The sequence below is a fragment of the Anastrepha obliqua genome, chromosome 4 (assembly GCF_027943255.1).
Source record: "Anastrepha obliqua isolate idAnaObli1 chromosome 4, idAnaObli1_1.0, whole genome shotgun sequence".
NCBI lineage: Eukaryota > Metazoa > Arthropoda > Insecta > Diptera > Tephritidae > Anastrepha > Anastrepha obliqua.
The window spans coordinates 117,349,985-117,422,073 of record NC_072895.1 but is presented as its reverse complement, the minus strand read 5'-3'; the positions used below and the strand labels follow the sequence as shown (position 1 = coordinate 117,422,073).

General features: G+C 37.5%; 2 protein-coding genes across 2 annotated transcripts; both read left to right on the top strand.

Annotated features, from left to right (window-relative positions):
* Nucleotides 1–31,717: 31,717 nt before the first annotated feature.
* LOC129244386 (general odorant-binding protein 56h-like) lies at nucleotides 31,718–35,013 on the top strand. The gene is made up of 2 exons (XM_054882006.1): nucleotides 31,718–31,774; nucleotides 34,645–35,013. The coding sequence occupies exons 1-2, from the start codon at nucleotides 31,718–31,720 to the stop codon at nucleotides 35,011–35,013; spliced, it is 426 nt and encodes a 141-aa protein (XP_054737981.1).
* A 4,659-nt stretch (nucleotides 35,014–39,672) lies between these two features.
* LOC129245199 (general odorant-binding protein 56h-like) lies at nucleotides 39,673–40,360 on the top strand. The gene is made up of 2 exons (XM_054883229.1): nucleotides 39,673–39,762; nucleotides 39,846–40,360. Exons 1-2 carry the CDS (start codon nucleotides 39,709–39,711, stop codon nucleotides 40,197–40,199), a joined length of 408 nt encoding a protein of 135 aa, XP_054739204.1. The 5' UTR covers nucleotides 39,673–39,708; the 3' UTR covers nucleotides 40,200–40,360.
* The last annotated feature ends 31,729 nt before the right edge of the window (nucleotides 40,361–72,089 follow it).

The following is a 72,089-nucleotide window of genomic DNA, read 5'->3' as shown; positions in this document are numbered from 1 at the left end:
TTGTAGTTATGTGAAAAAGGGGGAAACATATAAAAATAGCTGGAATAAAAAAACCAGTAACATAAAAGACATCGATGAACAAAAAAGGCATAAATGGGCTGTTAAACTAGCCACGGCTATTGTCACCAAAGCCAGGCGCATTGGCACCAAAACAAACAAAAAATTATATAAGTAGGTAACGCAGGGTATGTGTGTATGTATGCACGTCGGTTTATTTAATTGTAATTGCGCCACACATTACCCTGCAACAGTTGCATGCGTAAGTACGCGAAGAGAAATAGAAAAAAAGAACCAACTGCAGCTGTATGCATGTCAATGTGTTCATTTTTGACTGGGAAATACGCGAGCATACACGCAAACGGCAATTATCGTGTGCATTTTGTGTCCGAAAAAAGCATTTATGGCATAAAAGTGGACTTTTAGATACGCTGGGAAATGCTCAATATTAGGTGAAGCAGAAAGTTCTGGCGCCAGATGGCTTTGGGGAGCCATATCTCACGAAGTATGCATTGCGTAGGTTCAAAATCGCTGTGAAGACGAATTTCAATCTTCATATTAATAATTTTTTCCATGTTATGATTTTTGAAAGACCTATCTACCTCTGGATCTCGTCCCTGCTTGGTGGCAGGAGGGGCTAGAATCACTAGATTCGTTAGGGGTACATGGCAGGGCGACGTCCTCTCGCCTCTCCTTTGACAGTAATGGCTGAAATTTTGGAAGGTGCATTGGCCACACTCAGTAGATGGGCTGCCAGTTGCGGTCCCAGAGTCAACTCTGACAAAACGGAGTTGATGATATTCACCAGAAAATACAAGTTTCCACCTTTTAAGCTTCGAAGACTTAACAACCAGTGTCTTACTCTTTCATCGGAGTCAAGTATCTTGGTGTAATACTTGACCTCAAGCTTCACTGGAAGCTGCACATAGAAAATCGAGTTAAGAAGGCCAATGTAGCCTTCTACGCCTGTAAATCTATGTTCGGCAAAAAATTGGGTCTTAAGCTACTTGTCGTACTTTGGATGTACAACTTAGTGGTTCTGCCAATTTTGACATCCGGCTGCCTAATTTGGTGGGTAGCTCTTTAAAAGGGCTCCAACAGCACTAAACTGGAGAGAGTGCAGAGCACTGCATGTGTGGGCATCACTGGTGCTTGTAGAACATGTCCCACTGCTGCGCTCAACGTTATTCTGCACTTACTTCCTGTGGATCTGCAGGCTAAATCCATTGCTGCTCAGAGTGCTATTAGGTTGAAGGAGATTGGCCTTTGGAGACAACTTCCTGTAGGACATAGTAGCATCTTGAAGCAGATCTGCCCTTCCTTCTCTGTTATTCGCACTGACCTCTCCATCCGCAAACTGTGCTTTGAGGGTTGTGCTAGGGCTATCTTTTCGAGCAGGCAAGATTGGAAAGAGGGGAGAGTCGATACTAACATAGATACCTCTGTTTTCACTGACGGATACATAATGGTGTCTGGAGTGGGAGCGGGTGTTTACACTAAAATAGCCAGCCCTTCGGTCTCCTTTAAACTGCAGAGGGTCTTCCAAGCAGAGGTCTTCGCGATCCTGCAGGCATGCAAAATGCTTCGGGATCACTGTTGGGAGGGAGACATTAATAATATTGTAACTCTCTTCTAGTAAACTCCTGTAAGGAGGAACTCAAACATCTCGAACGTGCAGGAAACATTTCACTTATCTGGGTTCCTGGGCACAGGAATATAGAGGGAAATGAAATTGCCGATGAGCTTGCCAGGATGGGGTCGGCAGAACCGGTTCCAGCTGTCCCCTTCTCAGACACCGGTGTCCCCTTGGCCGTTGTTAAAGGGAAACTACACAATTTCTTTCTAGAAAAAGCACAAGGTAGATAGAGGTCTGTCTCATCGTGGGCTATTTCGAAAACACTATGGCCTCAATACGATAGAAACAGAACGCTTTAGGTAATGGGAATCCCCCGCCATTCAATTTCCAAACTCATTGCGGTGTTCACTAGTCACTGGGTGATCGGTACTAATGCGGAGAAGCTTTGAATTTCGTACAACCCCTATTGCAGAATCTGTGGGGATCCTGCAGAGAAAGAGACTGTGAAACACTTTCTCTGCAAATATCCGGCTCTAGCGGCTGGGCGGTTGAGATTCCTTAGCGCGCCCTTTGGGGATGACTTGAAGAAATTCTCCAGCCTAGATCCCTTTTCTCTCCTCCACTACATCAACAGCACTGGATGGCTGTAGGCGGTATTTCTCTTCGTTCTTCTTCTCTTGAAGTAGCTCAAAAATCTGGCTGATTTTTTTAAACTTTTTCTAGGCGGTCATATGCATTTTCTCCACTTAATGAGCCCAATTTTTTTTAGCAGTCTAGCGCATTTTCTTCACTAACTCTACGTGATTTTTGAAAAAAAAATTTCTTGGCAGTCTGGTGCATTTTTTCCATTTAATCATCTCGATTTTTGGATTTTTTTTTTTTACCTGATTTTTTAAATATTTTTTGTCTTGACTGTCTTTTATATTTTCTCCATTTAACCAACCCGATTATTGAAAATTTTTTTATCTTTCCGGTCTTGTGCATTTTCTCCAATTAATGAGCCCAATTTTTTAAATTTTTTTTATTGGCGGTTTTCAACATTGTCTCCAATTAATCAACGCGATTTTGAAATTCTTTGTCCCATCGGTCTTGTGCATTTTCTCCATTTAATGAATCTGATTTTTTTATATTTTTTGTGTCGACAGTCTTGTGCACTTTCGTCATTTAATTTCCTAAATTAAATCATTCTGATTATTCAATATTTTTATCTCGACAATCTTCTGCATATATCAACCCGATTTTTTCAAAATTTTTTCTTGGCAGTCTTATGCATATTCTCAATTAAATCATCTTGACTTTTGAACATTTTTTCCCTCACCCGATTTAATTTTTTTCTTGGCGGCCTACTGCATTTCCTCTCTTTAACAAAAATGCCCACAACTTTTTTCATATAGAAAACACAGTAAATGTTACCGCCTGCCCCTTTTGTCATTTCCTCCTTTCAGAAGTAAATGCACAAATTTAACCACTGATACCATCAATAGACTGAGTAAATGCGTATAGCATCAAGCTCTTCAAAGATACATAAAAATGTTAATCAGGACCAGCAGCGATGAGTATGCGGAATTTTCTTGTTTTATTGCGCCTCAACCAGAAAAAAGCGTGCAGTAATACCTCAAGTTGTATGTCTAACGTCTGTTCAATAAGTACACAAACTAAGCATAGAAATTGAAATTACGGGCGTAGTTAAACTGCTGCTCCTCGATGCCTCCTAGCCAACACTGAGCAAAATACGCACCTACTTTCAGCTGATGGCCGAGGAGGAGAGCGCCATAACTGATAAGGCTGACTTGTGAGAGATTTTAGGTTTAGGAAGAGGTTAGCTTCGGTTCTTAAAATTTTCTAAATTCCAGTATTTCTTCTATGTATATTGCAATCAAGGTAAAAGGTCGATTCAGTTGGCTGCAATGTTTTGGATATGGACCCACTCTTTATTAAGCGCAACAGTAAAACGGTGGTCCAACAATTCCGGTTCTGGTAATGTGGCTGAAGACAATGAGGCTCGTTCTGGTAAGTCAACCATCTATAATGCCGATAATATTAGTGAAACCGTCTAGTCAGACCGGCATGTGCCCAACTATTTCATTGTTCAGGAAGTGAAGAAGAAAAGCTAGAAAAATATTGTTTTGGTCCAAAACGGATAACCCTATATGGCTTACGTTCGACGTCGAAATAAAGCGAAAATGGCTCAGAGATTTTCATTTCACCTAATATTGTTTAAAAGTTTTCCATAGCAGCAGGCAAAAACAGCAAAAAATATGCCCTAATCAGCAGCGAATCAACGCAGTTATGAAGTGTGAACAAAACACACACACACACATAATTTAAAGGCTGCGCGTTGGTCATCTATACATGTAAGTAAACTGGTTTTTATTATTTTTATTTAAATAAAATTGTAAATAAATACTCTGAAATGTATGTTTGTATGTCGTACAAAAACTTAACGAAATACGTATGCAGTACACGTGCGAGTACATATGTATGTAGATATGTATGGATTCGGGAATTTTCATACATGAAATCGAACGTGCAAACTAACGAAGCAACACAGAGGTGAACGAAAAAAATTTCAAAAAAATCATACGCCAACTTAGGAAAGCTACGTGTACCTCGATTAATTTCCCCTGCACTTTTCCAAGCATAATTATGACTGTCTGATGTGAACACACGCACGCACGCAGCAGACTATTTCCTAGCTGCTATTTTTTTAGTTTAGTTTTTTTTGCATTTTATCCATTTTTTTCTCGCCATTCTTGTCTACTTATCAGCACTTCCATCTGGGCGTGTTTGGCTATAATGATAGCGCGATGAGCTGTTCAAAGGGGACACAGTGCACTGAGCGTTGAGCGCGAAAAAGTTGTTTTTTTTTTGTTTTAGCTCTTTTGTGCTTTTTGTACGCAGCCAACACGTGTGAGCTGCTCATTATTTTCCATTATTTTTATTATGTTTTTTAATTTTGTTTTTATCTGTCATATTCCACGCTTCACATGTCAGTCCGCTTAAGCTAGTAACTAACTCATGCTGCTGTCAGCCCAAAAAAAAAATTTTGTTTAGCTGGTAACTACCCTAGTAACTTACCTTTGTTAGCAGAGTAATATTGTTTGCGTGAAGGTCGACTGGTTTACGCCAGAATAGACTCATGTGTATTTAGTATAAAACAAAACAAAAAAACATAAAACATAAATTAACACATGCAAATATGTCGACACACGCAAACTGATAAACACTACGCCGAGCAGCCGAGGGTGACTGAGTGTTTGGGGTTTTGCTCACAAAGTTATGTCAAAATTCAAATGGATGATGCGCTTGTAGTTGTTATTTTTTTTTTTTTCCTAAAACGCATTCATAGCTACAAAAAGTTAGTAATTTTCACATTTATTTCATATTTTCAACTTGCAATATAGATCAGCGTTAATTACACTAGTCAGCCTGATTTTGACTTTTTTTTCAGAGTTGAAAACATTTTTTTCTTATGAAGTTCCATTTTAAAATTATGTAAAACGATCGGAAAATGTTTGTACAGTAAAACAATTATAAATTTTTTTTTTCAATTTTCTAAAGGGCGATCAAATCTACCATTAATCAAAATAATAGACTCGCGTTTAAAAGATTTATAAAAAATTAAAAAGAATTTCATAAGAATTTCAGCCTTTTTTAAGCAGGGGGTCCGATATACCCTCGATCAAAATAATGATAACGCGTTTACTAGATTTATAAAAAATTTGAAAAAATGTTCATCAGAATTTCAAGTTTTTTATTCATAATTAAAAAAGAAACAGACTGAGACGGCAGTTTTACTGATTCTTAAATTTTATTCCAAAATACAATCGAGAAACATTTGATGCGTTCGTTATATGGAGAAAGTACGCAACACAGGTAGGGCAAAAAGTTATTGGGCCAAAAAAAGCGGATGAGGACCGAACGATGATTAAGTTACGGTTGTGTTAACCACTTCCTGATGCTGATGAAATTCATCAGCAGTTGGTTAATATCCACTGATATCCATATACATATCAGCAGGCGTAGCAAAGTAATGAGTGCCAAGATGCCTAAGTCTTAGCCCCGCTAGACCAGAACAGGTGCCCCGCTAAGCAAAAGGTGCTGAAAGGATTCCACCTCATCTTCCATACAGCTGACGCAAAAAGGCTGCGAGGTAATGCCGCCGAATCTTACAGCATGCATACTTCGCGGACAGTGTCCTGTAAAGGCACCCTCGAAATTGGAATGCTGAGACCTTAGAATATCCCTCGAGCGCCTTCGATCTATAAACGGATAGAACGATTTCGCGACCTTACAAGTTTATGTACTTACTCAGCACTCACTGACGCAAGGCCCATCCTTCCTGGAGCAGACCACAGGTGGGCATTTCGCGAAGAAACCTCCTCGCAGGTCTCCTGTTTAGCCAACTCTTCCGCCTCGCTATTTTCTGTAATCCTGCACCAGTGAGCAATGGTTTTAAGTCCCTGGCACCATTACTGCCATATGCAGGGCAAAAAACTTAGCTTCAGAATGCTTGAGTTTGATCTCTGCATAAAGAGTTTGTGGGAATAACTCTGGTAAATCTTCACAATGAGAAAATCGCTCATGCATCTGAAATTTCATAACTAACATCCAGAGTGTTCATTTGAAATCTTCTTATCTTTTGCTTGATGGAAGCAGTAACCGCCTCAGCTAAAAACACCGAATGAAGACAAGGTGGACAATTTATTGGCTTTACTCTGGTTGTTCGGCTGGCACCTATTGGCTGAAGGAAGAAACGACGCGCTTTGTTAAACTTAGCCAAAGCCGCTTAATCGGTTGCCGCACCACTCATGTAGAAGAAGGTGAAATTCATATCTTTCAGCAGTTTGTCAGTCATTTCTGAAGTTATAAACTCATCTTCGATAGTAAGCTAAGGGAGCTTTTGAGAGCTTGAGACTTTCCAAGGTCTTATGGTTTGTTGTTTCAACAGAAAATGCTTGGTAATTACCTCGCGAGCTATGGTAGGCGCAACTTAAAAACGCTTTTATTGATCAATTTATATTTTGGTTCATTAACTTATTGAGCAAAGGAGTCTCTTCCATCTCGGAACAGAAGTAGAACCTCAAGAAATCCCACATTCACTGCATGGAAATTGCAAGCAGATTTCAATGATCTTTGGTGCCTCAGAAGTGGAAGGGTTTTTAAACTTCAATTAGTTTTAACCCAAGCAATTCAAAGAGTTCCACTGCACTAGGCAAATGCGAAGTGAACTTTTTCGTTTGAGTTCTTTAAGTATGAAAAATTATTTTCAGAATTTAATAGTTTATTGCTAGACTGGATAATTTACTACTTTTCATTTGTCTACTCCTGAAGAAAAATCGCAAAATACTAATCAGACAACCGAAATAAGTTTAAAAAACTCATAACCCTCCCAAAATAAACTGGGAATGCTCACGGGCATTCTTACGGGCCACTGCAGAATGCGTAGTCATTTGCACATGATCGGGGTATGGCCTACTGACTCCTGTCGTTTCTGCGACCAATCCCAAATTACTCCAATGCACCTTCTCCTGGAGTGCAGCGCTATAACGCGTAGAAGGATGAAGCATCTCGGCCAATTGCAGCCAAAAGAAAGGAATATACACCCAGCCCAACCCAGCTCTAGCTTAAGTTTAATATGAGAACTCAAAAGACCGAAGGTTGAAGTGCAAAACTCATCAAGAATGCAATCTAATCTAATCAGAGATTAATTCTTCATAATCGTAGCCAATGAATTTGGAACCAATTCAGTGTGAGCCCCGATTTTATAGTATCAACTCTTTTCAGACATCCCCTCAAAGAACATCTGGATGCTTTCCAAAGGATCGCTGAAAGAAATCACTCATAGTCTGACCGTGGCGTCTCTAAATCTATGTACTTTATCTAGAACCTCTAGCAAATACCATATATTCTTAGTCTTCTTCATTTTCCTCGTGCTATCCGGCGCCACAAGTGAAGTCAAGTCCTTCTCCACCTCTTAGTCATATAGTCATAATATTCAGGGTCAGAGACATTTCTTTCCTATTCCGAAAAATATTCTGAAACATAAGCAAAACTTCTACATTTTTTCCATTTTTTTATAACTTTTTCCATTATTTATTATTCCGTATTATTACTTTTCCATCTTTTGGTGGTCTACCAGGTTTTTTTTCTTTTAATTTTTGGAACAAAAATCTACCACTAATTTTCAACAAATTCCTGCTGAAGCGTATTTGCAAACTATTTACCCAAACCCACGAGGGAGAGGAAAAAATATTTGATAAACTTCAATTTATTTACTTTCATCATGTTGAAGTGAGTTCGAGAATTTCCAATAATTATGCGCAGATTTGCCAGAAGTTCAGAAATTCAAAAGGAGTGGAGCAACAACAAAAGCTGGCCACACAGTTAAGCAGAGTGCGGTGTGACTGATGGGGGCACTGGTGAATTGTGCAGAGAAGAATAACCAGAAAATGCGATAAGTAGCTGCTTGAGCGCCTGAAAATTGGCTAAAAAGTTTTGTGAGTGAACAGCACAAGCAATAAATAGACAAGCAGACACAGACAAATACGCTAAAGAATTGAAGGGATTTTATATGAGGGGTATGTGAGAAGAGGTAGGAAGTAGTAGGAAGGAGCACAAGTAATAAAAGCAGCAGCAGCAGTAGCAGATAATGTGGATGTGGTTGGGAAGTGCAAGTGGAAGTAGAAGAATTGCTGAAGCAGCAAATATTCTTTTCGGCAAGCGATGGCATGCTGCTGGTGCTGCTACTGCACTGCTGCTGTGGCAAGCAAGCAACATTCTAAAAGTTCTCTGAAGCAGCAAAAGTTTGCGGTTGCGCCAATCGGGCGCTAAGTGCAGCGGAAGCGGCGATAGCAGCTGCTGTTGCCGCTGCTGCTGCTGATGGTACAGCTTCTGCAGCTATCAAAGTCTCGGCAGCAACCGCATTGCAATCCCGCTGCAGTTCGTAACCAAGCAGACACCATTCATTCAACCAACCAACCAACCATTCATCTATGCAACCGATTGATGCAGCGCGCATGGAAATCAATTTGTAAAACGCACGCACACTCTTACATACTGATTGTGCGTACACACAAAGTAAAACGAAAGATATGCACACAAAATAGTTGGCGAAAATCAGCTGCTGCAAAATGGACGACACACACAGACACCTACATAGCAGGCGAAAAAGAAGTAATAACCAGGATGGAGCTGAGAATGCAAAATTCTATTGCTTGATTGCATTTTTTGTGCATTGTTGTAGTAATTTTCGCTTTTGTTGTAAGTGATATGCATTTGCTAGCTGGTGCCGGCGCTCAGCGACTTTTGACTCTACTTCACGTCAGGAAGCAGCCGCACGCATCGAGATGCCTCGCAATGCTTACAAATTTCGCAGCCACATATCAAATATAATATGAAGTCTAGCAGCTTACACTTACATACGCAGTAAGTTTAACACATACTCATGTATGTGTGGATGTGTACTGCTTGCCACATATGCATGCGCTCCTCCAACCGCATCACTTTGTTGGGTTTTGCGGTTATGCTATTCGAGGTTTGGTTTTTATCTACTTTTGTGTTTGTAATAAGAAAGCAGGAGCATGCACACACACACACACAATTGATATCAATCAGTTGAAGGTAAATTTTATTTTTATGCAAATACTTTGTATGCCAAAGAATGATTTCCTTATGCTCTCCAAGCATACTGAGTATTTTAAGTTTAGTGTAGTTCGTGGCGCAGTCCTTGGTGCAATGAGAACAATTTTATGAGAGAATTATTGCGGAAATATCATGAAAATGCATTATCCATTGGATTTAAAGGCACTCACTGATATCGGCTTTTTGGGTTGTAAATAAAATTTTATATTGGTATGGGAATAAGTTCCCGCTAAGGTTACGAATTATTTAAACAATTAAGTGAAGCATGTGCCACTAGAAGCTACAACTTTACTCCATTTTTCAGGCAGTATATGGATTCCTCTGACGAAAAATTCGAGTAGTTTTGACTTGATGCATTCATTGAGCCAGTTCGCAATGCTCTCGTAAGAAAGAAACCGCTCTACAATAAGGGCTGACTGCACTGATCCGAATAGTTGGTAATCCGAAAATGCAGTGTTTGAGGAATACGGCGGTGTGGCAAGATTTCCCAATTTTGTCCCTCTAAATAATTCTTGACCGATTTAGCTACATGTGACCTGGCACTGTCATGCAGCAAGAACAGTTTGTCATATCTACCGTCTCATTCCGGCCGCTTTTCTTTGGGAGCTCGATTCAAACGCATTAGCTGCAGTCGGTAACGATCGTCAGTGGTGGTTTCAGATAGTTCAAGGAGTTGATAATAAATCACACCCTTTTGCTCCCACCAGATGCGCAACTTAACTTTTCTAGCATGAATATTTTCGCTGTCGATAGATCTGGTTCACCTGGCAGGCTCCAACTTTTTCGAAGCTTAGGGTTATCATAATAGTTCCATTTTTCATCGCCAGTGACAATGCGATGCAGAAAACCTTTTATTTTCTGCCGTTCAACAAGCATCTCACACGTCATCAAACGTCTCTCGATATCCCTCTCCTTCAATTGATGAGTCACCCAGTTAACTACTTTCTAGACCATTTCCATCGCGTGCAAACGTTTATCGACGGTTGATCTGTCAACATCCAACTTTTTAGATATATCATCAAGGGTTCGACAAGCGTCTTCATCCAATAATTGTTGTAGTTGAGTATCTTCGCATTTTTTCGGTGCCCCTTTGCGATCTTTATCACTCACGTCGATATTACCACTTCGGAAGCGTCGAAACCAGTATTTACATGTTGTTTTGGATGAAGCGTGATTACCATAAATATTGATCGATATACGACACGTTTCAGCTGCACTTTTTCTTAAAAGGTAATAATGAAGCATGACTTTCTGAAAATGCTGTTTTCTCGGAACGAACGTAGGCATTTTTGACGTCAGATAAAAGAGGATATTTGCGCTTCAAACGAACGTCAACTAGTGCGATCGAGACCCCAAATATACACCAGTAGATTACTAGAGCGAACAAAAAATAGTACCAGCAGCGATAGCTCTTTTACGAGGGCGGAAACTTATTCCCATATAATATTTCGCATTAAAAGGAATTAGAATCTAGTCAGAAAATGCTTTGGTTTGAAACTTCGCAAGCTGGTTTGCTCTGACTGTTACTCTGGATAAAGCAGGTTTTAAGTATTACACACCTGGTCAATTTGATTTCGACCTTGTAGCGGTTAACGCAATGTAATTAGCTAGCGTTTCTTCGTCATCTTCCAATCCAAAGCCTCTTCTTCCTTTTGCCCAACTGTTTGTTTATTCCTCCTCTGTTTTCCCTCTGTATGCCATCACAATGGACGAATTTGATTCTTGTGCCAAGTGGATCCACGCTTGGCAGCCATTTAACCTAATCTAATCTAATATGGGACGCCATGGTTAGCGACTTTCTGTAGAAACTGAAGACAAGGAGCTGTCGGATAATTTGATAAACGGATACTTAAACTAAGCTGTCACATGCATCGCTAACAGCAGCTTTTCTGTGGCTCCTCTCAAGGCGATCATCGTTTCATTATCGAGGTGACATAAGATGCCCAGAGAACAACCCCCGAATGGGACCCGACTAATAGATGGGCAAGGCGTTAGTACTGCAGGGCTGAAGGTGGCCACAAATATGGCAGCCAGTTAGAAAAAAGTTTATAGCCAAGTCATGTACTCTTTTTCGGTATTAAAAAATTGTTTTCAGAACACGAAAAGGCTCAGATAACTTACAAACATTCCAATGAACAAAAAGCGAAGTCAACTGCTTAGAACCATAACCCTGTCTAAACGACCCTTATCGGCATTGTGATGCGCTCTTAGAGAGACCAACGCACCTGCTGCTCGAATAGATTGCCATGTTGAGTAGATTAAGTAAATATTTCGTTCTGCAGTGACCGAAAAAGAAGCGCCCGCTCCTGTACCATCTTAGTTTATTTACGCGTACTGTATCTGAAAGAGATATTTTCAGTGGTAGAGCACAGAATAGTCAAAATTGTGATCGTAGAGCATACATGCTTTTCATATTATATATATTTATAGTCCAATTTTTTTACAATTTTCACGTATCCTTTTCGATTTTAAGCTGTCCGCATTTACTGTGCCATTTCCGATCAATACAAAGAACTGTCAAAGAGTGACAGTGACATAAGTGGAAATGCCAGTTGTGAAACACAAAGAACAGTTTTTTTCTAGCAAGCTATCCGCAGCCTGCAATTGAGTTAAATCATGCATGAAAATGCATTTCCACGCGACACGAAAGAAAAACACAAGGGCGCACACACTCAAGAGTGCACATTCGCCTATGCATACCCACGCGTGTATGCGGTAACTAAAAATTCGCCATGCATTTTGACCTACTGTCAGGCATAAAAATCGATATTTTATTAATTTAAAAAGTTCTTGTTTTCAGAAACAACAAAAAAAATAACTGCCAGTTACGATTTTTATACGCTGCAACAGGCCTCACTATCGAGGCCCGTTCTACCCAAATATACTAAAACTATATCTGTGCTCGTCAGCTATCGAGTCCACTTTTATGTGTATTTGGCTTGCCGCATTACCTACATACCTATGTAGGTACGCTTTTGTTTTTGACAGCTGTCTCGATGTGGCATTGCAATGCACTTAAAAAATCCCGATCTATATCGCCAAAATGCGGCATATGTCCAGAGGAAATTTTGAAGCGTTTTTTTTTTTTTTTTGGTGTCACAACAAATGCTTTCCATTCATCTCCATTTCTCTTTATTTTTTTCGTTTTTTGTTTCTAGCCCCCCTTTTCAGATGTGTGTATGTATATATGGCATGCCACATTTTGCGCCATTTGCATTTTTCCCTGTCGAAATGCTCAATTTATATACATTTTTTTCACTTCTCTTACTTTGCTTATATTTCCCTTAGTGCGAATGATATTTATAGGCTAATTGGCTTTGTAACATTTTTCACTTACAGCTGTCGATCGATGTAACCCTTTATTGGCGGTTTTCTAAAAAAATGAGTAAACAAAAAAATAAAAAAACAGAAAAAGAAAGAAAAAAGGGACATTGGAGAGTTTTCCATAATTTTGTTCCTTTTTTTTTTTTGTTTCTTATTTCTTGGTCACGTGCCTAGCACTTCAATATTTTTTATATATATTATTTTGTAAAAGGTCTCTCATTTGTACTAATTTGTATTCCTCATAGCGCTTCCCGTCAATTAACTGACATAAATATATAGGGTGCCTGTACCCCTTGGCCCTGATCTACGCAATTTGAATAACAAATATTCCAGGAATGTCAAGTGACAGCTGTTTTCAAATATTAAACAGATATTAACTGTGTAACTTCACGACAATTTTTGCTTGTGATTAGTACTAATAACTAGGTGTGTAGTTTTGGCCCTCATTTTAACCTACAAATATTACAGAAAATAAGTTTTAACCCTTTAACGACTTCGTAAGCTATAAATAAGAAGAGGTATAATTTTAAAAAATTTATCAAGATTTTTTGATGTGCTGAATCCAAGTCGAGAATCCGAGTTGACAGACTCTAAATGTTGTATCCAAAATTATGGAATTTTTTTTAAATTTGTTACTTGCAACCCCAAAGGTGGGTGATTACAAATTTAAATTCATACAATTGGCGCTCATATTCTTATTAGGTATTTGGCCGAGCTACTTCTCCTATTTGTGGTGTGCGTCTTGATGTTTTTCCATGAATGAAGGGAACTCCAGTTTTATATCGCTACAGAATGGCAGCTGCTTTTTTATGAGGAGCTATGGCCCCTTGTTTTTTACTAATATCGGTCGTCCCTCGACAGGAAATGGTCAACTTCCGAATGTATTTCTGCCATGAAAAATTTCCTCATAAAAAAACATTTGCCATTCGAAGTCGGTTGAAACTGTTTTTTTGTCATGGAGGTTTCCTATTGCCTGCTGAGGGGTAAACAAAGTTCCTATACCCTAATTTAAGGTGGGGCCACTCGTAGACATTTTGCGAAGAAACTTTAAGAAATGTCTGCATATTTGCGTCTGTTCAGCAATAAGGAAACTACCGCTTCAATTTCATCACCTAACCGATTTCTCAATGACTATTTGCAATGGTGACGGTCATTACCCTCATCATAGTTCCTCGAACTCCGTTACGGATCATAGGGACAAAGCGACATTTTTCCACTCCTATCAGTTCCCTGGTTTTATTTTTAGTTGCTGCCACGACAGGCTTTTTTGTTTCACTTTCGATGCAACGCCGCTAGGTCTGTCTCGGTTCCGCTGAGCTTGCGAATGCCAGTCTAGTGCTTGCTGCTAATCTTCGTGCCTCCTTTACCGTACTTACTGTATGGCCGAGCTTCCTCCACTTGCGCTCTCTGATATCTTGCGCGAGTGGTTTCTGTGGCCATCGTCGTTGTAAGTCGGCGTTCGATATCCAATTGTCTGGCCACCAAATGCGCAGGATATACCTCAGACTGCGGTTTACAAACACTTGAATGGCTTCCGAACAGCTTCTTTTGAACAGTTTCTTCTGATATGACGGTGATTACCATAAATGCAATACGATAGTTGATGAGCTTCCCTTTACTTTCGAGTGAAATAGTTTCGCGCTTTAGAAATCTCCACGACAGATGATGTCCAGCGAACCGCTAGTCCAAACAAGCTATGGAAATCTATGTCATTGTTAAGTAATAAAAAACTTTTCTCATAGATATTCGAGGAATACTGCCGAAATGACAAATCTTGAACCAATAAAAATACGTGCCATTCAGGTAGGTTAGGTTATATTTTAGTGACAGTTGGCTTAGAGTAGCGAACTCACCTTTGTCCGTTGTGGTACCACTGCATAACACGGGAACCTTACTGTTTATTTTTCATGGAACCCGTTAGACTATCTTATGAAGCGTAGGATAGGTTTTATCCCAACAGCGGATAGTTCCGTAAGAAAGTCGGAAAGTCTTAACAACCTTGATCTACTCCGAGCTAAGTCTGGATAATTACAGAAAAGGTGTTTTACTGATTCTTCCGCCCTCTACAACTTCTGCAGTACTCATGAAAAAATATTCCTAGTCTAAAAGAGTGCCTGATTAAGAGCCAATGACCACGGCACAAGCCACGACCTTCGAGATGTTCTCTCTTAAGAGGTTAAGCAATTCTCCTGATCTTTTTAATATTCAATTTGCGACCAAATTAGCCTGCGACCATAACCTATTGACCTCCTGGAGAATATTCATTTTTATACTTGATTCAGTCATTCAGGTAACGTAAAACCGAGGGAGTGTATGGACAATAACAACCATCAACTATCAGCTGCTTAGTCTGAGACACAACAATACTTCCATCAACAAAATCCATCCTGAGCCCCAGTTAAAGGCAAAAGTATTCGCAGTCAAATGGCAGAATTGTTCCTTTTGCGCTCTTCTGCTTTTCGACTGCTTACGAGAAGACCTCTAAACCCTTCACTGAGAGCTGATTGGCATCATAATTCCAGTCATATGAGGGCCCTTGCTTCTATCTGGTGAACCAAACTAGCATTCTTGATATGTCTTCAAATAGCATGCTCTCAGAACTCTTGGATCTCCTTAGAGTTGAGTATCAGCTGCAGTAAAACCATAGTTCGCATAGTCCCTCGCTATCAGAAGAAATACAATTTTAACTTGCTGCCCTGAGAAACGCATTTTAGGGGCAAATTATTATTTTCTACTTCAAGTGTAGCACTGAAACACATTTGGGTTTATCTGAAACACCTAAGTACATAGACTCTGTAGTTACTTTTCTACATAAATCATCCTTTTTGCCAAAAACAAAAAAAAAAAAAATTAAGAAGGATAAAACGGACTAGAACAAACCTGTACCATTCAATTTGCGTGATTTTTGTCTACACACTACTACTAATACCTTTTCCACAAACAAGTACTCGCATGCGTATGCGTATGAAGGATACAAATGCAGGCGTAGATATGTATGGAGCTGCACTTGGCTGCCGCATTCGTGCGTACACTCATCGATTCTGACGTTGATTTGAGCTAATGATGGCACGTTTTTACCAAAGCATGAACCTCTGCGTGTATCTATGTACACATTTTTGTATATATTTATGTATGTGCATATGTGCACTCTGCCATGCACCTGCTGCAATCGCAAAATAATGGGGAAAAAACGAAAAATTCTGTGAAAAACTGTTATGAGTTCAGTATCGGCAAAGAGAGGTGGGTAAATGGCAAAAAAGTGCATAATACACAGCTAAATTATATAAATCAGTATGTAAGTATGTATGTATATATGTATATGCTCCTGTATATATTTATAAGCATAAGAACTTCCAGTGTACATTTGTTCGTGACTGTGATGATATAGTTATATGTATATGCTATGTGTATGTAATTAGGTATGTTTGTGTATATGTATGCGTATGCCCTCAGTTTGTATTTTTAGTTATTATTCTGATAAGCGAGCACTGTGGCGCATTTGAAAAAAAATAATAAGAAATTCTTTATTATAATAATAATATTTAATAATTTATTACTCTCAAATTATAAGAACAACAAGAGAGAAAAATTTAACAACAACAATTAATTTTAGATAAGGATGATAGATTACCAGGTTTGCTATTTAGCTATGATGAAAGAGAAAATTGTGAGGGGAACTTTGGCTTCCACGTCACTCGGGGATTCGGCAGCCGAATTCTGCACGATCATTTCACATGCATTCACACACTCGTCCAATCAATCGTTGCTGAGATAGCAACTAAGCAACAGGAGTGAAGGCTATTTTGATTTGCTTTCATATATCACCAACACAATCTTATTGCCAGCCGAAATCTTCATTCACACACTCGTCCAATCAGTCGTTGTTCAGAAGACAACGAAGTGTCATTGGTTGATGCTTTTCGTATATTAGCAATACAGTCTCATTTTTTTTGTAAGCACATCTCAAGTGATGTAGCCTATCAGCTGATTCAGCTGCCGAAAGAGCTCACTTTTAAAATTTTTTCACCATGAATTTTAGACTAATTGAAGGAGTGGCAGCGCAAGTGAGAAAAATACAGCCCGTGAAAAATATGATTCCGCAACATTTTGACTAGTTTTCACTACTTTTCTTTTACTCTTTTATACTTTTTTCATTTTTATTTAATTCTATCTAATTTTTATTTACTTTCTATAATATAAAAATACAATTCATTCTACAATAAATGTCATATAAATCCAAATTCTAAACATTGCCTAAAATTTATGAAAATTCGACAAATATCCATCAAGTTTTCAAAATTTTTTTAATCAGAATCTGGTTGGAAAAACTGATTAGAAAAATTTCAAGTATGCAGTTTTATACATAGCTCATTAAATTTAAGTATAATAAAGTAAAAGTTTGATGTCGTGCAAAAAATTAAATTTATTTTTAAAAAATTTCGTTGCTGGTAGTCCTGAGCATTTTTCCATATAAATCAATTTCGGGCATTCCGCGAAAAAAATTATTAAAAATCAACGATAATTTCGAACCATTTCAAACTTGCACTTTATTATACAAAAATTCATTCAGCTATAAAACTGAGTACCCAAATTTTGTTCAATAGTTTGAAAATTTTATGAATATTTGTCGAATTTTTATAAATCTTGAACAAAGTTGAAAGCTTTGATTAGGTAATGGTATTGAGGAATTATTGTAAAATTACTTATATTGTATGAAAAACTAATTAAAATTAAAAAGGAAGACAGTCAAAAGAGGTTAAAATATTGCGGTAATACAGTTTATTCGTATATCTTTTGTAACGGTACGTCCAGGTCAAAGTGGAATGAGTGAAATATTTCTGAGAAATAATTAGAAGTACATCTCAGCTTTTCGCCTCGCTTACCGGAATCAGCTAATCTTGTTCTGTGTGCAATAATATCAGGTCAGTCCATAAGTTACTCGAGGAATATAATGGAACTATTTATATTTTCTTTGATATATTGTGCATTCAACAAGAGATTTTAATCGCGGATGGAAGCTCGTGTTGTTAAAAAATAAAATGGAATCTTCGAACGCGTGTAAGAGGCATATTTTGTATTTTTTTATAACAGTGGTAAAAATGCAACAACTGCTGCTGCAGAAATAAACACTGTTCACGGAGAAGATACCGTGATTGTAAGGACTGCGCAAAAGTGGTTTTCGAAATTCCGAAGTGGTAACTGCGAGGTGGATGATGCCCCGCGCACTGGTCGTCCTGAAGTCTTTAACTCCAAACTCGTGGAAGCTGAGCCAAATTTGACAGTCGATATGATAGCTCAGAGGTTAAATTCATCGCATGGAACAGTTAACAGTTCCGCATAGACTTTCCGTCGCCAACCTTCAGCAAAGAGTGAATGTGTGTTCTCAGCTGCTGCAACGGCTTGAAAATGAAAGTTTTTTGAACCGTATCGTTACTGGTGATGAAAAATGGGTCCTTTACAATTGTTCGCAAACGCCATTGGTTAGATAAAGATGAAACAGCAGAACCGACCCCTAGAGATGGCCTTCACCCCAAGAAGATTCTCCTGTCTACTTGGTGGGATATGACCGGTATTGTTTATTATGAACCTCAGGAAACAACCCAGACGATAATTGCTGATTATTATTCCCATCAGCTATCAAACCTGAATGAGGCACTTAACAGAAATCGACCGTCTTTAGTGAATAGACGCAAAGCAAGACCTCATACCCCAAGGCAAGCATTAGGCAAGCTGAACGAGCTCGGATGGGAGCTAATGCCGCATCCAGAGAGTATGGATATTGTACCTTGTGATTATCACGTTTTCCGTGGACTTCAACCCCATATGAGTAACAAGAACTACTCCTCAAAAGAAGCTATAAAAAGGGATATCGAAGCGTATTTTGGCTCCAAGAACAAAAAATTGTTTGAGCAGGGTACTAAAAATTTGCCCAAACGTTGAGAAGACCTTATTAATAATGAAGGAGAAATATATTATTAACTAATAAATACTTTAAACATCTTTTTTATTAATTTTAAAACCACCTTTAAAAAACGACGCACTGACTTGATATAATGAAGCACACAAATGAACCAAATTTTAGAAAAATTGAAGGCCATGTCCAAAATGCTGCATAAATCTAAGGGACTAAATTTAAGGTTAATGTAGGGTTCCAAGCAGGATAAATCGACACAAATTATTCGCTTTAACTTCGAAACATCTAAGAAAAAGTTTAATCTTGTCGAATTTGATAAACTTTTATTTATTTCTTGCATACTTTTTCGGTTGCTTTCTTTACTAGCTGCTCTATTAAAAAACACATTCGCAATTTACCCTTTCACCCCCACTGTAACTCCATTACTTGCATTTCTTAGCATTTTCGAACAGTTCATGCAAATTTTATTTCGCTCCAGTAATGATGCTGCTTAAGACGTATCACAAGGATATATACCCAAGTGCTTCTACTCATGCACCAAATAAGTGTGTAAGTATGATATTATGCAGCAAGGACGAAGTGTAAGAAGATCTGCACGATGCGATACTCATTTGTTATTTTGCTTATGTATGCGTGTGCCCTATTTTAAAATCTGATTTGAGGTTGTTTGATTTCTCCGTTTTTGTTGTTGATTGTGTATTCTTGTTTTTTATTTTTTTTTTGACATACATACACATTTGTTCATTTTCTGTTTTTCTCCATTTCCCTATACCAAAATTGAGAGCGTTTTTTTTTTCAGCAGGCTACAAATGACACAAAATAAGCTCTACTTGCGTTGCACTTCAAAAAAAGCGCACTCATGCAAAATGCTGCCATAGAAACGCGTACGAATAGATAATATGGAATTTCGCACATACACACGTGCTCATATGCACACATGCACAATTTCCATGCAACTATAAATATGTATTAGTTTACGAATTTCTCTCGTATTGCACTCACGCATGCTTTTGTGCATGGTAGAAAACATAAAATAGCAAATAATAATAACAACAGCAAAAATGGAGGCTGTGATATGCCAAAACATGCTATGATTGGCAATTTTTTTATAATTTTTTTGAATTTTTTTAAAACGACTACATGCACGCATAATAGTATCTGTGCTTACAGCTAGCTGTAGGTACTTATATGTTAGAGATACTCTGGCGTGAATGTTTCATTGATTTTATAAGGGGTGTTTCTTTATAAACATGGCACTTTCTATACCACAATTTTACTTTGTTTGCAGTTTGCTCCAAAGTTACGGAACAATGCGCCCTCGTAACGACTTGTAGATTCTTTGTACACAAATTTTGTCTGAGGAAACCCATAGTGAAATTGTATGGCAAATAACTTTCTAGAACATTTTAACCCTCTAGCGGAGTTCAAAATGCCACTTTATTTGGACTATCTAAAAGAAGGGCCCAAACGACGCTTTCATGAGAGAGTTAATGGGTTAAAATCTTCTACAAAATTATTCCCGTAATATTCTACTATATGCACCTCAACAATATTTCTCTCCCGGATATGCATTTAAACGCTTTTCTCATTTATTCTAAAAACACTTAGGCCAAGTATTGCAGTTTGCTCCAAAGTTACGGAACAATGCGCCCTCGTAACGACTTGTAGATTCTTTGTACACAGATTTTGTCTGAGGAAACCCATAGTGAAATTGTATGGCAAATAACTTTCTAGAACATTTTAACCCTCTAGCGGCGTTCAAAATGCCACTTTATTTGCACTATATAAAAGAAGGGCCCAAACGACGCTTTTATGAGAGAGTTAATGGGTTAAAATCTTCTACAAAATTATTCCCGTAATATTCTACTATATGCACTTCAACAATATTTCTCTCTCGAATATGCATTTTACCTCTTTTTTCATGTATTCTAAAAACACTTAGGCAAAATATTGCCACCTTAAAATGGCCATAGCAAAGGAATTTAATGAAAGAAAGCAAAACTTTTTGATAACTCATTTAATAAAAACAATTCTCTGAATCTAAAAGAATACCCTTTACATATTTATACACAACTACCTGCATAGGTACACATGCACACACACATATGCTTGTACCAACTCGCATCCACTCACGCACCGCTCGATCTTATCCATGGCGCAATCAAATGGCAGCGTTGCAGATGCAGAACAACTCAAATAGGATGCACCAAAGCAATAACAGCAATAAAAATAAGCAGAGGGAATTCATTAAAAAGGATCAATAAAAAATGTTGTTTTAACGCTTTTTTTTCGCATTTCGGTTTTTTAGCAAAATTTCCGCTTAAATAGTTGCGTCTATGGCTGATAGCTAGTGAGTGATTGACATTTTTCGGACACACTCAAACAAGTAAACAAAAACAATTACGGTGAAAAAATTACATGAAACGCCTTTTTGTTCAGCTATGCTGTAAATTCCTGCAAATGTTTGATTTGATTTTTGTTTTTCATAGAAATTTGGCACTACCTTTGCAGAAATTACTTCTATTTGTTGCTGTACGAGTATGCTTGTGTGTGTATTATGGGCTCTTACGCAAATGTACAATGTGAAAACTCAAATAAGGTCTATTGCAATCAATGACTGCATTTTTAGCACGATAATACACACACATACAGACAGGCACACGTGTAAACACACATACATTCAGGTATGCATGGCTGTGTGACTTGCTGGCGTCTGCCTTAACAACCAGTCGCAGCCACAGGGCCAGCCTCGACCTCAGTCTCAACTATCCTCGGGCTCACCCATGCTCTGCTTCTGCTTCTGCCTCGTTGGCAAACACTCAAGCACTCAATGGGCTCATTCGTTACGCAGGCTCGCGCTTGTAAAGATGCGTTGCAAATTTTTTAAATACTTTGCCTTTTTCCTGTGTTTTATTTTTATATTTCTTGCCGAAAATTTTCAAATATTTCCTTTTTTCGGCAGCTGCAGCACCGCATCCCTTATGCCCAAAGTGCAAATATCAATCGTTCGTTGTCTCGTCTTAGATTTTATGGCTAATGCAGCACAGACGGCCTACTACGGGCTTCTTTAGGCTTATATTCATTATCAGTTTACTGTGATCTGTAATTCTTGTCTTCTTTAAGCGGTGTATTAGTTATATTTATGTATGCAAGGTAAGCATATCAGTCATGCTGTTCGTCTAATCTTGAGATGAAACTTAGAGATGGCGGGAGTCTATCAGCTGGATTTATGCTCTTGGAATACACATTTACCATAAAACGGCGACAGTTTTATGCACAATGCAATTTTGTTGGAGACCCAAGAAATGTTCAATTGTCGCGCATATTAATGATTATTTATCTACCCATAAGAGTATGAGTAATGTAGACGATACTGAGAGCGAATGCAACAGAAGTGAAGACGTGGCTTAAAACGAGGCTTACATAAGAACTTAGGATTTGTGTACACCCCTAGAACTACCTTTGAAGTAATTGCTTTAATTTCTTGCCATTTGTAGGCAAAAATAACAATTGACCTAATAATTCCGAAAGCTTTTAAACTCACACCCTGCCTCCCCAAACGTGTGCCAACTTCCTTTGAGTAATCTTTGGGGGAAGCATTTAATTTAATTAGAACACCAATCAATAGCACAATTGATCAATGGCACAGCAAAATATACACGCAGTGTCCTAAGTATAGTAGTAAATGCATAAGCAAACATACATACACACATATACGTATGAGCACCGGGATCATCATCCGCGTCTGAGCAGAGCATAAACGCACAATAGCGCTACACATTAATGGGCAACACACAATTACCAGCGTATTAACCGGCAATTTCGCCAAAATATAGCAACAGCCTGGACCACCTCAGCTTCAGGCTCCAGACTCAAGTACTATTGCGCTGACCTCAACCTCAATCCCAATCTCAGCGTACTGACATGAAAGCCGCTTAGGACCGCTTACAAATGCTGGCTTGCGCTTGACTTAGTCTTCTACGCCAATAGCAGTGAATGGTCGCCAATAATTTGGTCGAGTACGCCACCAACACAAAGCACTAAAGGTAGCATATCCCATAATCATAAGAGCACGTGCATACATACATACGTGCCTACATATGACTGTGCTCATATTGGTAAGCATACTTACAAGTACAATGTATTCTATATTCAGCTGATATGCACTTCAATCAGTCATCTTACCTCGGTCGCTTGGCGCGCACGCACACCCACAGAGGTTAAGTGAGCCGGCTATTCACCTTTAGCCATGTTAATTAATTACGGTGTGCATGAGTTTGTGTGTATGAAGTATGTATATCTAGCAATGCACAAACACTAATTTGATTGCTCTTTAGTTAGTGTGTAATGGTAATGTAAATCCTTTCCGGAGCGAAATTTTCAAGTAAATTAATATACATTAAAGTGGTATTATTTGTATTTTACATTTTATTTGTTTTCTCTGTAGTTGAAGAAAAAAGTATTTGTTTGACTACGATTGTAACTCCTACCTAAGGTCAAACTTATAGAAATTGTAGTCAATGTGAAAATCAGTTGAAACAACTAACTTGATTAAATATTTGGGTATGGAAAAATGTATGTGGCAATCATTGCGCTCTATAGTTTTAGTTAAGTTTTCATGATATGATTAGAATTAATTAAAGATTTCACACGATTTGACTTAACTACCAGTTGTTATTCCCTTTTTAGTACTTATTGATACCTACTTCAACAGTTTTTAGTATCTTCCAGTCATTTAGTACTTATTAAATTTAAATACTCTTAAGTTTTTAGTACTTTAGCTAATTTATTCTTTAATAATCCTGGACGCTTTAATATTTAAAGTTTAGAACACACTAATTTTTGTTACTTTTAAAATGTTTAGCATTTTACATTAATATGTAATTTTTAGTTCATTTAATTTTTAGAACTTCGTAAATATTAACTTTTAATACTTCTAAAGGTTTTTGTATTAAATTTTTGTACTTAAATAATAATTTTTAAGTGCCTTGTCTCAAATAAATTTAAATTTTTAGTAGTTTTAGGCTTTAGTACTTTATAATCTTCGCATATTTGCAATGTTTACATTTTTAAGATTCAGTCTACTTTCATTTTTACACTTTTCTATACTTTTCACACTTTTAGAACTTCGAAAAATAATTTTTAACTTTTAGTACTTTTAAGTTTCTTACTCTTTATTTAGTGTTCTTCAATCTTCATAACTTTGTGAGATTTAAATTTCTAATGTGTAATTTTTGTGGTTCATTTTCCCATTTAATACCTTTCAAAATTTTAGAACTGCGTAAAAATAAATTTTTAGTGCTTTTCAATTTTTTAAGAATTTCATATTCCTCAATAATTACTAATTTTGGTACTTTGTAGGGCATTTAATTTGGTGATAACTAAAATTTTTCCACATAAATTTAAATTTGAAGGCTTTATCTCCAACGAATTTAAATTTTTAGTACTGCTAGGTTTTAGTCCTTAATAATTTTCCTAAATTTGTACTGTCTACATTTCTAAAATTCGGTCTATTTTTATTTCTAGCACTTTTAGAACTTCGAAAAATAATTTTTAACTTTTAGTACTTTTAAGTTTCTTGCTCTTTATTTAGTGTTCTTCAATCTTCATAACTTTGTGACATTTAAATTTCTAAGTTGTCGTTCATTTTCCATTTAGTACCTTTCAAAGTTTTAGAACTGCGTAACAATAAATTTTTAGTACATTTAAATTTTTTAAGAATTTTTTATTCCTCAATATTTACTAATTTTGGTACTTTTTAGGGCTTTTATCTTGGTGATTACTAAAATTTTTTCCACATAAATTTAAATTTAAAGGCGTATCTCTAACGAATTTAAATTGTTAGTAGTTTCAGGTCTTAGTATACTTTAGTTTTTAATACTTTTTAATCTTCATAATCTTGTAACGTTTAAGTTTTTAAATTTCAGTGCATTTGTGTTTTTAATGCATCTGAAATTTTTATAACTTCGTAATTATGAGCTTTTAATAGTTTTTAGAACTTTGTAATCCTCAATAATTTTTAATTTTTCACACCTTCGTACTTTTAAGCTAAAGAACTCCTTAGTTTTAGTACTCTTTAATTTTCATAATCTTGTTTCGCTTAAGTTTTTAAGTTACCGTGCACTATTTATTTTAAGTATCACACTTCTAAAATTTTTAAAAACTTCTTAAATATTAGCTTTTAATACTTTTTAGAACTTCATAATCCTCATTAATTATTAATTTTTCGCACTTTCCTACTTTCAATTTTCGGTACTCTTCAGTTTTTAGTACATATTAATCTTCATAAATTTGCAACGTTTAAATTTCGAACTTTCAGTGCCTTTTGATTTACACTACTTTTCATATTTTTAGAACTTTGAAATTATTAATTTTTAGTACTCTTGCTGTTTTACTTTTCATATTTTTAGAGCTTCGAAATTATTAATTTTTAGTACTTAGCGTTTTCGTAATCCTCAACAATTATTAATTTTTATTAATTTGCAGTGTATTTTATTTTTTAGTACTTGGTAACTTCAAACTTTTAGTAGTTTAGATTTTTGTTCATTTGATGCTTCAGTACTATTCTATTTTTGAACCTTTTTAACACTCAACCTTTTCTGGTTTTTAGTACTTTTAAAAGTGCTTTCGTACTTTTTTGTACATCGTAATATTTAATATTTATTCATTCACTCAAATGTTTAGTACTTGAAAGTTCAGTACATTTTTACGTCATCGTAATATTTAATATTTCTTCATTTGCAGCAAATTTAAAACTTCTTACTCTTTATTTTTACCTTTTTTTAGGTACAGTATACCCTCTCCTAACGGACGCCTATGTTAGCGGAAACTTTCTTCAGTGCATACCACAAATAGGTAAGAGTTAAAAAAAAATTGTTTCTTGAGCGGACAATCCTCCCATAACACGTTAACCATCCCATAACTAACCATATTAATAACTTTTTCTGCCCTTTTCTCTAAGTGATCACCCCATTAGTGGACAAATTTTTCAGTCCCTTAGATGTCCGCTTAAGAGAGAGTGTACTGTAAATGAGTATTATTATATATCTTAAATCAATGCTATTCAACCAATTTACTTTAGTCCTACAAAAGAGCTATCCAAAAGGTTTTGCTTGCTTATTACCAAGGCCCGCTTTGAATTATCCACTCATTTGTAAGTATTCAAAGCATTGACCCGTGACGGTGCCCATCTCTCCACTCATTAACTAACCTCTTAGACCAACTGTAGTAAGATCACGGAACGATTCCTGACATCGTCCTACCAACTCGTATTCTCTCAGCTCTCATTTTCTATTACCCCCTTACTAGAAGCTTAAGCATTACTTTATTTACTTGGCTCTCCGATTAAGTAGAGTTTTAATAGCCGCTTGGCTATCTCAAAAGATGACAATAAAAGTGCCTTTCCAACCTTTCGCATGGCTTATGCTGTAGCGAACCAGCAAGAATTTCTTCAGGTGTGCGAAAAATACACACAATGAACCCTTACCACAGAATACCATTCAGCCACTGCTCTTGTCGTAATTGAATTGAAGGCATAACCGGTGTACTTCTGTATATATTTTATTTGTAATTCTCACTGCGGGATTGAAGACCTAAAATAGGCCAGGAGTAACAAAAGTATGACAAACAAAAGGCAAACCAGCAGTGACGGCTCAGACTCAAAATGTTGACTGCAAATGGCAACCAGAAAGAGCCCATTGGGTGCCCAAAGATGTTATGCAAGAAACCATTGATCACTGCAATCGGCAGCCAAGCGATGAGTAATAAGTAACCGCAAAAGAACAGCCAGGGAAAAGTGCTCTTATATCCGATTATATGCATTTGTTCCATAATATGTTGCGTTTGTGTGTGTGCACTGGCTCGTCTGCCTGACAGCGGGCCTGCCATTTGCATTGTTGTGCCATTGACTACTTGCGGTGTCTGTCATTAGCACATACACAAACGCAGGCCAAGAAGGCTTAAAGGACACAATGTGACCTGACCGACCACAACCTTTTTCCATTCACTCTGACGAATTGTTTACTTTTTATTAAAAAAAAATAAATAAAAATTCTCCTCTACAACCACGCAGCCCCCTTCTTGCTACTGTACAGGCTTTTGTTTTTTTATTAAAGATACTACACAATTTGCAGCTATACGTCTCGTCAGGACAGTATTAAAAAAATGTAGGTAAATCATTGAGCATTTAGTTGAATAGGTTGAATAGAAAGCGAATAAGGAAGCAACGCAAGCGGCCAGGTGGTGTAAAGTGTAGGAAGTAGGTTAAGCCACCCACCCACACAGCCATGACCTGCTAATGAATTACTGCAAACTAAATAACCAATAATGAGACAACTGTGGCGCTCAACGACTCCCAATGCTGCTGAGTGCTGGCAGTGACTAATGCGCTGACGCTCTATGCTCCTTGCCGAGTCGCAGTAAATTGCTCGTCCGTGAAATGTGGGCATTGGGTTATCGCATGTAATTCATTGTCAGTTGCATTCATTGTTTTGACCTGATTTACATGTCTATGAATGCTATGCCACTCATCCTTTGTATATCCTCCTCGGCCTCGTTAGTTCAATGACTGTGGGTCATAGCAATTATTTTTGTCTTGCGAGCAAAAGTTCATTGTTAATTGGCAGCACTAGGCGGTGAAGGTAATGAAAAGCATAGCAAGTTTGCGCTTCAAGCGAAGCTTTTTACATAATCAGCAAAAGCAACAACAGCGACATCAACAACAACAAGCACAATATAGTTATAAGTAAATACCAAGTGGTTGCGAAGACAAAAGACTAACGCTAATGAGGCGATATTGCGCTATGGTAAAATCTACAGCAGCAATGACAGAAGCAGCAAAATATTGTTTGTGGCAAAAGTGTGTCACAATGTTGTACATATTTTGATGTTGAATCAGCTGTGGGTGAGCTGGTGGGTGCGTGGTTAGCTGGATAGGCGGCTGGCCAGTTTGGAGGTGGCTTAGGTGCCAAAGGAAGAGCGATAAAATTATCTGCCACAGCTGAAGTGCGAATAAACTAATGCAAGCAGGTGATACAACAACTGTGTATATGTGTATATATATGTATGTGTGTATATATGTATGTGTGTATGTATGTATGTATATTTATTACTCCCAGTCGCCATTTTCTTTCAATTTATTTTAATAAATTACTCTATTCAATTAGTTTCACAGCTCATTAACATCTGTTGAGTTGACATGTCGGCAGCAACTGGGATTTGTTTGCTTGCTGCTTTTGTTTAATAAATTAATTGCAATCAGTTGCATATTGACACAATGGCGAATGTTAAGAGCAAACATCAACGAGAGAAAGAAGGCATAATTACGGCGCTTCTTCTTCAATTTAAGATAATTTTTTTCAGATAAGTCAAATGGCATCTTCAAGTTATTTATTTCAGATGCAATAAATTTAATACCAACTCAAAATATTTCCATATTTATGCAGTTCAAGTAAATTGAGTATAAACTCAAAATATTTCTATAGACTATACTGCCAGTGGATCAATCACAAGTGGATCTGTGGATCATCCATAGAGGAAGATGCCATTTCACTGGAGGCTGCAATAGCACAGTAATGAAATTTTCGAAATAGCACGTATTTTCAGTGCAACTCTTCCGGTAGCTGAAAAGCCTTAATAGGTTACCAAGATCCTGATATTGATATCCCATCATCTCCGCTGCAATCCCTCATAGTAATTGAGCTCTAAACCCAACTAAGCGAACGGGATTACGATACCATAGGCCACCCCCAGGAATGATAAAATAAAATGAAAAAAACAAGCATATCTTTTCCTTGACGTGGATGTAGATGAGGTCTGGGAGAAAACTTTTTAGGTAGTGTCAAAAGAGAGTAGATTTTCTAAAAAAGTTCAAAAGTTAGGTTATCTGCTTTATTTATAAGCAGTTAAAAAGGCCAGAAAATTGTTGATGAATAAATAAATGTAACCAAAAATTTAAAATTGCATCAACTCAACAGCTGATACTTTCTCTCCATTTCATCGAGAATCGAATAAAGGCTTACGTATTCATTCACAATCTTCAGAGTTCACTCAATCGTGGGCTACACCAGTGATCAGCACTTCTTGGCTCACTGAGCGCTTTTTCTCCAGCATATATTTCATGACAGAGAGGCGGAGAGCACAAACGACCATGTATGACCAGCGATCATACGCAGTTTACTAGAATGTATTAAATTCCTCTGAGCTTGACGGCTGATTTATCAATCACTGTTCCGGTATAATCTATCATCGCTGTCTGTTGTGTTCCACACTTTGCGCGTTCCCCAGCAATTATATCAATGAAAAACTTAGCATAAACCTGTAAACGTCCATCCTGATTCCGTTTATCAGAAACTACAAACAGAGCTTTGATTCGAACACCGAGATAGTGATTGATAACACCGAATATGTCAAATGACCGGTCACATTTCTTGGTAAGAAACTCAGTTTGAGTTCCTACTATTTCGAAACTAAAAGTAAACCCCTAGAACACTTGTTTTCCAGCACATGAAGGGTGAACTCAAAGCTGATATGATGGCTTAACAAGGTCCATAGGTCCTCTTAAGTTGAAGTCCGCAAACTTCAATAAGTATCCTAATAAATACTTGAGCTAAGTAAACTACAAAGGTTAGCTTGCCTTTCGGCCACAGGATGAACGAGAACTTGCGATTGAGCCTATTTCAGAATTTATTTTTCTCTACGCACCTTTATGCAAGTATTAGAACGCTATATGTGACGAGCCCTCTTGATTGGCGTGATAACCAGTTAAGCGATTTTAGTCGAACTTAATAAAGCGTAGCAATCGTTTCGTGCTAACGGGCGCCAGTTGGAAACACCAAGTGAAGCCAAGTCCTTTTCCACCTGATCATTCCAACACAGAGGAAGCCTTCCTCTGCTACCACCAGCTGGTACCGCATCGAATATTTTGATAGTCGGAGCGTTGGAACGGCAATTGCGAATATCTAATGGTAAATTATAGGAAGATATAAGAGAAATATGGGAATAAAACTCTGGGTTGGAAAGTGCTGGATTTCGGGTTCGATGGCTAAAGAAAACCTTTGAAGAAGGTTGAAGAAACTGAGTTCAACTGATTGATGAATAAAAGAGGGGTATAAACGGACCTGGTACTAAACTCTCTATCGCGATTCGCTGTACAGTGTTTCAGGCTGATTTTCTTGTAACCTGAAAATCTGATGGGGCAAACCGTATGCCCTAATCTACAGAAGATGAGCCTGTCAAATGAGAAATGATATCGAATATGTCCGGTGGAAGACAAGACGTCTAGACACATTTTACGTAAATGTCCAGCCTTGGCGCATATTAAAAATATTTGGAAAATCTAAAGTGTTTTATGTTCAAATTGCAAGTTGGTATGAGAAACAATTAAGAGTCTTGTTGCTTGATGAAAACACTTTCCATGTCGCTAGTGGTAATCAAGCGAGATTTGTTGGTGGGGCAAACTAAAAATATTAGAGGGAGCGTGGACGATTGCTAGACGTGCTATTGCATGCCGAGAGGTGTCCGCTGTTAGAAAAAATCTCTTCTATCAGTTTGGTGTTTCACGCGCACAGCGATTTTCGAGACCGGACACTGCCCTTTCAGCTATAGTTTAGTTGTGACAGCTGGCTCGCGGAAAGAGATGTTCTGACGAAGCAGATTGGGGACATCGCGCCGAGCAACATAATCAGTAAAACAAATACCTGGTAAAGAAATACATCGAGAACATACTACAAAAAACAGATAGTCCTCGACACAGTGCAACAAAGCGAAGACGCACAGATAGAGGCACAAGAAAACGAGCGTATAGCATGCAAGCTGGCTATGGTGGACCCAGACGTGGGGAATAGAATTGGTCCTTTATAGTTGCCGTTCTGGGTCCTCCCAGAACAGAAAGTAGTCCCGGGAAGGATGTCTTCCCAGATCGAGAAGAGGAATTGTTTTAGGGACTACACCACTCCGCGCCGTAGGCGACAATCTCTGTAAGTGGGAAGGCATTTTGAACCCTACAAAAAAAAAATATAAATAAACAGGACAAATTGTTAATTTTTCTTCCTGGTAGTGCAACAGCATGTCATAAAAAAAGAGGTCGGAAGAGGAGAAAAAATACTACGGGACTCAAACTGGCATCAGACTGTGAGGCTTTAAATGCAAAGTTCTAACTGAGAGAGTAAAACCTTAAGAGGTGCAAGCTCTTATAAACTTTCCTATTGTTCCCGTTGTTCCCTCTTACGGCCGTTCTCACATGGCTTTACTGATACCGAGGCCATCTGCTTAGGCTGGGGTTGTGCTCTAACAAGTTTTATCGCTTCCACCCGAACGACTCTTGCAAATCATCCCCAGAGGCAGTAAGACAACTGCTACTTGAATGTGATGTCATTCCAAGAAAAAGAAGAAATCGTCTCGATCTGACATTGATGGAAAAAATGCCCAAGCACTCTACTCAGCTGCCGCCTACGCAGTGGCCGTCGTAGCCGAATGGGTTGGAGCGTGATTACCATTCGGAATTCGCAGAGAGAACGTAAGTTCGAATCTCGGTGAAACATCAAAATTAAGAAAAACATTTTTCTAATAGCGTTCGCCCCTCGGCAGCCAATGGCAAACCTCAGAATGTATTTCTGCCATGAAAAAGCTCCTCATAAAAATAGGTATCTGCCGTTCGGAGTCGGCTTGAAACTGTAGGTCCCTCCATTTGTGGAACAACATCAAGACGCACACCACAAATAGGAGGAGGAGCTCGGCCAAACACCCAAAAGGGGTGTACGCGCCAATTATAATATATATAATATATATATACTCTACTCAGCTCAATATCCTCTTTGATTTCTTAAGTGAGCTGGGTTTGAATGAAGTATTAGGAGTAGCAGAGTTTACTGTGCCAACTTTATGCTCGACTCGTAAACCTCACACTCGTATCTATCTATCTTCTTCCTTTTCTTTTGCACAGATACCTCATTACTTATATTTGCTTGCGATCATTTAATTGCTTTCCGAAACCTATCACTTTCTCTCCCCAAAAATCTGCAAAATCAGCGCGTATTTTCTCTATCACAGCTGTTGGCCATAGTAAAGAAATTAATAATTGTAAAATCATATATGCTCTCCCGCTGGGATTATTTCCCCTCATTCGCTACCCTGCTGCTGAATTTGCTGACGCCCATTTTTCACAAAAAAAAACAATTATTTACAAAAATTCAAAAATAAATTTCGTTGGGTTTGCTAGCCTTGCAGAGCAACTCCAATTCTCACACTTTCCACAAACCACAAAAATGCGTCTGTTGCAACGTCATCATGTGATCAATAGCGCAGAGTTGGTGTTGCTGTTGGTGTGAACTCCAGCTGTGTTTTTGAGCCAACAAAATTTGGAGTCAGGACGCAGCCCACAGCAACTCAGGTAAGCGTCGCATGACCACATCACAAAATGCCAATACTTGCACACAATGCAATGCATTACAGCGCGCACACACACACTCATTACCGAACAATCTGAGGTTGTGCGTCATTTGCGCCAGCTGAGTATGCGCCCACATCCTTTTACAATTTGTTGTTTCTCTTATTGTTGTTTTGTTAATATGATTTCCTATTTTCCATCAGCTTTTCATTTTTTTCTAGTCGCTCGCTCCCTCACTGACCTTTAACAAATTAAAAGTGACGTGTGCCTTTGCCGCATTGTGGTTTAAATCGATTTTTCTTTTACTCTCGCCTTTTCAAATTCACACACACATGGACAAACGTAAATCTCTAGCAACAATAAAACAGTCTTTTATTTTATTGTTTGTTGGTCATTTACTGAGAAATTACAGACATATTTCGCTTTGAATAGTGGTGAGTCTATTTGGTTTTAAAAATTGTTATTTTTAAAATTCCAATATTTGAAATTTATTTTACCTGCTCATATTTCAATGGAAGTAATCATTTGTTGTTGGGTTTTAGTCAAAATACGTAAACAAAGAAATGGCCATTCAAAGTGGTATTTCAATTGCTTTGGCAGATTGTTAGTGGAATGAGCAATGAGCAGAGAGTGAGTAGACAAAATCAGGGAATGTAGAGTTGAACTATACAACAAATGCTAAATCGATTAACGGATTAAAAATGACTATTTCTGCTTTGAGTATTTCGGAAATATGGTTATGAAAGGTTTTTTCGACATTATTTTAATGTTTATTTGTACAAACATTTGGTTTGAGCTCTGGGTCCCTTTTGTCGCTATTGCCATTTTCAGCCATTTAAACATCCGAAAAATTCACTCTTTTGTGTTATTGTCTTTCTACAATTTTAATAACTGAATGGTATTACTCTCATTGTTATTATTATTCAAATATTTAAATAAAATTCAAAGTTCAAAACCGAAAAGTACCAGCTCAATGGAAACTTAGTGTAGCAATTCGAGTCTTTAAAAATGGAGATAAAAAGAAAGCTGAAAACTATAAGGGTATCAGCCCACTAGGATCAATGGCGCAGTTATTTACCAAAATTATTGCCACCGAAATAGCAAAAAACAGGAATGAACTAGAAATTGCAAATTGTAAAACAGCTCATGAAATCAACGTTAAAATTGTTCTAATGACAGTTCAATATATTGTTTATAAGCCATCAAAAGCATTTGCGTCTCAGTTTTGTTGAATTTTTTTTTTCTGTGATGAGATTGAAACGTAATAGTGTGATTGCGTTATATTTGGCTGGAAAATCACAGCCAGCCATTGTTCGTGAGTCCCCTCAAAGTGAATAAAATGTTTGTGTATCGCACTATAAAATGTTACAATGATACTGGTAGCATTGCAAAACGCTATGGAGGTGCACCAAAAAAAAAACCGCAACAACGCCAGAAATGTTTCGGAAACTGAAGGCTCGACTTGAACGAAATCGACGTCGAAGTGGAAGAAAAATGGCCAAAGAACTGAAAATATCGCAAGACAGCATTCGACGCATATTGAAAAATGAGCTCAAGGTCAAGGCTTACAAGTTCCAAAAAGCACACGATCTTTCAGCCCAGCAAAAAAAGTTCGGTGCGAAAGTGCAAAAGAGTTGTTGCGCTTGCACGAACGTGGCGAATTTCCTAACATTGTGTTTTCTGATGAAAAAAATTTCCCAATTGAGCAGTTCATAAACACTCAAGCACTCAAAACGATCGTGTTTACTTGACCGAACGCTCATACGAGAATTTGAGCCTGCGTATGACCACTCGAAGCAATTTCCCATCACAAACAATGGTTTGGGCCGTAGTGACCGCTGACGGACGCTCTCCAATCGTTTTTATCGAGCCTGGTGTCAAAGTGAATGCGACTTATTATCGGGAAAATGTTTTAGAAACTGCTTTAGAGCCGTGTACACGCAAACATTTCGGTCGTAGACCATGGACTCGGCACCGTCTCATAAAGCTAGTGTGAACCAAGAATGGTTAAAAAATCATGTTCCACACTTCATTTCGTCCACACAATGGCTTTCGAATTCGCCAGACGCAAATCCGATGGACTATTCCATCTGGTCCATTTTGGAGAGCAAGGTGAGGACTAAAAAATATGCCAGTATGGATACGCTGAAAAAAGCGATTATTTGAGAATGGGCCGAAATACCTCAAAATCACATTCGTGCAGCATGCAACTCATTTTTTGACCGTTTGAAGGCTATAGTCAAGGCAAAAAGTGGTCATATCGAGCTAAAGTGAATATATGTTAAAAGTGTAACCATTTTTGAACAAATTTGTCTTTGAAATCAATAAAAACTAATTTCACACAAAAAGTTATGGTGTTTCGAATATGTAACACTTCATCACAAAAAAACAGGCCGCCTATCTATCCAAATTTTGTGTCCCCCACTGTATTCGTCAATCTCACATTAAATACCAGACTGGTCAATAATAATGTTTTAAAATAATAATATTATCAAAAATTAATTATCTAACAACGAAAGTATGAAACAAGTTTTTTTGCTTTATAATCGAATGAATTAAGTTGTTACACAAAATTGGTCACTCATAATTTGTTTCCATAACCTGTAGACTTTTTACAACTTCCAAACTTTAGTATAAAAATGCCTCAAAAGTACACCGCCCTCAATGAATTCAATTCAGTCGCAACATGAAAGCTATTTTACTGTGCTTGATATCTTCGCTCTTGGTGGCAGTGCAGATATGTTAAAGAAAAGCGAAAAAACAACATTTTCTCCAATAAAAAAAATGCATTTTCACTTCTTTCAGGCTAAGTCGGCAATCATAGATGCAGCTACGCTGGAAATGCTCAATAACTGCCGCGAAGAGAACAACGTGTCCGAAAAAGAATTAGGTCAGTACATGGCTAATAAATTGGATGCCGCTGATTCCACACACAATTTTAAGTGTTTCGTCAAGTGTACAATCGAAAAGTTTGGTTTCTATAAAAATAATATGCTGGATGAGGTATTGGCCACCAAATTTATTATGGATAATGCCAAGGATAAGCAATCGAATGTGGAGTCTGTCAAGGATGTTATAAAAAAATGTAACCAGATGAAAGGGGCCGATGCTTGTGACACAGCCAGTCAGATTGTATCGTGTTTCGTTAAAGCGGAGTTGAAAGTTTTCCAATAAGCAAAAATAGCACTTTTTAAACTGTAAAATTTATATATTTAAATTTGAAATAAAAATGAAATAAATTTTAAATAAAAATAAACTGATTTTTAAATAAAAATAAATTTATAAAAAAAATATTAGAGTAAAGCCGGGTATTGTGGCCACCATTTTACCTTGATATTAATTTCTGTCAAAATAATCGTAATGAAAAAGCGATCTTTTTTCCTTTCTAACAGCTATTGAATTATCTTTACATTTTATTGCATATACCCTAATATAATCGTTTTCGTCTGATAATATAGAAAAACTGAAACCACCTTAAAAGTTGATGAAAAGAAAAATGGTGGGTAATGTGGTCCAGTGTATTCAGGTAAAGTGAGCTACTATATAAAATCACCAAAAACAGTTGTAAGAGTTAATAATAAGTCAATGAATTTATTTATATATATTTTTTTTAATATTTATTAATGACCTTCTTGGTTGACTATTTGAAAAAAAATTATTAACCTTAGGTAAATATAAATCCACATTCTGTATAACAGATGGTGGCAATTTCTGATTCTCATACTCTTGCTCAAGTAAAAAAATCTTTACATTTTCTTTTGTGAACCCATTGCTCTGTTAAAAGACGTTCCCGTTGGTGAGCGAAAACTAAGCTCATTTTTTGTGCCTGCGTAGGAATCCATGCAGCCAACTTTTCCTTGCAAATTGCTTAAAGACCGGAAATTTGTTTGGCACTTTGGCAATTCCGTCAATTGACACGCCAGGAAACGAATATCGAGTCTTGTGAGGCCGCAAAGTCCTGATTCTATTTCTAATGTATATTTTGCAAGGTCTTTTTTCTGTGGCTTCGTCCAGTATTGGCTTACGTCCAAGTAGGGTTTTTAAAAGCAGGTTAGGCGATGCATTACTGCCATTCTTTACAATGTAAAACGAGGCACATCAAAAGTCTTTGATACAAAAAGTGTGCCCATCTCCTCATTCCTAACAGCTACAATGGCGTTTTTCATCGTACCGGGGTCCCATTTCCTTATTTCTCCATTTTTGGCATGTCTAAATATGTATAATTGGGAAATACAAAATAGGAAAATTAACGAGAATTAGAAAAATATTAAGGGAGTAATGTGGGCTACTAGAAGCTGACTAGCCCACATTAGAAAAAAGTACTACAAACTTTAAATAGTTTACAAGGAGTTTCTTACCGCATTAAAAAAAAACAGAATAGTTTTATAATTCTATCTGAACTTTCACACACTAAAAATAATCACTTGCTAAAAAATACCATTAATTTTACACGCCACTGAAAAACAAATCGAGTGCACTTCACAAAATATTTTGATCAACTGCTCATCAGTAAAGAGTCCAATTGAAAAGACGAGAAGCGTAAAACATCCGTTATAGGAATGTTGAAGTTCATAAGCAATCTTTCTAGTGCATGTTCGTTATTATGAAAAATACAGACGTTGACCACATTACCCGAATAGCCCACAATGCCTGATCTTACTCTAAACTTTTACAGGCACATTTATTAAAAATCTAAAAATGCAGTATTTCTCACTGACTATGAAAAACAAATAGATGTTAAACAAATGAATTAAAAATAAATTAAACCTATAATTTACCTATTTTGCTTTAATGTAGGTAGACATATTTTAAAGCTTGCAAAGAAATAATTTGAGAGAATACTTAGAGACCAGTTAAACAATTCATATAGTAACACTTTGAAGTAGTACTTTGTGGAAGAAACTTTTAGGCCAGCAGGCTTTCGAATCGAATTAAATTCCCTCAAAGTTCTAAAAACCGGAGCATTCCAAGAATAATTAGCTTTAACCATCCCTTCACTGAGGAATATTGAAATTAATTTTCATGAGCAGCGATGAGGAGTCAATCACTCCACTTATCAAATGGAAAACGAAAGTTAGGGCGAGGATAATCTCTTTAATATTAAGTGTTTTTAGAAAAATGAGCAAGCGCCGACTCTTATAGGAGGGAATTCGATCAAGCATAATGGACAAAGGCTATCTGGGCAAGTTGAAGCCTACTAATGTATATTAACAAACATAATATGATCTCCAAATAAAGATGACATATTTCAGGTATATAACAGCTTAAAAATATAATATATGGATCAACAAAGTCCGAACAAATCGTCAAGTAAAAGCAGAATATGACTTAGTAATGCTGTAATTTAATGTCTTTGAAAAGAGAATTTAGAATCAAATGCCAGACCAAGATCAAAAAATTTACTTGGATTAGATAATCTAGAACCACCAATGCAGTAGGAAGCAGTCAGTATAAGATAAATTTAAGGAATACAGGGTGATGGTGAACATATCCAGATGTTATAGCAACTATTCAGTGCTCCAAATGGTTGAATAGATGGGCAACGTAGAACTCTCTGTTGACCTTTGACCGATTCTTTTCGAGCATTTCCCAGAGCACCACGCCCTCCCAGTCCCACCAAACACAGGCATGATCTTCTTTGGATGAAGATCCGACTCGACGCTCGGCTTGGCGTGCTAACCGGCGCCAGTTGGACAGACCAAGTGAAGCCAAGTCCTTCTCCACCTGATCTTTCCAACGCAGAGGGGGCCTTCCTCTTCTTCTACTACCGCCACCTGGTACCGCATCGAATAATTTCAGAGCCAGAGAGTTTGTATCCATTCGGACGTTATAACTCAGCCAGCGTAGCCACTGGATCTTTATTCGCTGCTTTATGTCTATGTCATCGTAAAGCCGATACAGTTTATCGTTCCATCGCCTGCGATATTCGCCGTTGACAACGTGCAAAGGTCCAAAAATCTTACGCAGAATCTTTCTCTCCAACACTCCAAGCGTCGCTTCATTGGATGTTGTCATCGTCCAAGCATCTGCGTCATACGTTAGGACGGGCATGATGAGAGCCTTGTAGAGTGTTAGTTTTTTTCGTCGAGAGAGGACTTTACTACTCTGTTGCTTACTTAGTCCAAAGTAGCACTTGTTGGCAAGAGAGATTCTACGTTGGATTTCAAGGCTGCCATTGTCAACAGTGGCGTGGGCGCCTATACGCGAGTGCGCCGACTGTTTGTTTGATGACAGGAGGTAGTTCGTTTTGTCCTCGTTCAGCTGGTGGCTCGTTTGGACCCCCCCCCCCCCCCCCCCCCACTCCTTTTTTTGCTTCATATTGATGTACAGGCATCATTTCTCCTCTCCCATGACGATTCGGTGCACAAAGCGCTGTTTTAGACCGCGTGTTGCTCGATGTGGGGCGAGATACTGAGAAGCACTTAGAAAGTGACTTTCTTCGTTTTTTTTCATTGAGCTTGTGAAGCGCCCAGGCTCCCAGGCTCCCAATTTTTTGGTAAATCCGATTGAATGAATATGATTGGGAACAGTTTTATGATCGCAGCTCATTTTTCCCACCAATTTACTACTGGTTTGGCGAACTTTTCCTTCAAAAGTGATTTGGGACGTTCTTCATTGAATTCAGAATGCCTTCTGGTGCAGGGCGTGTCATCGACGTCGAGCTCGCCATTTTTGAACTTTTCAAAACATTTCTGTGCCATGTAGACTCACCTATTGCACCTTCTCCACACACGTCGCAAGTGTCCGGGATTGCTTCGGCACCTTTTTAACCTCGATGAAAATCAAAGAAGAGCAGATCTCGGAAATGTTGATTTTTGCCTCCTGGGTATTCTATTTCTAAGCCTCAAAACTAATAAAAAATTATATATTATATATATATGTAATTGGCGCGTACACCCTTTTTGGGTGTTTGGCCGAGTTCCTCCTCCTATTTGTGGTGTGCGCCTTGATGTTGTTCTCCAAATGGAGGGACCTACAGTTTCAAGCCGACTCCGAACGGCAGATACCTATTTTTATGAGGAGCTTTTTCGTGGCAGAAATACACTCGGAGGTTTGCCATTGCCTGCCGAAGGGCGACCGCTATTAGAAAAATGTTTTTCTTAATTTTGGTGTTTTCACCGAGATTCTAACCGACGTTCTCTCTGTGAATTCCGAATGGTAGTCGCGCACCAACTCATTCGGCTACGGCGGCCGCCTTAAATTAAAAATTAAATAATTCAAAAATACAATAAACAGAGTTTTGTAGAGCTGAAACAGTTCTATCGAATGAATACTTACCCTTTGCCAAACAGCAAACAAATTTTTTATAAAATAAAAGAAAATATAAAAACGCTATGAACTCATTCCCCGACCCAATAGTACTTTTTGGGAAAAAATACAGAAATTAAAATTAAAAAATTAAGTAAAAATTACATAATCAGATAATTTGCCAATTAAATTTAGTTTAATATCGAAAATGATTTCGCGCACTAATAACAAAAGAAATCCATCGCGCTGCCGGATGAATCAGCTCAGAGTTTTGCTAATTAATAAACAAAAACTGTCCTAATAGACAAATTACCTAATAATTATTTAGCCGAATGCATTGAATAAAAACAATGTAGCAAAAAACAAAATAATAAGCGGATCAATTTTTAGCTCGATGTGTGCAAATTGGTTGAAAAATTAGAACTCTGACGAACGCAGAATATTGCGCATAATAAAAATAATAGCTGCCCATCCGCTCATGAATCCCGATAGAGCAAAAAAAAGTAGCTAAACAATAACTTTTGTTTCCCACTTATAAATTTCGCGCATTTGGTTAGTCAATTCAGTGATATTTTGCAATTCATTCTGCACACAAGTGCCTACGCCTCCGCTGCTATAAAAATGCGAACTCTATACCTTTTCACCGTACTCGCTGCCTTTGTCACCGTTCTAATGGTAAGTTTTTAAAATTTACCAGTCAAATATACCTGTCACGTAGCTTCAGCTGCTCTTACATCCAAATGTTTATTCCGCAACAGTGTCAATTACAAGCCGATATGGAGAAATTACACAAGCTCTGCATGAATGAGACGAATCTTACAGAAGCGGAGATCAAACAATTTTTTGGGAATGGCATGAAAGCCAGCGATGCCAAGGATAATATGAAATGTCACACGAAATGTTTGATGGAGAAGCAAGGCATCATCAAGGATGGCATTTACGTGCCTAGTGTAGCGATCAAGCAACTCATGCTGTTTCCCGCATTAAAGGGGCATGAAACGGAAGTTACGCAGGCTGTGAATAATTGCAAAAATGAAAAAGGCGCCAACACATGTGATACAGCTTTTAAGATTACTATGTGCATTAAGGAGTTTAAATCTCATGCCCCATGAGAATTGACCTTTCACAGAAAGATTTGCTAATTTTTTATGTGCTTGAAATTAACCGCTTCAAGTAACTTGGATACAAATAATATTTTTGGTATGAGGGGTATTTATAAAAAAAATGAATTAAAAAAATTTTATATAATAAATGTGTATGGTTCCTGATAATAGATCCAGCTTTGAATTGAAATGTAAACTGTAACGAAAACATTTTTTGTCAGTGCAGCTTGAAGTATTTTAAGCAGAGTAAAACACATTTTGAGCGCTGTTTTATTACTAATGGAATAAAGCGCTTTGTTCCAAGGATGGTAGATTGCCATCGTTGGCCGTCCGCTATGGTGAAAAACAAAATTGTGATAGTAACTTCGGCTGCCACATCATCGAGGACTCGACGGCAGAGTTCTGCCCGCTCATTTCACATGTATTCACACACTCGTCCACTCAGTCGTTGTTCGCACGGCAACGAAGTAGCCAGTTAATGGTCTGACATTGGCCACACCTCTGAAATATATTCATCATGGAGTAGTTTAGACACAGTAGGAGTGAGGTGAGTACGATTGGCGAAAAATGTTATCACAGTTTTTGGGTTGCAAAAAAGATTTTGTTGATTGGTTACCTTGAGAATATATATATATGAGCGATTTTTAAATCGATCCGCCCTAATATATATATATATATATATATATATATATAATTGGCGCGTACACCCTTTTTGGGTATTTGGCCGAGCTCCTCTTCCTATTTGTGCCATGCGTTTTGATATTGTCCCGCAAATGGAAGCACCTATAGTTTTAAGCCGCCTCCGAACGGCAAATATTTTTTGTGAAGAGCCTTTTTATGGCAGAAATACACTCGGAGGTTTGCCATTGCCTGCCGAGGAGCGACCGCTATTAGAAAAAACGTTTTCTTCATTTTGGTCTTTCACCGAGATTCGAACCTACGTTCTCTCTGTGAATTCCGAATGGTAGTCACGCACCAACCCATTCGGCTACAGCGCCCCACCTTGAGAATAGTGTGGCAACTAACTCTAAATACGATTGCCAAAAAACACACTTTTCATCAAGTCATTGACGATGACCAAATTGAATGAATAAAAGTACGAATTGTTTAAGCATCCACTTTATTCATCAGAATTGGCTACCAGTGATTAAATCTTTTTTTTGAAAGTATCAGGTCAGTCCATAAGTTCGTGCGTATTTTACCCATAATTTCATTTTTGTACGATTTTTGCATACAAAAAATTATTCGCGGAATATAACGGAACTATTTATATTTTCTTTCTATATTGTGCATTAAATAAGTGATTTTAATCGCGGATAGAAGCACGTGTTGTTAAAAAATAAAATGGAATCTTCGAACGCGTAAAAGAGGTATATTTTGTATTTCTTTTATAAAAGTGGTAAAAATGCAACAACTGCTGCTGCAGAAATAAACGCTGTTCACGGAGAGGATACCGTGAGTGTAAGGACTGTGCAAAAGGGGTTGTCAAAATTCCGAAGTGGTAACTGCGAGGTGGAGGATCCCCCGCGCACTGGTCGTCCTGAGGTCTTTAACTCGGACGCCTTGCTCGAACTCGTGGAAGCTGAGCCAAATTTGACAGTCGATATGATGGCGCAGAGGTTAAATTCATCGCATGGAACAGTTCACAGGCACCTGGTTCAGTTGGGAAAGGTTTCAAAGCTGGGAAAATGGGTTCCGCATAGACTTTCCGTCGCCTACCTTCAGCAGAGAGTGAATGAGTGTTCTCAGCTGCTGCAACGGCTTGAAAATGAAAGTTTTTTGAACCGTATCGTTACTGGTGATGAAAAATGGGTCCTTTACTGTAATCCTGTTCGCAAACACCAATAGTTAGATAAAGATGAAACACCAGAACCGACTCCTAGAAATTTCCTTCACCTCAAGAAGATTCTCCTGTCTATTTGGTGGGATATGGCCGGTATTGTTTATTATGAACTTCTGGAACTAGATCAGACGATAACTGCTGATTATTATTCCCATCAGCTATCAAACCTGAATGAGGCACTTAACAAAAATCGACCGTCTTTAGTGAATAGACGCAAAGTTTTGTTTCACCGCGACAACGCAAGACCTCATACCCCAAGGCAAACATTAGGCAAGCTGAACGAGCTCGGATGGGAGCTAATGCCGCATCTACCATACTCTCCGGATATTGCACCTTGTGATTTTCACCTTTTCCGTGGACTTCAATCCCATATGAGTAACAAGAAGTACTCCTCAAAAGAAGCTATAAAAAGGGATATCGAAGCGTATTTTGGCTCCAAGGACAAACAATTTTTTGAGCAAGGAATTAAAAATTTGCCTAAACGTTGGGAAGACATTGTAAATAATGAAGGAAAATATATTATTGATAAATAAATACTTTTAACATCTTTTTTAGTAATTTTAAAACCACCTTTAAAAAACGCATGAACTTATGGACTGACCTGATATTTCTTGGGCGAATGTAGAAGTTGTTCCAGCTGTAAAATAGTATTTTGCAGAGCTTCCGGTAGATCATGAAGATGTGGTGCAAAATATGTAATAAAAAAAGATTGTATTAAAAATTTCATATTCCTTTATTTTTGCTTTCAATACCCTTCAACCAACCTCTAAAACCACTCTTCGCAGTAGATGCACTTTGGACTTTGCAATTTAGTTATAACTTGCAATGGAATTTAGTTATAACTTGGAAACTGACAATACATAATTCTGGAAAAAGTGGGGTTTCCTTTCTAATCGAATTTTTAAGGCGATCGCACATTTGGGTTGAGTTTTACGCGTGTTTTTCGAGATTACCTTTTTTAGTGGTGGTGTGAGAATGAATGGATTTTAGTTGAATTTGGTGAAGATCTGACACACATTAGACACTGAAGTTGAAACCTGGATATTTGTGGAGTACCTCAGGGCAATGTTACTTAGATTTTTTTTTTTTTTGCAATATCTGTGCCATCATTCATGCTGTATCTGCTTAACTCCTTGATGGCGCCCTGAAGGGGCTGCAGGCACTCAGTTTCCATGAGCGGCTTAAAGTCGCGTAATCTTAGCTAAACTTTGTTCGCTCAATAAACAAAAATTGTTATTTAAAAAGTAATCTTTTGAAAAAGGATATTTAAGAATGGCACACTTTGTTAACATTTCTGATCAATTGGCTGAGTCATTTTAACCAAATGGTTACAAACGCTCCAGCTCTGAAATTATTCGATGTGGTACCAGCTGGTGGTAGCAGAGGAAGAGGAAGGCCTCCTCTGCGTTGAAAATATCAGGTGGAGAAGCACTTGACTTCACTTGGTATGTCCAACTGGCGCCGGTTAGCACGAGAACGAAACGACTGGTGCGCTTTGTTAAACTCGGCCGAAATCGCGTAACCGATTTTCAAATTTCACCTTGAATAAATCATAAAATTTTCAAAATTCAGTTTGTATCTTTTTATACCTAAAGCCTACAAATAAACCAATTTTCATAAAATTGTGACCATACCTATGGTAAAATACTTGGATCACTTGACATGGAATCGCTATTCTATATTTTTTCTTCTTAATTAATTTCTTTTTTGCTTAGTTTCAAGATCTTTCTGGCGTTAAAAAGGTTGCAGCTCCAATAGAGGTGAAGTAAAGAATTTTTCTGCATTAGTCACAAAGTAAAAAATTATTGAATTTACAGAATTTCTAAGCACTTTATTTGCCTGAAATAAAGAAAACGTAAAAAAATGCTCAGTTAAATGAAAAAATGTTTCGGTCAGAAAGATATTCGGTTTGTAAAGGAAGGAAAAAAGGCATTTCTTTAAAACACAGAATTACAAAAATCACATTTCGAATACATTGCCGCGAAGAGAACGAGTTCATCCTCATTCAAGGCTATTCCTGGAATTCCAGCAGCGAACAGGTCACATGCAAGAACAAGGGTCTTCCACTACTCACGCCTTTGGGCATAAACTGTTGGCAACATGTTCGTATGTCGCCGCTAATTAAAACCAACTTTTCATGCCTGAGAAACACAAATTGTTACAGGAACAACAACAAAATATCAAAACAACATGACAGATAGTTAGATATAAAATAAATATTCACAGCAAAAACAAGTGGACACTATGGTAATCATTTGTCAAATCTAAAAAAGGTTTGTGCGGGGCCAAAGACAGAAGAGAGTAAGCAAGGCAGGAGAGAAAAAAAGGAAAAACATGAAATATCAAGATAATTGGAAAAATTCAACTGTCACTTGGCGAGGTCAACGGCACAACAACATTCAGGAAAGACAATCCTTTTCACAAGTTCCAAAGAAAATGACAAGCGATCTAAAGAATTTTCACTAATAAATCAAAATTTTTTCACCATCTTTAAACGACTCTTTCTTAAGTAAGAATGTCACATGCGCACACATACATGCATACACGCAAGTAAGTAACAGGGAAATCGATAAGCTAAACATGCTTTGACTTGGAATACTGCGAGTAAGTCTGCTTCTGAAGAGGGCATTGTTCTTGAAGAGGAGCAAAGTGCGTTTTAGCGTTGCAGGAGATGCGCCACATAAATCACACCCAAAATGCGTGCATTCGTTTGTATGTAAATGTAGTTAGAATGCAACAAACGAGCAGTGCAAGCGCAGAAGCATGCAACATGAGACCACATGGCAGCAAAAGGGGCATACAGGGGGGCGGCGGCGGCGGCAAGTGGATGAGTTCAATGAACGCCAGTCAGGTTGACAAAAGCCAAAGCAGCAGCTAAGACGTTGCACGAGCTGCAGCAGGAAGAGCATGCAAATATTTAGTAGATGACAGTCGGTGTTTCAGTTCAGATGAAGTTACTGAAAAATATTCAAATTTTGAACTTTCCACTCCACGCCGCAGCTTGAAGCGATCACATTTCAACGCTGCCACAAATGACAGCTTTTATCAATTTCAGCGTACTCAAGTAGCCGAGCCATTTCAAAGGCAAGCATATTAAGCGCACCACCCATAAAAAATTATCATCAAATTGCAAGGGACAGTGACGCGGTATGACTGGCCAAACGTAGGCAACACTCAGCAACTCGCAATGTTGCAAGCACCATCAAAAGCACCAAGCGAAGCAGCAACAACGCAACAGAAGTTGCAACGTTGGCTGGTGGCGACTGGTGCTTTGCATAAAAAAGGTCGCGCGTACGTCGGACGTTCTTGCAACATTCGCTAAATTCTCAACATGCTCGCCAAAACTCATCATCAGCCATGTGAACCTCGAGAGTTGGTCGCGAAGTAGAGGAAAACAAGCAAGTTCGCAAAAAGTCGAAAAAAAAACCGTGCAACTTTTGAATACGAAATTCGTGCTGGAAGACGTTGAAAGATTTGCGAATACGCCATCGGTACTTGCAAGCTTGTGGGAGATACTAAATGCAAAAGAAAAAAAAATCACCCAGTATTGGTTGAAACTGTTTCCTGTGCTGAATGCTGTCTGCTGACTGCTGGCTGCTGGCGATAGCGCCGATAGCCGATGATGCGCCGGAAGATGCAGATTCAGATGCAGATACAGATTCAAGCAGCGATGGTGATGACGAGTTGACGACGGCAATGGCGATGAACTTGAAAGTTGAAAATGGTAATGGAAATGCCCCAGCCAAAGCAATGACAGGCCAAGTGCACTTGATCCCTATATATAGTTTGTATGACAGGCAGCAGGCTGGCGGCTTGGCAAGAGACTGACGCTGACTAGTTGGCTGCCTGAACCGCTAGATATGTGTGTGTGTTTTTTCTTTTCTTTTGATTTCATTGTACTTATTTCTCTTTAGTTAACAATATGCGAAAGCCAATTTGAATATCATCGTCGTTAGTTGGTGATGTATACCCCCACATACACACGCCTAACGTTGGCAATTGGTAGTCGGTTGGTATTTCGCTCGCATCTCAAGCTCCACGCGTATTGGCAATGATGAAATGCAGTCAAGTTGAAAAGTGTCACTTGAGTTATGGGTTCATTGTTTTTATTTATTTATTTTTTCCACAGCCTTCTGTATCATCACAGGAATTTGTATTTGCATACCTTGCCTCGGTCTTTGAGTGTTCGCAAGAGCTTCTGTGGTCTGTGTGAGTGCTGGCTGCCTTTCTTTTTTCCCTCGGCTACGTTTGCATGCTTCTGAAAGGTTGGCCGTTTTTATTTATTAATATGCACTTGCCTATCATTTCAACTTTTCAAATCAAGCCACTTCGATTGACAGCCGCCACAAAAAGTCACTGAAAAATTGAGAACCAGGAAGTTGCGGAAAATATAATAAATAATGAGCAAGTTGGCTGCTACTTAGCAGTGATGATGCTTGAAGGCTGCCCAGCTGAGACGGCAAGAAACAAAGGGGTAACGAAATTCATATTTGTAGCAAAATTTAAAACTTTACAGATTATTTAAGAAGTCCCAGAACGAAAATTCTTTAGTTGGCTTAAGTAAAGTAGTGAAGAAGACTGTGTTTGGACTGATTTTCGCGAATTCTTTTATAAATTGAGAATATTTTTTAAAAATAGCGCTAACATTCTTTGTTGAGTGTTTGGCCGAACTCCTCCTCCTATTGATGATGTTTCAGAAAACTCGTTTGTTTGTAGGCTTAAGTATAATATAAAGAGGAATAAATTGAAAAATTTCTGTAAAAGTTAATAAACAAAAATTTCATCAGGATGACATAATTTAGGAAAATTTTTGGAAAAAATTGAGTTTCTATGTTCTAACAAATAGCTTGGGAAAAATTAAAATGTTTATTTAAATTTAAAAATAATAATAAACATATTTTTTTTTTTTTTGTCATTTATGAAAACCCCCGAACTTAAATTTTCTCTATAATTTTTTATTAGTGATGTCTCAAAATTTCATACTGGTACTCCCATAAGCTTGCTGAACTTTTGGAAAGCAAATTCAATCCATAACAGGTGCAAAACCCGTAGATCTTCTTTATTTTTGCCTTCCTTCCCAATACCTCATGTAGTTCGTACTTCGGATGAGGCGCCCTTCGGAGTATTCGAGAGAAAAGATTCTATGGAAAAATTATAAATCTTTGAGTTTTCTTAAGAAATGCTGAAGGTTTTGAAAATTTTTATTATTTATTTTTTTATTAAAAAAAAGTTCCCCAAAAATGTTTACGAAAAAAATTAAAACAAAAAAAATTTAAATTTAAATTATTAAAAACAAATTTTTTAATTCAAATTTAAACTTAATTTATTAAAAACAATTTTTTTAATTTAAATTTAATTTATTAAAAACAATTTTTTTAATTTGAATTTAATTTATTAAAAACAATTTTTGTTTTTATTATTTAATTTTTTATTAAAAAGAAATTCCTCAAAGAATGTTAACCAAAATTTAATTTTTAATATTTAATTTTTATTTAAAACAAATGTCTCCAAAAAATGTATATCAAAAATTTAACCTTTTATTTTTCAAAAAAAAAAAAGATTATTTATTACAAAAAAAATTATTAACACTTTTATTTCTTTTTTTTCTGTTTTATTATTTAATTTTTTACTAAAAAAATAGCCCCAAAAATTTTTTGCCAAAAAAATATTCAATTATTTATTAAATCTTTGAGTTTTCTTAAGAAATGCTGAAGGTCTCGCAAATTTTATTAATTCCAAATCTGCTAGATATTCAAAAACTCACTGCCAAATAGAGAGGTAGCATTTTTGCCAGAGCAGAATAGTGGCAGAGATTGTGTTCAGCGCTCTCCAATTCCTCCTCATCTCTGCAGATGCTACACAAGTCGTTTGAGGGGAATCTTATTCTATTTTCGTGGGCACCCAAAAGCACGAATGAAGAAACAGTCAAGGCAGATTACCGGTTCAGATTTTCTTTTATCGAATCTAGACCAGGCTTGTCTATTCACCTGATATTTTTTTTTGTTTAATGACATCCGACTTGTAGTGGTTTGTGCAAAGATAAAAAAACGTCCGCGTTATGCACAGACTTGACTTATTCCGACAAAGCTCGCTTTGTTGCCAGCTCGGAACCTGCAGTTACGTAGAAGAAAATTATACAGAGTAGAAAAGAATCGCCCTTAGAAACTTTTGACTATTTTACCTATGCAGCGCAAAGTCGCTTGGAAAATCATCTGCTTACTTTTCTCCCTAACAGCAAACTATGCAACTACGTTAGAAATAATGTAAATCTTCTACAACTCAGTCAACCACATCAGTCATCAATGCTACTCAAAAGCTACTAATAACTTTTCGATTGGGGCGTCAAACTATCATATGCCACTTGCAAAGGTCAAAGAAATGCATATGTTTTTGTATTTAGACTCTTACTGGTTCATAAAGCTATTTTGCTATACCATATCTGTATGTATGTGTGAAGGTACATGAACATATTCACATTTAGACAGTGTGAGCAACTCAATTGACGCATGAAAAACACACGCAACGAAATTACTAAATGATGAGTTTGCATTCTTCAATTTCATACTTAACAACACACGAACGTATATATGTTGTAATGTGTGTGTATGTATGTGAATTGACGATGCTTCCAATGAAATTGTATCTCCTTAGCAGCGCACAAATAACAATTTCCCCCTTCAACACATGCAAGAGTGCATAAGTTACATTTCTTTGTTGAATAACCGACAAACTCTGAGGCAATCAACTGGCAAACGGTAATGATGTTGAGAAAGGGACAAGAGTGCATAAATACATTTGAACACACATACATATGTATGTACGTAACCTTATAAATAAGATTTTCGTTTGCATTTCATTTTGAAAGCTCATTTGTTTTAGCTCTGAATTGTTGCGTGGCACACATACATACATTCATGGAAGTATATACACTTGTGCTCACATAATTAAGCCACTTCATATTTCTACAATATTTTTTCCAGCTATACTTTTTCTTTTAGCTCTATATGAAATTGTAACTGTGTAAACGAATTTTGCAAATTAAAAAAAATAGTTTCCTCAAAAACTTTTACTAAAATATGTTTCTTTTATATATTTATTTTTTATTGTTTCATGAGTTTTCTTATTAATAAAAAAAAAAAAAAAAAATGTTTTGGTAAACATTTTTTGATGTTTTTTTATTAATAAAAAACTCTATAACAATATTTACCAAAAATTTTTTTTATATCATTTAATTTTTATTTGGAAAAAACTGTCCCTAAAAATTTTATTAAAAAGAAAATTGCCTCAACTTTATTTCTTTTTTATTCATTATTATTTTTCTTTTATTGTATTTTTTATTATTTATTACATAATTTTTTTGTTAAAAAAATGGCGCCAAAAATGTTTACCAAAAAATTTTCAATTATTTAAAATTTTTTTTTTTTTATTGTATTAAAAGAGTTTCCCTAAATAACGTTTACAAAAAAAACTTTATTTTTACTTTTTTCATTTTTTATTAAATTTATTTTTTATTAAAAAAAATGTCTCCAAAAACTTTATTTTTTTTATTACTTACTTTATTATTAAAAAAAATCCTAGTCTACCAACAATTTTTTTTTTCTAACATTTAATTTTTATTTAAAAAAATGTCTCCAAAAACTTTAATTGTTATTTTTATTTATTAAAAAAAAAAAATCCCCGAAAAATGTTTACCAATTTTATTTCATTTTTATTCCTTATTACTATTTTTTTTCTTTTTTCATTATTTATTATTCAATTTTTTATTAAAAAAAATGGCCCCAAAAAATGTTTATCAAAAACATTTTTCATTATTTGTAAAATATTTTACTTTTTATTTTTATTATTAACAAAAATTCCCCCAAAAAATTTTTACTAAACAATTTTATTTCTACTTTTCTTAATTTTTTATTAAATAGTCTTATATTAAATAAAACCAGTTTCCCAAAAAAATGTTTACTTAACATTTACCAAACATTTTTTATTATTTATTATTTACTTTATTATTAAAAAAAAAAATCTCCAAAATAATTGGTCAAAACTGCTTAAATATACTTTATATATTCCTCGTTGATTTTCTGTGAATAATATACAATGTTTGGAACTCTTATTTATGAGCTTTCTGTTGTACAAAGGGCTGTATTTTTATAAAAAGTTAAAGAAAATTCAGCATGAAAAAGATTGCGAATGTTTTTAAAAGAACCTGAGAAAAAATTAATACTTAATTATGTGACCACTATTGTACATAGGTATGTATATATATGAAATCTTCTTGCATTTTAAACTTGTGGCAAATCCGTTTATAATGCAACACAAGCCAGCTATTTAAGATAAATGGATGTATTTTTAATAATACTACAATAGTCGTGCTCTTAGGTGTTGTTGCAACAAACCACTGCAGGCTATTCGTAACAGCAAATAGTGCTAAAGTTGTTGAATTTCGTTGGCGTGCGAGAAGGAAATTGTGAGAAAATAAGAAGTTATAGAGAATTCAAGTGAATGGAGTCCCAAATATATCGTTTTTTTCTTCAATAAACTATAAAAGGCAAAGTTGAGTTAAAAATCTTTAAATGTAGATTTTTACCAAGCAAACATTCGAGGCTGTAAGTGGCAGTAAAAGTGTTAAAACCACTGGAAAGCTTCCAAAATGTAGTTTTCGATTTTTTCTTTAATATTTAGTAGCTCCGAAATTTGTTAATTACATATGTATATATAAATTTTTCAAAGGGTCACAGATTCAAACCATACCTGCAATCTAGGTAGGGAAAAGGCTTCGGTTAGATATGGAAAATGTAAACTAAAACCAGCGCACTAGAACTGCAGGGCGTTCTTTTGCAAAATAGTTATTGATTAATAATCTATATTCAATTATTACCAGTCAGTAATCCAGCATCCACTGGCCACTTATCCGTTCTTGGTCTGAGACCACCTCCCCGGCCATTCTTTTTCGCAAACTTTTGAGAGGTTAAACTACACGCAAACGTTAAGGGGACAGATACCTGGAAAATTTCGAAAAAAAATAACATTTTTGTTTTTCATAAAATATTAATATAATCTTTTGGGAATATGTCAAACAATTTCTAGAACGTAAATTTAAGTATTTCTTATATTATAGATCGTCAACCGTGACGACTCTATTCTGTGCGTTCGAGCGCTGGGAGAGGTAAAGTTAAGTTGTATTCAAACTTTAGACGCGTTTTTCTCAAAACTATGTTTTTCGAATTGGCGTACACGATAACTCGAAAAGCTATTGCCCGATCTCCCTGAAATTTCGCACACATCTGTTTTATGATATTACTTTCTATGTGAATTCACAAGATTTTGAAAAGTTTTCGAAAAAATAATTTTTTCGAACCACAAATCGTAGGAAAATTTGCCTTAAAATTTATTTATTTTTTTTTTTAAGCAATTTTTTCCGCGAATTTTTTTTCCATTTATTGTTAATTCACATAGAAATTATGACATTAATAAACAAAAATATTTTTGGTTTTTTGGATTCAGGTCACTGACGCCAATGCTACAATGCCAGCCGATTGAGACGCCCCGCTGCGACCTTCGTGGAAGAATTGAGTGTAGATCCGCATTTTAAATGATTAAAATAAAAAAAAATGTACATTATTTCAACGTATAAATAAACTGTACGCCAATTTTGAAAAAAATATATTGACGTCTTCATTTTAAATAATTTTAATGAAAACCAGGGAAAATATAGCCGTTTACAGGTATCTGTCCCCTTAAAGAGTGACTTTACTTTAAGAATTTTTTATAAAAGAAATGAAAAGTGTGTTTTTCTTTTAATATTTTTTTATTTCTTTCTTTGATTATTGTCTCCTTTTATTTCATAAATTGAAAAAAAAAAAATTAATAAATACTTAAATCTATATCTTTTTAATTTAATTTTTTTCAATTTTTTTATGTTACTTTGAGTCATGAAGCAATAATTAAAGGTGATGTAAGTAGCCTAATTTCACCCTGTGTTAGCCATCTTGAAGCTACTTAATAAATCCGTGTTGTCCTCTTGGAAAAGCTACTTTTTATTTCAGGGCAAATTCTGAAGAAAAAGTACTCAAAAGCGTAGAAATTAAAACTTTTGCTGAAAAAATTAGCAGGCAATACTGTTTTGAATATTCCATTTTGCTTAGACTTTCGCATCTTTCAATTTCAATTTCAATTTATTTGATTTTTTTTTTCAAACACGAAACGCGCTGCATTATTTAAAGCGATTTGCAATTTTTGCTTCGAATTATTATCAAGCCTGCAATATACTAATTCAGCGTATGATACATGAGGAACAATGAGCAATCTAACAAGTTTTAATTTAACTTTACGCATTGGAACAAACCTATCAAATAGATAGCTGACTAAAGCATTGAAATGTTGCAGTTTTTCATCCACTGTTGTGAATAACCGACACATATTCCAATTAAGCTCGGCAGCCTCCTTATTTAAGAGATCATGCTGAATAAGCTTAAAGCCTCTAAAAATATCTCCTTTACTTGATTGTGTCTGTTGAACTGGATGTTGTAAGATAAGAATATCAACTCGTGGTCGGAAACTCCAGCCATAGGAAGCTGATCAATATGACTGACGTAATCTCTGTCACTGACGCAAAATACATCCAAAAGACTTGGTTGGCAAATCAAGAGGACACCTCAAACTTCAATTAAGCTGAATGCCCAGTAGCTAAAATGAGTTGTTTTTGAGTAATGAATTTTTGAGTAAAAAACCTGTTTCACACTTTTTGTTTTTTGCAAAATAAAAAAAATTTAACTACTTCTTTGCAATAGTTTCTACATGAAGTCGCTCGTATAAGTAATTACGATCATTTTGAACCCAGAATTATTAAAATCGGTTCATTTTTGACTAAGTTATGAGCATTTAAAAAAATTTTTTTCTTATATAATTAAAAAAAATCGAGTTTGAGCCGAAAAACAAAATTGCCGATAACTCTTGAAAAAAATTTGTTTCGGGCGAACAAAAAAATAACATCAGTTTGGGGTCGAGCTCTAACAAACACTTGCCCACGAACAGAGAAAACTGACGTTAGACGATTTTGCTTTTTATACTGCATAGCCAAACGCATTAGTTCGCGATTTTTTCTTGTAAGACATTCGTGGATAAATAGCTTCCCTTCAATACTGACGCCGACATCACTAAGAGAAAGTGCTCGTCTCTTATCTTTGCAGAATTTAGCTACAGCTTTCAGCAGTTGAGAGCGATCTGCAGCAGAGCTCAATTTGATTATAATTGGAGCTACGCTTTTATTGTTTGGGCGTCTACTTGTGTTTCTGCGTATATATAAATTTATCTTTTTTAACACAGATTTTATACTTGTAACTTTGCAGGTAATCTCGTTAAAAAATCAAATGTATGGTTAGCGGACGTGACGAAATAAAAGTGGTTTTTCCTTGTTAAGAGTTTCCACTATTTGTTTTATTTATTACTTCAGTGTAGGTTTACAAGTGGCACATATAGATTCCAATCCGATGCATGGTCAAAATACATATATATATGACACAAATCCATGGGAATAGTTAAGTTAAAAATATAAATAATTAAGTACCAGTTAATATATAAAATAACATAAAATTATTCTATGGCTTACAACGACCTTTTTCAATTTTTTACTACATTTTCAGAAAGGGGATAAACTTATTCCCTTTTTTCCCTTGCTTCCAAATTGCATCAATGGATTAAGTAGCATCCGAAATCAGTTGTCAAACTTTACTTAACCTTGTATAATTGAATCATGACTTTGAGTTAAGAACATTTGAATTTGTAGATTTTTCTTTTTTTATTTTTGTTTCTGTATTTTTTCAAATTTTGCTTTTTGAAAATTTGTCTTGCTTTGAATTATTCTTTACCTGTATTTTATTTTCAAAATACAGGGTGGGCCAAATAAGACTTACTAATGTTAAGCACAAATAACTTTTTTATTTTCTAGCATATTTATTTTTCTCGTTTTGTAGGTTATAACTGAATTGTTGGAAATTTATTATGGAACCCTTGTGGTTTCAACAAGATGGAGCAACTGCACATACTGCTAGGCAAACTACATATGGGCCTGCTGCGTGAAATTTTTGGCGAACTTCTTATTTCCAAAAATTCAGATTTCCCTTGGCCACCTCGTTCGCCAGATTTGATTGCGCCCGACTTCTTTTAATAGGGATATTTAAAAGGCAAAGTGTATTTTAATAAACCAGAGACTATTAGGCAACTGAAGCAAAATATTCGAGACGAAATACTGAGCCTTCAACCAGAAACATTATGTGATGTAATGGAAAACGCCTTAAAAAGAGCCAATTTTTGTATCGAGAAAAATGGTGGACATTTGTCTGATGTAATATTTCATACATAATTTCCAACGAATATATTCAATGTATAAAAATTATTAACCAAAATAAATGATTATTGCAAAAGTGATTTGTGTTTAACATTAGTAGGTCTTATTTGACCCACTTAGTATATAAAAAACATTTTGAGATAACTTTTCATTTATTTTTTAATTTTTTTAAACTAAATTTCTATCTTTTTTTCTTTCTTTATTTTTTTTTTATTTTTTTTCTTACTTTGAATTATTCTTTACTTTTATTTTATTTTTAAAATATAAAATACAATTTTAACTAAATTTTCAATTTCAAGTTTTTTAAAGAAAAATTTTCAATAAATTAGAATGAAATTCGAAGTTTTTTTCTTATGATACCCATATCAGCATATCTCATGCAATTTTTTTTTTTTAATTTCGAACAGGTGGCAACCCTGAGAAACATTGTCAGTGGGAACACCTATATAGGTGAAAAGTCTAGAAATGTGATACACTATCTGTGTGCCCAATTTCATTCAAATCCGTTAAGTTAATCCTGAGATCGTGTGGCTATACAGATATGCATACAAGAATTGCTCGTTTAAAGTTATAAAATACAAAAAAAAACAATTGTGACGTGTACATGAAAAGCGCCGATACACGTGTTTTTATTTTTTATCACCTTTCCGAAAAAGTATTGGGAGGTTGAATTAGTTTTAAAGGTTTTTTTCGAAGATTTGGGGCTTTATTGTGAAAAAACGGTACAAAATATTTTATTCGAAGTATTGGCCATCGCTAGCTACAACTTTCGCTCATCTTTCGGGCAATTTCCGGATGCCGTTTCTCCAAAATTCTGGCCGCTGCTTGGCTATCCATGACTTAACCCATATTTTGGTAGCCTCGTACGAGGAGAACCGCTGGTCCGCCAAATCGAGACTCATATGCCGGAACAAATGATAATCGGAGGGAGCTATGTCTGGACTATACGGCGGGTGGGGTAACACTTCCCAGCCAAGCGTTCCAAGGTATTTTTTGACAGGTTGAGCAACATGCGGCCGAGCGTTGTCATGTTGCAAAATAACCTTGTCGTGCCTTTTTACCGTTTCCGGCCGTTTTTCTTTCAATGCCAGGCTTAAACGCATCAATTGCAGTCGGTAACGATCCCCCGTGATTGTTTCGCCCGGTTGGAGCAGCTCAAAATATACGACGCCGACCTGATCCCACCAAATGCAGAGCATGATTTTCTTGCCGTGAATATTCTGCTTGGCCGTCGACGTTGATGCGTGGCCGGGCAAACCCCATGATGTTTTGCGTTTTGGGTTATCGTAGTGGATCCATTTTTCATCGCCAGTCACCACCCGATGCGAAAAACCCTTCCGGTTTTGTCGCTCGATCAGCAATTCGCACGTAAAAAATCGCCGTTCGACGTCGCGCAGCTTCAACTCGTACGGGACCCAATGTCCTTGCTTTTGGATCGTTCCCATCGCTTTTAGACGCTTGCAAACGGTTGATTTATCAACGCCCAATGATTCAGCAAGCTCTTCTTGGGTTTGGCACGAGTCCTCGTTTACCAATTCCCCCAATTCCGCGTCCTCGAACTTTTTGGGCTGGCCAAGACGCTCCTTGTCTTCGGTGTGAAAATCACCACTTTTGAATCGTCGAAACCAGTACTCACATGTTGAAATCGACGGAGTATGGTCTGGGTAGGCCTCCTGCAGCAATTCACGGGCTTGGGCTGTATTTTTTTTCAAATTGAAGCAGAAAAGCAAAGCTTCCCGCAAATTGCGTTTCGACGGCACGAAAGTTGACATACTCGGAGCACGAAAACACTGCGTTGTTTATACTTCAGCGAAATGACAGATACTGATAAACAAAGCCTAGGGATGAGGCTTTGTCATGAATATATATTCAGTATTGCCAACGCGATAAAGTGATAAATAGCGCCATCTGTGTGTCACCTTTAAAACTAATTCAACCTCCCAATATATTTGGTTCATAGGACAGAATGTGTGTAACGCGGTGTAATTTTTAACTAAATTTTTAATTTTAAAGTGTTTTTAATAAACTTTTTTCCATCTCAATGACATGTAAATATTAAAAAAAAATTTTTTTTTTAATATTTTTTGTTTTGTCTTTTTCTGAATCATTCTTTACTTTTATTCTATTTCTTAATATAGGAAAAATTATTTTTAACTAAATTTTCAAATTAAAATTTTTTAAATTAATTCTTTAATAAATTACACTGAAATTCGAAGATTTTTATTTTTTTTATTTTTTTTTATTTTTCTTTGAATTATTCTTTATTCTTGTTTTATTGCTTTGTACAAGAAAAATACTTTTCAACTAAACTTTTAAGTCTAAAGTTTTTTTTCAATCTCAATGATATGTGAAGATTTTTTTATTTCTTAGATTTTAATTTGTGTTTAATTTTTTGTCCTTCTTTGAACTATTCTCTACTTTTATTATATTTTTTAATATATACTAAAAATTTAACTAAACTTCTTTTTTTTAATTTTTTCCCCAATTTCAGTGAAATTTGAAGACCTTTATTTCTTCTTTTTTCTGCCTCTCTTTGAATTTTTCTCTACTCATATTTAAATTTTTGTTTAATTCAATTGTTTTTTACTATTATTTCTCTAATTTTTCTTCACTTCTATTAACGTTAGCGTTAACTAACTATTTTTCTTCCAAAAAACTACTCATAAATGACGTAAGCTGCAATTTAAAGCTAATCTATCATAATCTATTATAATCACTGTGTTGCGTTGAAAATTCAAATCAGCATTTCTCACAGCCACACCAATGCAAATTACATGTTGAGTGACTTATATAAGCGAGTGCAAGCATTTTATTCATACATATTTACCTATATATGAATCTATGCATTTGTACGCATCGCGCTAAGCTCGTTTATTAATATACTAATGTATGTGCATATGTGTGTATGTGGATATGTTTGCAATCAAGCATTACAAGTGGAAAAACATTTAAGTTTGGCTTGCACTCACTTTCGTTTTTCACATCATTTATCTTCATATCGTCAATAATTTTCTATCAAAGCGCTTGTGTAAAGACAAGAGTGTTAGAAAGCCTCTCAAATGTTCATAAGCTGCAATGAGCAGGCAAAAGGGGTCGGTTGGAAAAATTAGATGCATGATAAAATCTTTAAAATTGTTTTCGTCCAAGCGTATTTAATTGGGTTCTACTAACCCAACTTATAACCAGGATCCCTAGCTCGTCCGAGAGAAAAATAATACAAGCAGACCACCAATTCCTAGCAGTTTATTGTCCATTTGTCCATGAGAAGGTTGAGAAGCTGAAAAATTATTAATTATTTTATTTTATTGTAATATTTTATGTATTTATGAAATATTCTTATAAATGAGTTTGTTGCACAATTAAGGTAAATAGCAGCAAACGCTAACGGTTATATGTATATTTTCTCGTCGTTCCTGGTTAAAACATAGGGCTTTACTAAACAATTTAAAATTAGATTAAGTTAAAGCTAGGAACTTCACTGGCCGCCAAGGGTCGCTTGCTTGTAGCGCTTGTGCTTCCGCTAGTCGCCGGATTTGGGACTTCCTTATGGGATCCAGTCTAGAGCCACTTCGGAGGAGTATGGCTACTCCATTTTCACTTCCGATGCCGAATTTCTAGGTGGACAGGTATTTGTTCGGTCATAGCCCGGCGATTGTCGTTGGCGTTAGGTGTTAGGACAAAAGAGCTGTGGCTCATAAAAACTTGTAGGTCATATATTTGACGCATAGATGTGTTTCAAGTGTTTATGCGGGAGCAGAGAGCAGTTAAGGATTAAGCTTTTGATGTTTATGAAATGTTTAAATTTAAAAAAATGGAGTTCCATTTGAAATTTTCAGTCATATTAGTCTGAAATACCTGAAAGTGAGTAACTTAACCGGGTACTGTGTGAGCCAGTATTGGGATAATCTCAGAAACTGACTGCTTTGCGTGAAGGCTTCAGAAAGTGACTTTGCTTGATTTCTTGCTTGTAAGTTTTTGAATATAACTCAAAAAGTTATGGGAGTCCCATTAGGCAGTGTGAACAATTACTGAGCATAGCCTGAGCTTTTGATAAAATTAGTAAGAAAAAATCTGAATGTGAGTGTTTTTCAGAAATGACAAATATAAAAATATGTGTTCCGAAAAATTTTTAGAAAAATGATTAAATTGTTTCCCCCCAAAAATTAAAAAAAAGCAAGAATTCATCCAAAACCATTAAAAATAGAATTTCAAAAATATATTCCATTCTAAAAAGTTTTTTTTAAAGGCATAATCCATCCAAAAACGTTCAAAAAAAAAATTATATAAATGTATTTCATCCCAGAAATTGTTTTCATAAAGAATATTTCATCCGAAAAAATGTTTCAAGAAATTTATTAAAATGACAACCGCACATATTTCACTTTAAATGAATTATATACTTTAATACTAAATTCGTTAAATTTAATATAGGTAGGTAGGTAGGTAAGATGGCAAGAGAACCCCAGGCACACTTCAAGTAGCACTTACGTGCCATTTTGATACCATAATGTGGACCACTACTTGTGAAAAGATTTAGGGAAGAGAAATACCGTCTACAGCCATCCAGTGCTGTTGATGAAGTGGAGGAGAGAAAAGGGATCTAGGCTGGGGAGTTTCTTCAAGTCATCCCCAAAGGGCACGCTAAGGAATCTCAAGCGCCCACCCGCTAGAGCCGGACATTTGCAGAGAAAGTGTTCCTGCAGGATCCCCACAGCTTCTGCAATAGAGGTTGTATGGAATTCCAAGCTTCTGCGCATCAGTACCGATCACCCAGTGACCATTGAACACCGCAGTGAGTTGGGAAATTGAATGGCGGGGGATTCCCATTACCTTAAGCGTTCTGTTTCTGTTATATTGAGGCCATAGTGTTTTCAAAATAGCACACGATGGGACAGAACTCCATCTGTCATGCGCTTTTTTAGAAAGAAATTGTGTAGTTTCCCTTTAACGACGGCCAAGGGGACACCGATGTCTGAGAAGGGGACAGCTGGAACTGGTTCTGCCGACCTTTTTCTGGCAAGCTCATCAGCAACTTCATTTCCCTCTATATTCCTGCACCCAGGAACCCAGATAAGCCAAATGTTTCCTGCACGTTCGAGACATTTGAGTTCCTCCTTAGAGGAGTGCAGCAGAAGAGAGCTGCAATACGGCGACGATAGTGCCTTGATCGCAGCTGGACTATCGGAAAAAATATTAATGTCTCCCTCCCAACAGCGATCCCTAAACATTTTGCCTGCAGGATCGCGAAGACCTCTGCTTGAAAAGCGCTGCTTGTTTCCAGCAGTTTAAAGGAGACCGAAATGCAGGCTGATTTAGAGTAAACCCCCGCTCCCACTCCAGACTCCATTTTGGATCCGTCAGTGAAAACAGAGGTACCTATATCCGTGCCGACTCTCCCCTCCCTCCAGTCTTGCCTGCTCGGAAAGATAGCCCTAGCACAACCCTCAAAACACAGTTTGCGGTGGAGAGATCAGTGCGAAGAACAGAGAAGGAAGGGGAGATCTGCTTCAAGATGCTACTATATATATGCTGCAGGAAATTGACTCTGAGACCGCAACTGGCAATGTAGCCATTTAATATAAATAATATAGAAAATAAAGATAAATAAGATATGTACATATGTATGTATACTCAATACCAACATTTTCAACATTAAGAAAATCTGAAAATTAAATAAAAAATTCAGAATTTTTTCAAATCAAATCAAAGTAAATCTAAAAATAACAAATTTTTGGAAAGAATTGACGACAATGTACGAATACTTGGTTTGCGAGACATGAAATCGCTCATAAGAAATAGTTAATAAACTTGATTATTCAGCATTAATATGGAAAAAGTGAATAATAACATTTCAAAATCTTATAGCAAAATACAAATATTCCTATTCATCATCATCGTAGTTTCTCGACTCCGTGCGGAGCATATGGCTTCCGAGTGGAGTTTCTTCGTATCAGACGCGGAAAGGGATAAGCTCAGCAGATATGCAGCGTAGGTCGGAAATAAAATACCACTTGGGAACCAAAGCTAGAAAACCAAGAACGTTTGTCACATATTGAGCGGTTGTGAACAGCGTCTGTTTCGCATCGAGTAGCTGCCTTCTAGTAGCTATTCCCGCCAGCTTTGAGTTGGCAATCCCATAGCGAGGAAACTTAGGCCAACAACATACGGTCGCCGTATTTGACTTGTTACAGAAACCAATTCTTCAATTGGTTGAGTAATTTTGGATTTGTTGCAGTTTGAAATTGCATTTTGTAATTTTTTAAGACTTTTTGGCCTATTTATGTCGCGAAAAACCTTGCAGCTGAGATTAGCTCCAACATACCAAAAAACGTGTGCAAATCCTATCATTCAGCATAGTGATAAGCTTACATAAGTACATATTTTCGACGTTTTTTTTCTTAAAATTTGGAGATAAATTAGGTTAAATTCATTTTGGTTTTAGAAAATTCCGCCCTTTATACCAGCACTTCATCACAGAACCTTGCTACCACTGCCTAAAAGTTGTGAAACCAATCCATTCGCCACTCCAATCCAATCGCTTGCGTCAACACTTTGAATTGTTATGTAAATTGTTTTTGCATGCAATAAAGAATTTGCAATTCGAAGAATTCGTACATTATCATCCATCGCCCAGCACTCTTCTTTTCATCAAATATTTCTACTTAACATACCAGGCTCGCAGTAAATTATCTCTAATTTATTGCCAAATGCAAGCAACTCACCACTCAACACCACAGTCGCCCCCAACTGGCCAGTGCAAAAGGAGAATCGGTAAAATTTAGCAAAACATGCAAATTAAAATATTTAGCGAAGTGTAATAAATTCACTAACACACCCATGCATATGTATAAGTAAAAGACACGTAAGTATGTGCAAAAGCATGAGTAGTGACAGATTACATTAATTACATCAATTCCTATTCGTATGCACCCACCGACACATCTGCATACAGGCATATTGAAATACTTAACGACCAGCAAAATTTACAAGTCATTCCCAGTCAAAAGTTAACCGAAAGTACCTATGCAACAACGCTTAAGTGTACACGCGTACAAGTGTCCATGTGCATGTGCAGGGTTTGTTGCAAGTGATGGGTCTGCTTGCCCGCTATGGGCTTCGATAATGAGGGGGTTTCGCTTTTCGCCTGCGCTCTACCTCACCACCTAACTGAATGACTGACGGCTGCTTACAACTAGTGAGTGCTCGTTGTAATATGCATTCCTTTATTTGCTGTTGTTGATGTTGATATTTTCAGTGTAGTTGCGTTTTTGGTTTGACTGGTTTTTGATGTAATAAATAATGTGGCACGTTCAACGGTGTGGACAATTGCAATTGCTTGAACAATAATTCGAAAATTAATTACTGTAATTTGCACATTGCATTCATTAATTTTCCGAGTGTGAACGCGCATAAGCCAACATATGCACGCACACATGTAAAGATGATAGGTAAGCCAGCCTAAGTTTGTGGATAAGCAATTGAGCGAACGAGTGGACTGTCACTTTTATGCTTGTGCACCCATTTATAATTCAGTCACTTGCACATTTGCACAATTATGCATTCATTCGCTCGATTCATTATGCCCGCACTCACCCATTCACTCATGCGCTCACTCACTCACTCAGTTGCTTTGCCATTTTCTTACTCTTCAGAAAGCTCAGTGGATAGTTTGTAGTGTCGAACCACAGCTTCCGCTCCCCGCCTCGTTCAATGTACAAGTATTTGTGTAAATGCATTCGTGCGTGAGTTGTAAAGGCGGGGCTTGGTTCCTTGAATTATATGGGCGTCACTGCACTCGAAGACACCTGTCTGCAAGTTCAAAATAGATTGAAGGGAGAGGTACAGGTAAGGAAGGGAGTTGCATTCAGCGGTATGCAACTGAGTGGAGTTTATTTTGGACAAGGTCATGAAGACAGAAATTTTTTTGATATTTCAAATTCACATTCAACTTTTTATAAATCTTTCTTTTACTTCTGCTGTCAGGAGGAGGAAAGACATACGTTTGTCACATCAGATGATCGGGTCAGCTATGCAATTTTTTTTTGTTTTTTTTTTTTGTCGCTTAACACATCAGTGCCAAAGACCTCGAACCTGATTCGTGCGAAGGCGGGGCAGACGCAAAGGAAGTGGTCCGCCGTCTCATCCTCCTCTCCACATGCTGGGCAAATTGCACTGTCTGAGATGCCCTCCTTTTCCATGTGCTTTGTCCATAGAAAGTGGCCCGTCATCAGTCGAACCAACTGTCTGCACTCCTTCTGCTTAATGACAGCAGGGTTTGCGGTAGTCGATCGGTCATGACAGGTAACATCAGTTTAGTCCATCTGCAGCCTCTCTCCGCCTGCCAAGCTCACTTGTGGGTTGTAGTAACCCATTTGCTAACCGTGACTTTGATGGTCGCAGAAGGGAGAGGCAAAACGGGCTCTGGGTCAACTTCTTTGGCCCCATCTTAGTCAGAGGTCTCGTTACCCATGATACCCACGTGTCCCGGGACCCATGTTAGCATCAGGCTATTATGTCTACCGACATAGTTCAACCTAGATTTACAGGACTCGACTACCCTGATGTGGTTGGAGGCTGTCCAAGGCCATGAGCGCAGCTTGGCTGTCGCTGCAGACACATATAGATCTGCCCCTCCATCGGTTTTCCACAACAAAGTTCATCGCTTCTTGAACTGCATATACCTCCGCTTGAACACAGATGCATGCATCCCAAGAGCAAAGTGCAGTTTTGTCCTGCTGGATTCCACGTAGACCCCATAAGCGGAGCCGTGCTCGGTCTGGAGCCATCCGTGAAAGTGGAAAACAGTACTTGCCGGGGTCATTTTCAGAATTTGACCACAACTGAGCGTCTGGCAGCACTACACTGTATCTCTTTTCCAGTACGACTCTTGATGGCATGGAGTCAAGGGACATGGAAAGAATCGTTGGATCGAAGTCCATGACTTCTCTGTTTTCCCATTGTGTTTCAGCCTGCAGATGGCCTTCAAAGCCTCTCCTTGGATGAAAGAATCAAGTGGTGGCAAACCAATCAGAGCATATAATGCCGGGCCTGAAGTAGTCGGAGAAGCTCCAGTGCAACAGATGGCCACAGTGCGTTGTAGTCTCAATAAGGTCCTTCCGACTCCCACGAGAGAGAGTCTACTCATTCAGACCACTCATGCATAGGTGATAGGTCTTATCATAGCCGTGTAGATCCATAAGACCTTGCTAGGAGGAAGAACCCACGTTTTCCCAAAGACACCTTTGTACTGCCAGAAGGCTGTCAGTGCTGTCCGCATATGCGTGCGTGTAGACTCTAGCACCATTTAAGGTGGTGAGTAGAGAATCGATCACCATGCACCAGAGCAATGGAGACAGCACACCACCTTGGGGGCAGCCTCTATTAACCCCAGACGACACCAGCAGATCCTCCTCCGCCCGCACCGTGACGATTCTTTGAGCTAGCATTGAACGAATCCAATACACCAGCACGAGCTTTGCCTTTCGTTTTTTTTTCTTATTAGTTAAGTTGTACGTATACTTTTAGAAGATTGTTGAGGTATCGCTGCAGATTTCAAACTTTGCTTCTCGCGTAGAATTATTAGCAGATTAGTTATATGACCATAGATCATCAGAGCTCATTAATGTATACATGAAATAGGGAACCAATGAAAACTCATTGAAAATCTGCATTTTCACACAGAAATTACACGACCAAAAAGAAGGTGATTAGTTTTATTGAACTATAGTGCTCTGCGACCTGTGATGTGGTCTATTGTGCTCGAGGAGAAAGTGATTCGTTTTATTGAACTATAGTGCTCTGCGACCTGTGATGTGGTCTATTGTGCTCGAGGAGTTTCTTGGTCAGCTATCTTGCGGAAGAGTGACCTGAAACCAATTTTTCCGTTGTACCACCCATATAGTTTCGATCCTGTCTCTCTATTCTTTCTAATGTAATCCATCCCGATATAGTGCAATGGTCTTCCTGACGGAGTGCTTGGTCTTGCCCAACATCCCACAAATCTAATCTAAGCTATCTTTTTTTTCTTATTCACTCCTCTCGGAAGCATAGGGCCGCAACAAGACTCTTTCATCGTGCACGGTTCTGTGCGGCTGTTTTTGCTCCGTCCGGGAACATTTGTTGACGAAAGATTGTCTGTGTGATGGTGTAAGAGACCAGCCATGTTTATCTTCCGTACAACAATATGGACTTTACGTATGAGCCGAGTAATCGTAGTTTAGTGCGCCAGGAGATATGCGAATTTCCCAATTCGATATGTATCCGCCCGAATGCCGCCCTTGCTTTGCTAAGCCTGCAGTTGATATCTGCTCCACCATCTGCCGTAGTGATGTGGCCGAGGTAGCAATCTTGGGAGCTCGAAATATTACCTTAATCTCCAAATGATCTCCAGATGGAAGTAATTACTCGTAATACACTTCGCTGAAATGAAGGCAATATTTCGAGCCCTCACGATAGCTGGCTAAGTGATGTCTCATACATTCATGGGATCGCACTACGGTTTTGTGGAAGTAATACAGCTTTTATCACTGAAAGCTGACTTGATTAGTAAATTCATATCTTCTAGGTAATTTTCATCTCATTTAATCGTATGAAGTTTTAGTGAGAGAAGCCTCAGAGTGAAATTTTCTAAGGAATATATTTGTAAAACCTTATAGACCTCTAACTCTTTTTTTGACAGGAAATTTAGCTTTTGGAGCTTTAATTCGATAATAGATATAGTAAGAATGAATATTTTCTATACTTCTTTTTGTATGTCAAGGTAAACCTTGCACTTAGAATTGGCGCAGAATTTCATTCCATTGACTTCTAGGCTGATTTTACTACCCCCCATTCAGTCAACTGTATTTTTCACTACATTTTTAGTGAGCTTCGTCATTTATCTCTCCAAGGGCTACTTCGATTTCAGGTTTCAACTCACGAAGATAATTGAAGAAACATGCAGATATCGAATTGGTTTTTGGGCGACTTTAATGCACATTTTTTGATCCTGCTTTGCCTTCTATACAATTTTAACTTGATTAATCGTCATTTCTGGTATCGGTTTTAGGAGCTTTTTGTTATCGTCTGTGCGAGAAAAGTAAACAGAACTAAGCCCACTAGACGACATGGTTCTACGACAAAAAATAGTACTGGAATTTGATGGCACTTCGATAATAACTTCAGATGCTTTACTGCTTTAGTTATAGTAACAATGGTCTTCAAATCAGATGTCTTTGCAAAATTTGGACAAGGAGACTAGATAAATAGCGAAAGATGGGTAGAGGCTGTAGGCTCTGTAATGAACGCTCACACATCTTCAAAAGTGGCATAGGAATGCCAGTTGTGGTTGAGCTCTGTTACAAGTTGGAATGAGTATGAACTTATGTGGGTACCGCGATACTGTGGTGTTCAAGACATCAAACTAGCTGATGAATTAGTGAACTGCGGTTCCTAAGAGTGCCAAATGGAACCGTAGCCAGTTTTAAGGTCAAAAAAGTGATAACAGTCGGGTACATCAAGGCTCGCAGTAATAAAGCTCATGAGACTTTTAATGCTTAATGACAGCACCTGAGAGGTTGGCAGCAAAACTAATTCTCAGGCAGGGAAGGAGCGAGTTACGAGACCTGATGGAACTCATTCAGGAGCGCAATTCATGGGGTGAGCATATGGTCCCCGTAAGCATTATGAATGATCGTGTACATCTAGCTTGGATGCTTGGAGTATGAGAGTAGCACAGCACAGCCGCTGTACGGCTTTCACCTCACTTTGATGGTACATTAATGGGTCGGATGCATTGCGAATGAACTAACTATGTTCTCTTTTAATTCACAAACTACTAGGATTCGTAAAAAACATTTATCAAGTTTGTAGAGGAGCAATAAATTTGTGTTCCTTCTCGTTTTCCATATCCCTCAAATCCGCCGTCTAGGTCTTCAGTACAATAAGCAAAATTTACTTAGGTATTTGGAACATTCCGGCCTTCCGCAATTCCATTTCAACCCAACTATCGCGTACTGTAAAATGTTGAATGGTAACATGGAAGATAACCCAGTGCACCTTTAGCGTTAACTTCGTTATGGACTTTGTATTTTTCGTTTTACACGAGTCGTGGTTTGATTGTGAAAAGATATGCAAGAGAGTTTACCAATAGCACTCTAACGACTAGTCTGCATTTTCCTTTTGGGTTCAAAGATAGTTTTCGGCGAGTTTAGAATGTGTCCAGAGGCTGTTAAACCTAAGCGGGCTCGACGGGCTCAAAAACCGATACAAAAGTTAAGGTGCTTCAATTTGGGGTTAGCGTAGCCGAATGGGTTGGTGCGTGACTACCATTCGAGAGTGGGAATCTCCGTGCATGAAATAGCGATCGCGCCACAGCAGGCAATGACAAATCTCCGAGTTATTTCTGCCAGGAAAAAGCTTCTCATAAAAAACCAGCTGTCATTCAGAGTCGGCTTAAAACTGTAGGTCCCTCCATTTGTGGAACAACATCAAGACGCACGCCACAAATAGGAGGAAGAGCTCGGCCAAACAGCTTACAGAAGTGTACGTGCTAATTATTTTATTCATTTTTATTTGAGGAAATTAGCTCTCGGAAAGTGTGGAAATATTTCAGGCTTTTGAATAAACATATCTGATTCAAGCGCATTGAAGTAAAGTTTCTCATTTCAGAATTCGATATCTTGTGCACTCAAACATTCAATCCGTTTTCCCCCACATAACAAAAAATGTCGATTGAACACAAATTTTGTGAACAGTTGTGCCTATTTACCAATTATTTCCAGTTTATGTCAACACCAAGCAAAACATTTCCGTTCGCCGCCGATGGCAGCGATTTCCGTGTTTACCCAAATCCATAAATGTCCTGATACTAAAATTTGAAACTTCAGCCATTTCCTTTGATTGGCACAACGAATCAGAATCAGAGTAACGCTGTTTGACTAGATAACAATTAGAAATGCACTTTGATTTTCAATGGCAATGACAACAACTCGTACCTACGTATGCGTTAAAGTGCAGCCAATCGAGGGATGTTGCAGCTCGTAGCTGATGCCACGTAGCAGCGGCAGCAGCAGAAGAGGGAAATCGCTATCGCCCTGACTAATTTCAGCAACCAAACATTAGCAACAATAACAGTAAATGAACGGAAATAACGGAAGTGTCAGTAATGTGTTTTGTACATTTCAACTCATGTCAATGTATGCACTTGCAATAACGCATGTTGCACTATCCGCTACTAAAACGAATGCGCGCCGTACGTGCAGCAGCGCAAAGGCCACCCCCTTTGCCACTGCAACAATTCTAGTGAGCGGTACGTGTGCGCGCATTTTTGGCGCATTTGATATTTTATCGACTCACCACATCCGCGCCTCATCCCGCTGGCCAACAACACATGTTGCAAGTGTGAGTATAGTCGCGCAATTATGTTGCACTAACAATTGAAGCTGTGCAATCAAAAAATTGTGAAAACAAAACAGCAACAAAATAAAAGGCGCAGCGTGTGGCATCTTCCATTGACGATGACGATGGCGACGGCCAATTGTGTCAAAAGCTGCGCCGCATTAAGTCCGGAAAAGGGAAAACGTGAAAATCAGGCGTCAATGGGATTTAAATGGAGTCGAGGGTCAGACGTTGGTTAGTTGCTTCGTGGACATTCCCATCATTAGGCATGTTTTGTATGGGATATGCAGCATATTTTCCTAGCACACGCATACAAAGCAGCGTACATACGTACATACATACATACGTATGTGCGCTTGCATGTGCCTTAAATTGATTTCGGTTTTATGACGTTGCAATTTGACGTTTAGCGCCTGTAAATAGGCCTGCGCCTGAGTACTCACAACTCGACTTATTCAGCCAGTTAACTCACCAGCCAGCCACCAGGCAGCTATTCAGTCCGCGGGTGACAAATTTAATGGCCCTGCTGAGTTGACAATTCCGGCCATTTCTGTTGGTTATATTGTACCCAATTTACCGTTCGATCGCTTCGATTATGCTGCTATTCCATTGTTTGTGCGCGCGTGTATGTGTTGTGCTTGTATGCGTGCGAAAATCCCTACCTCATTTGCTCATTATGGGAAAATAAGTGAGTTTCACATCCTTCTGGGACGTGTGTTCGTTCTCGTGTAGAGCTGTTGTTCACTTCAAAGCAGTCGAGTTATACAAATGTTTATCGAGATTAATTGTGAAAAATTACAAAGTTGTTGTTAGAATTCATTTCAGCGAGCCATGCGGGTACAATGGCTTAGCCTATGAAATGCTGAAGGGATCTCAATATTTTGATTAAATATTTCAATGCATCTGAAGATAAGAAGAGAAAGATATGCGCTGATAATAAGTAAATATTTATGAAGATTAAATTTAAAAGAAAATTACTCTTGCAACGCCTATTGATAATACAGGGTCCGGCAATCGAAGTGTAACCAACTTCAGACGGCTCGTGCTGCTGATTCACGGGCATCAACTGTCTGTTAGTTGGCTAAATGGTAGTCCAGAGTATTGTTTACAAGCGCGGAAGCTTTTTGCTGAGAGTAAACGCGAAAAAAGGAAATCAGTAATGGATTCCAAACGTAATAGTGTGATTGCATAATATTTGGCTGGAAAATCACTACCAGCGATTGTTCGGGAGCTCGAGCACTTTAAAATAAATAAAGATTTTGTTTATCGCTCCATTACTCATTATCATGAAGCTGGTAGCACCTGCAGACTGCAACGTCACGTGAAATGGTTCAAAAAGTAAAGAAGCAACTTGAGCGAAATCCTCGACAAAAGGCCAATCAAATGGCAAAAGAACTAAAAATATGTGACCGTAGCATCCGCCGAATACTGAAAAATTATCTCAAAGTCAAGCCTTACAAGATCCAAAAGATGATCTCACACCAAAGCAGCAACAAGTCAGACTTGAGAGAGCGAAAGAGTTGCTTCGCGTGGCCGAAAGCGGTCAATTTCCGAACATTGTGTTTTCTGACGAGAAAATGTTTCAAATTGCGCAATTCGTAAACTCCCAAAACGGTAGGGTTTATTTGATTAGGTTTATTTGACCGACCGTTCATACGAGAATTTGAGTCATCGATTGGCCACCAGGAGGCAACACCCGGCACAAGTAATAGTTTGTGCCGCTGTAACCGCAGATGGGCGCTCTTCAATCATTTTGATCGAGCCTGGCGTCAAGGTAAGTGCGAAGTATTGTCGGGAAAGTATTCTAGAGGTTGCTTTGCAGGCAAACATTTCAATGGGAGGCCATGAACACTTTCACAGGACTCTCAAGGCTCGAGTAAACCAAAAATGGTAAAAAAACAACGTTCCGAACTTCATAACGTCCACACAATGGCTCTCAAATCCACAAGAGGCGAATCCGATTGATTATTCCCTTTGAGTCATTTTGGAGAGCAAAGTCCGAACTAAAAGATTCACCAGTCTTGAGGCGCTGAAAAAAGACATTGTCCGCGAGTGGGTCAAAATACCTGCAAGTCACATTTGGGCAACTTCCGATTCGTTTCTGGACCGTCTCATGGCCATAGTCAAGGAAAAAAGTGGTCATATCGAGCAAAAATAAATTGATTCTTAGTTTGGTGTCATGTTTACACGTTTTTTACTTTGAATTGAGTAAAAGTAATTTTCCAAACTAAATTTATGGTATTTTTAATTGGTTACACTTCGACCGCAAACTTCATTTATTCACGAATGCTACGGGTAATTTTGAACGCCACGGACCTGCTATTTGTATATATATATATATAATCGGCGCGTACACCCTTTTCGGGTGTTTGGTCGAACTTTTCCTCCTATTTGTGGTATGCGTCTTGATGTAGTTTCACAAATGGAGGGACCTTCAGTTTTAAGCCGCCTCTGAACGGCAGATATTTTTATGGCGAGCTTCTTCATGGCAGAAATACAATCGGAGGTTTGCCATTGCCTGCCGAGGAGCGACCGCTATTACAAAAACGTGTTTCTTAATTTTGGTGTTTCACCGAGATTCGAACCGACGTTCTCTCTGTGAATTCCGAATGGTAGTCGCGCACCAAACCATTCGGCTACGGCGGCCGCCGTTTCTCGACCTTATGGCTAAGATCAAAGCCTGATATTTGTAGGACTCGACAAATGTGCCTATGATCAACATATTTTTCATCCTTGCTAACAAAACAGCTGAACGGCTTTTTAAAACGCGCGAAGATGTGCTTTAAGAATTACATAAAATGATATCTTCTACTCCAGATACATAGCATTGGCAAAATGGACCCTAAGGATCTAAGTAAAATCTTTTTACAGATGGGCCAGCACTGCTTAAGCTAACCTTGTTCGCATAGCAATTGGAAATCACGCGGCTTTTGAGCCAGCGTTCCCTTTACTAACCCTTAGGTCACAGTCATCAAGTATAGTAACCCATTGCAGCAATCTTTGGTCACTCCTCTCCTCTCTAGCAATTACAACAAATCCACACTAGCGCGCCCACTCTAATCTCAATTAGAATCACTCAAACTTCACTTCTATGCGCCCCTTCGCACACACGTTTCTATCATAAAATGTGTCACTCAAATTATCAACACCCACATTAGCTTACCCAGGCATACAAAGAGATGCATGCAACGTAGCTGCACCAAAGTGTAGCCCCTGCAGTTGTGATTGACTTTATCGCACTTAGACAATCTTTGCGCCACGCACATTTTTGGTAAATTTGATGACAAAAATTTGAGAAATTGCTTTCGAAACAGTTGATTTGCAGATCGAAGGGGAAAATTAGAGTAGTTAAAAATCTACAACCGGCAGACCAACCGGAAGTTGGTTAGTGTACTCGGACGTTACTTTATTGTTTTGTGAAAGGAAACAAAAATAGAAACGTTGAAAAATTGAAAAAGTGTTGAACGGAAAAGTGCGTTTTGCCAAGAATGGTCACTTATCAATACGAGTACACTTATGTGTAGCTCACATGCCCTGCAGAGAAGTCAGCATTAGTACCAAACTAGCTCGTTTATAGTCTACTTAGAGCCATTACTAGAGCGCCTTTTTGGTTAGTTCTAAAAATTCAACCGTATTAAAACCACCAAAAACAAAACTGTATTCTAGCTCATTCAATTGGTGCTGCCTAAATGGCTAGTTCTTCCAAACATCTACGCAGCTGACGATAATAATTTAAATTATTAAATTATTTAAGGCTTTATTTTATTGAGGCCTTCTGCTCCGTTGGGTGAAACAAGCATTGGAGCATAGGGCCCCAACGTACGATTTCTAAATTTCCCACAAAACTAACAAATTGCAACACGCGTATGCAGAAAAGGGTGCACCTAATTAGCAGCATTTAAACTTTTTCAATACGGAACTCTAAGCTTCAATTTTGCCGGTCACGTTTCTATTAGAGAGACTATACCTGTGTAATGCACCTTGGACAGAGCATTAGCGCAACGCTCAAGGGGTCCTTTCGTTTTTTTCGCCTTGGCAAAGGACTCTAACGAGAGAAGATCCGCCATATGAGTAACGGAATTGTTCATATTTGGTAAAATCATTCTAACTTTGAGCCGGAAATTTATTCAACTGGCTCAAGTTTTCCCTACAGGGAGCCATGCCTATATGTATCGATGTATGCGGGGAACATAGAAGGTTGCCTGCGGAAGCTTACGCACCTCATACGAACACTTCTAAATAACGAAATTTTGTGCGGGTACACGTACGTGCTTAGCGGCTGTTTGGTTCTTTTATGCCACTACGACCGATTTTGAATGAATGGATGCACATACATATA

What these genes read in the sequence shown, in the direction of transcription:
- LOC129244386 (XM_054882006.1), top strand. Translation starts at nt 31,718, where the DNA reads ATGCGTCTGTTGCAACGTCATCATGTGATCAATAGCGCAGAGTTGGTG. An exon ending in CAGAGTTGGTGTTGCTGTTG is followed by an intron (nt 31,775 to 34,644) that starts GTGTGAACTCCA and finishes CACTTCTTTCAG; the next exon opens with GCTAAGTCGGCAATCATAGA.
- LOC129245199 (XM_054883229.1), top strand. Translation starts at nt 39,709, where the DNA reads ATGCGAACTCTATACCTTTTCACCGTACTCGCTGCCTTTGTCACCGTT. An exon ending in CCTTTGTCACCGTTCTAATG is followed by an intron (nt 39,763 to 39,845) that starts GTAAGTTTTTAA and finishes ATTCCGCAACAG; the next exon opens with TGTCAATTACAAGCCGATAT.